General features: G+C 51.3%; 1 protein-coding gene and 1 pseudogene across 1 annotated transcript; one reads left to right on the forward strand and one right to left on the reverse strand.

The window, feature by feature from the left end:
• Window positions 1-2,745: 2,745 nt before the first annotated feature.
• Window positions 2,746-6,702, reverse strand: LOC124514384 (60S ribosomal protein L12-like; annotated as a pseudogene).
• On the forward strand, window positions 6,506-54,662 carry SLC9A1 (solute carrier family 9 member A1). Its single transcript, XM_047083075.1, has 12 exons — window positions 6,506-7,648; window positions 41,041-41,501; window positions 44,746-44,996; window positions 45,908-46,125; window positions 47,337-47,539; window positions 49,053-49,142; window positions 49,625-49,695; window positions 49,815-49,988; window positions 50,225-50,339; window positions 50,474-50,575; window positions 52,035-52,107; window positions 52,769-54,662. Exons 1-12 carry the CDS (start codon window positions 7,294-7,296, stop codon window positions 53,104-53,106), a joined length of 2,451 nt encoding a protein of 816 aa, XP_046939031.1. The 5' UTR covers window positions 6,506-7,293; the 3' UTR covers window positions 53,107-54,662.
• The last annotated feature ends 15,727 nt before the right edge of the window (window positions 54,663-70,389 follow it).

Here is a 70,389-nt window from a genome sequence, read left to right on the forward strand (position 1 = left end):
ACTCTATGTCCCTGTGTCACATTTTGGTAATTCTCACAATATTTCAGACTTCTTCATTATTAGCTTCGTTATAGTGATCTATGATCAGTGATCTTTGATATTACTATTATAATTGTTTTGGGGAGGCATGCACTGCACCTGTATAGGATGGCAAATTTAAATGATAAATGTGTGTGTTTTGACTGCCCCACTCCATCTCTCTCCCTTTCCTTGGGCCCCCTTTTTCCCTGAGATACAGCAATATTGAAATTAGGCCAATTAATAACCCTACAGTGGCCTCTACGTGTTAAAATGAAAGGGAGACACACTTCATTCACTTTATTTTTATATATTTAAAAAAAAATTTTTTAATGTTTATTTTTGAGACAGAGACAGAGCATGATCGGGGAGGGGCAGAGAGAGAGGGAGACACAGAATCCGAAGCAGATTCCAGGCTCTGAGCTGTCAGCACAAAGCCCCATGCGGGGCTCGAACTCATGGACCTTGAGATCATGACCTGAACCGAAGTCGGACACATAACTGACTGAGCCACCTTGCACCCACACCTCATTCACTTTAAATCAAAAGCTTGAAATGATTAAGCTTAGTGAGGAAGGCACATCGAAAGCCAGGATAGGCCATGAGCTCAGCCTCTCGTGCCAGTTAGCCAAGTTGTGAATGCAAAGGTAAAGTTCTTGAAAGAAATTAAAAGTGCTATTCCAGTGAACACACAAAATGATAAGAAAGTGAAATAGCATTAATGCTGATATGGAGAAAGTCTGAGTGGTCTGGCTAGAAGATCAAACCTGCCACAACATTCCCTTAAGCCAAAGCCTAATCCAGAGCAAGGCCCTGACTCTCTTCAATTCAGTGAAGGCTGAAAGAGGGGAGGAAGCTGCAGAAGAAAAGTCTGACGCTGGCAGAGGTTGGTTCATGAGGTTTAGGGAAAGAAGCCATCTTCGGAACATAGAAGTACAAGGTGAAGCAGCAAGTGCTGATGTAGAAGCTGCAGCAAGTTCTCCAGGAGATCTAGCTATGATAACTCATGAAGGTGGCTCCACTAAGCAACACATTCTCAATGGAGAAGAAACAGCCCTCTGCTGGAAGAAGATGGCATCCAGGACTTTTATAGCTGGGGAGAACTTGATGCCTGGCTTCAAAGCTTCAGAGGACAGGCCAACTGTCTTCTTAGGGGCTAATGCAGCTGGTGACTTTAAGTTGAAGCCAATGCTTATTTACTGTTCTGAAAATCTTAGGGTCCGTAAGAATTATACTAAATCTACTCTGCCCATGGTCAATCAGTGGAACAACAAAGCCTGGAGGTCAGCACATCTGTTTACAACATGATTTAGTGAGTGTTTTAAGTCCACTACTGAGACCTGCTGCTCAGAAAAAAGGATTCGTTTCAAAACATTATGGCTCATTGACAATGCACCTGGTCACTCATGAGCTCTGATGGAGATGTACATTGAGATGAATGTTGTTTTCATGTCTGCTGATACAATGTCCATTCCACAGCCCATGAATCCGGGAGCCACTTTGACTTTTGAGTCTTATTATTTAAGAAAGACATTTGAGGGCGCCTGGGTGGTTCAGTTGGTTAAGCGTCCAACTTCGGCTCAGGTCATGATCTCACAGCACGTGAGTTCGAGCCCTGCAGTGGGCTCTGTGCTGATGGCCCAGAGCCTGGAGCCTGCTTCAGATTTTATGTCTCCCCTTCTCTCTGCCCCTCCCCTGCTCATGCTCTCTCTCTCTTTCTCTCTCTCAAAAATAAATAAACATTAAAAAAATTAAAAAACAGAAAGACACTTAAAAAATACGTTTCACATGGCTACAGCTGCTTTAGATAGTGATTCCACTGATGGGTCTGGGCAAAGTAAATTGAAAACCTTCTGGAAAGGATTCACCATGCTAGATGCCATTAAGAACATTTGTGATTCATGGGAAGGGGTCCAAATATCAACATTAAAACAGGAGTTTGGAGAAAGTTGATTCTCACCCTCATGGATGACTTGTGAGGTTCAAGACTTCACTGGAGGAAGTAACTGCAGATGGGGTAGAAACAGCAAGAGAACTAGAATGAGAAGTGGAGGCTTGAGATGGGACTGAATGGCTGCGATCTCATGATAAAGCTTGAATGGATGAAAGATCGTTTTCTTATAGATGAGTAAAAAAGTAGTTTCTTGAAATGGAATCTCCTTCTGGTGAAGATGCTGTGAAGATTGTTGAAATGACAACAAAGGCTTTGGAACATTACATAAACTGAGTTGATAAAACAATGGCAGGGTTTGAGAGGATTGTGTCCAACTTTGAAAGAAGTTCTACTGTGAGTAACATGCTATCAAACAGCATAGCAGAGAAATCATTTGTGAAGGGAAGAGTCAACTGATGCAGCAAACTTCATTGTTGTCTTATTTTAAGAAATTGCCCCAGCCACCCCAGCCTTCAGCACCTACTAACATCAGTCAGCAGCCATTAACATCAAGGTCAGACCCTCTACCAGCAAAAAGATTATGACTTGCTGAAAACTCAGATAATGGTTAGCATTTTTTAGCTATCAAGTTTCCTTTTTTGGGTTTTCAAATACTCCTTTTTAAAAAAAATACGTTATTTAACTTACTTTTTTTTTTAAGTAATCTCTACACCCCACGTGGGGCTCAAACTCATGACCCTGAGATCAAGAGTCATATTGTTCTACCGACTGAGCCAGCCACAAGTCCCAAATAATCCTTTATTGAATTATTTTCGTTCGTAGTTCTTAAGTTCTTAACGAGCTGGGCATTCCACTGCACCACTATTGACGTCATCAGGGTGGCAGCCATCAACATTGCAGCCCACAGATTGGGCAGTCCCAGGATCTCTTTAATGGTTCCAGAGAGTTCTCTGGCTAAAGATCTGTGCTGCATATGACGGCCAGTGTTGACAATCTCATCAAAAGTGATATTTCCACTGTGTTTAATGTTTTTCTGCTTCTTTCTGTCTCTTGGTGGTTCCCTGAGGGCTTTGATAATTAGGGCCGAGGCAGAAGGTAGCTCTTCAATCTGGGCCTGTCTGTTCTGAATGGTCAGTTTCACTGTAATCCTCACACCCTTCCGATCACTGGTTGCCTTGGCAATGTCATCACCAACCTTTTCTGGAGATAGACCTAGGGGGCCGACAGGTCCAGGGCAGACAACTTCCCCAATGGTGCACCTCAGGTATATGACTTTGATCTTGTTGGGGTTGAACTGAGTTGCATGGCGGAGGCACCTGGTGTTGGATTAATCCGGACTCGAGATGACCAAAGATAGTTGCACCTTCACCTCCTGCAAGGTGAAGGCCAAAAAAACCATAAAGTATTTTTTAATAAAGTTATGCACAGGGGGGCCTGGCTGGCTCAGTCAGTAGAACATGTGACTTTTGATGTCAGGTTGTGAGTTCAAGCCCCACATTAGGTGTAGAACTAACTTACTTTAAAAAAAAAAAAAAGGTAGGCACAATGTTGTTTTTTTTTTTTTTTAGATATAATGCTATTGCACACTTACTAGACTGCACTATACTATAAATATAACTTTGGTATGTACTGGGAAACAAAAAAGTCTATCTGACTTGCTTTACTGTAATATTCACTTTATTGCAGTGGTCTGGAAATGAACTTGCAACATCTCTGAGGCATGTCTGTATTATGGTGGTACCCACCTCTTTTTTTTTTTTTTTTTTTGAGAGAGAGAGAGAGAGAGAGAGAGCATGTGCATAGAGGAAGGGCAGAGGGAGAGGGAGCGAGAGAATCTTAATTGCTCTATGCCCAGCTCAGAGCCTGATGAGGGGCTCAATCTCACAACTGTGAGATTATGACCTGAGCCAAAACCATGAGTCAGATGCTTAACTTATAGAGCCATCCAGGCACCCCCCACCACTTTTTAAAAATGTGAACTCTACGTCCAATGTGGGGCTTGAACTCATGACCCTGAGATCTAGAGTCACATGTTCTACTGAATGAGCCAGCCAGGGTGCCCCCTCACCCCACCCACCTCTTATACACATGAACAAACTGAGTGACAGAAACAAAATGTGACCTGGTCATGACGTACAACTATTAAGTGACCCAGCATATTCTTTCCTAATACCACACATTATTTGCCACATATCTGTTGATGTCGTAGCTACAGCAATTCTGTAAAATTCCCATCACTTTTAGTGAAAAGATTCAATGAGGGGACAGAGGAGCAGACATGGTCTAGGCAGGGGGAGATGCCACCCAGGATCCAAGCATCCTGAGACTGCCCTAGATCTGCAGGGGGAAGGGTCTGCCCAAATGTGACTCTCTGAGTCAAGAGAAGTATGGGCCTTGAATGGTTAAAAACCGAGGACTTGCTAAAACAGAGTTATGAATATTACAGTATATTTAATATTTAGCTCTAATAAGATCATGCTTTTAACATGCATAATACACAGTGATATGATTTATCTGAAAGTCTTAAATTCATAGCACAGTATATAGGTGGGGTGGTCTCATGATGGAACCAATTTTGCAGATGTGAAGGCCTTCCTTCTAGACTACCAATGATTCTTTGTGACTGAATGTGTAACTTCATGTAGTCTTAACACCAAAAGTCTACATCTGAGGCCCTCAGGACACACAAAGAAAGATAATGATAAATATATGTGGTGTTGCTAGGTGCTGCTCTAAGCTTTCCAACGATTCCTGTGTACAGCCATGACCTCTTGAATCTTACCAGTTCCAATGGACACCATACATTCAAATCTCAGTTCCACTACTGCTGTGGGTTGAATTGTACCCTCACAAAAGATGTTGAAATTCTAACCCTCAGTACCTGTGAATGTATTTGGAAATAGGATTATTGAAGATGATCAAGTTAAGATGAAGTCATTAAGGTGGGCTCCCATCCATCTGACTGGTGGGCCTTGTAAAAAGGGGAAATTTGGGGGCTGATTCCCCTTAGGTGGCTCAGTCGGTTGAGCAGCTGACTCTTGATTTCTGCTCAGGTCATGATCTCGTGGTTCGTGGATTCAAGCCCCGCATCAGGCTCTACACTGACAGAGCAGAGCCTGCTTGGGATTTTGTTTCCCTCTCTCTCTGCCTTTCTCTCAAAATAAATAAAAAAACAAAAAAGGAAATTTAGACCCAAAGACAGAGACCCAAGGAGATCACCATGTGAAGACTGGATTTGTGGTGCCACAATCAACGAACACCAAAGACTGTCAACAAACAAGCTAGGAAAGTGGCAAGGAACTGATTCTCCCTCACAGCCCCAGAGAAAAACAACTCAGCTGACACCTTGATTTTAGACCTCTAGTCTCCAGAGTATGAGACAAATTTCTGTTCTTTATTTTTTTTAAACAATGTTATTTATTCTTGAGAGAGAGAGAGCTGGGGAAGAGCAGAGAGAGAGGGGGACAGAGAATCCCAAACGGGCTCTGTGCTGACAGCAGAGAGCCCAAAGTGGGGCTCGAACCCATGAACCAGGAGATCATGACCTGAGCCGAAGTAAGGATGCTTAACTGACTGAGTCACTCAAGCGTCCCTCTTTATTTTTTAAGAATGTTTTATTTATTTTATTTTGAGGGGGTGGGGAGCAGAGAGAAAAATCCCAAATAGGCTCCACACTCAGCTCAGAGCCCAATTTGGGGCTCAATCTCACAAACTATGAGATCATGACCTAAGCCAAAATCAAGAGTCAGACCCTTAACCGACTGAGCCACTCAGGCACCCCAAATTTCTGTTCTTTAAGCCACACAGTTTGTGGTACTTTGTTACAGCAGCCCTAGCAAATGAATGTAACTATATACTAACTAAGTTTTCTGATCTGCAAAGCTGGAATCATAATAATGGTTCTCGGGGCGCCTGGGTGGCGCAGTCGGTTAAGCGTCCGACTTCAGCCAGGTCACGATCTCGCGGTCCGTGAGTTCGAGCCCCGCGTCGGGCTCTGGGCTGATGGCTCGGAGCCTGGAGCCTGTTTCCGATTCTGTGTCTCCCTCTCTCTCTGTCCCTCCCCCGTTCATGCTCTGTCTCTCTCTGTCCCAAAAATAAATAAACGTTGAAAAAAAAAATAATAATAATGGTTCTCTATGCTGGGCTGTATTCTAAATACTTCATGTAGATTATCTCATTTAGTCATCATGGCATCCCTCCAAAATAGGTACTGCTACTATTTCCACTTTACAGATGAGAAAGCTAGGGAACCGAGAAGTTAAGTAACTTGCTCAAGGTTATATAATAACTAAATACATAAGGTAATAATATATCCTTCACAAGACTGTTAGGAACTCTTCATGAGACTGCAGATGTCATGTGAAAGCATTTTGCAAATGGTAAAGCATTTCACCCCTGTTAGTTAGACTTTCTCTTCAGTCCCTTTTTTGCCATTTCTGACTCTTCCTCTTCTTACGCGTACTTCCTTCCCTTGGCGACAGGGGTCGCTGCGACGAGCGGGCGCTGACAGGTCTCTCTAGCCTGCTGCGCTGGCTGCTCGCTGGTGCCTATAAATTGCAGCCCCGGGCTTAGTGAGGCATCAGTGCACCGCCGCCGGGGCTGGGGCCGGGGCTGGAGCTGTCATTGGAACTGGACGCGGCGGACCTGAAGCTGGGCCGGGGCGGAGCGCCGCGCTGCGCCGGGGCCGCAAGGAGGGGTGTGTTGCTGCCGGCCCACCGCGAGCCGCCCCCAGCCCGCGCCGAGGTGTCCTCCTGCCAGGCCGCCTGCCTCCGCCTTCCGCCTCCCTCCATTTCCCCGGAATTTCAGCCCGGCGCGCCTGCACCCCGGCCCTTCTCTGGGTGGGGAAGCTCCGGGCCGCTTTCCGGCTTCACTCCTTCCTCGCAGGCTGGGCTCCCAGCCCCCTCTCTTCTTTTCCTGGATTGGCTCCCACCCCTTTCGTTCCCCTTCCTTTAGCTCGGGCTCCCTGCCCCTTCCCTTAGCTGAGTCCCAGCTCCTCAGTCACTTTCCTCAGCCAAGGGTCCCAGCCTTCCCTCCTCCTTTTCCTTGCCTGGGGTCCAGCCTATCCTGTCCCTTCCTCTGTCTCTAGGGTGCAGTCTCTTCCCCCACCCCTTTTTCCAGGCCTGGAGTTCCAGACCTTTTAGTCTCTTCCTGTGGTCCTTTCTGGGTCCTTGTCCCCTTTCCCCAGTTTGGAGTTCTCCATTGCAAACCCAGCCTCCCTCCATTCCCAGAGATCTGCTTCCACACAATTACCTCTCTAAAACATGAACTTTTCCTAGGAACTGCCCCAGACTGTCTCCTACCTGCTGACCCCTTGCTACCTATGTCCCAGGTCTTACTCTCACTTTGCTGACAGTCAAGGCCTGCTGAGCCAAGGGATCAGCATGATGCCTCTGTGGTCGGGCGTCTGTGGCCGCTCTCCCCCACGAATCTTCCCTTCATTGCTCATGGTGGTAGCCTTGGTGGGGTTGCTACCGGTTCTCAGGAGCCATGGCCTCCAGCCCAGTCCTACTGCCAGCACCATCCGAGGCTCCGAGCCACCACGGGAACGCTCTATTGGGGATGTCACCACCGCCCCACCGGAGATTCCCCCCGAGAGCCGGCCTGTTAATCATTCCGTCACTGAACACAGCATGAAGACTCGAAAGGCCTTTCCAGTCCTGGGCATCGACTACACACATGTGCGCACACCCTTTGAGATCTCGCTCTGGATCCTGCTGGCCTGCCTCATGAAGATAGGTAAGTTCAGTTTGCTCTGACACTTCTGATAACACCAAATTGGTGAGCCTCTTGTCCCATCCTTACCACTTGAGGCTGCCCGGGAATAAGGGTCTGGACCACTCCAGCCATCCAATAAGGGTCTGGACCACTCCAGCCATCTTTGTTCTTCTCAAACTTGAACTCTGTGGTCTGAGCTTTCCCAAGATCGGAGCCAGCTTTGTGCATGGGAGAAAGCAGGATTAGAGCATGGGATGCTTCTGGTACTGGGTACTTTGAGCAAGGGCTCCAGGCCTGCAGGTCTCCTCTGGCTGGGCCAGACCCCGAGGGGAGCCAGGCACCTAGCTGTGTGTGAGCCAGACGAGTGTCTTCCAGCAAGTGGCACAGCCTGCTCTGTCAACAACAACCAGTGCAATTACATGCTTCATGGGAGGGCGTTCCAGGATGGAGTGTATATCTACTTGGCCTGTCTGAGGAGTTCAAGTATAGCAGGGGACCCGTGTGCTGGAGACCTAGAAGTGTGGCGGAACATGAGGGATCCCCATAGTATCACCTTCCCTTTTTCCCAGAATGTTATCTGTCAGCTCTGCCTGCCCAGGCTGGCTGGGAGCCCCTGAGTCAGTTTCCGGCCCAGGAATGCCATCCCTTATACAGTTTATGGGACTGGGGCCCTGGAAATTTCTGAAGTCTGTTTTGGAGGTGGAAGGGGAGTGGAGGAGGTTGAAGCCTGGTCTGGCCCCTGCTCACCTCCAGGTTGGCACCCGGCTGTGTCTCAAGGTGCCGTATGGGCTGGCCAGTCATGCTGGCCACCCACTCAACCAAGTGGGAGAGGGACAAGTGGATTGGCTTGGGATGCTCTGGTCTGAAGAGACTTTGAAATGTTCCTTTTGGGAGAAGGAACTAGAAAAGTTGTTCCCTCCCCTCCCTGGGCTCCCTCCCTCCTAGGCCTGAACACTCTTTTCTGCTGGGTGATTGATGGAATTCACCAGAGCCTGCATAGCTCAGAAGTCCCTGGAAGTGTGTGTCCGGGGGGCTTTGGAAGCTGCCTTTGAGTTTTTAGCCTCAGCTAGCTGTGGAAGGCATGAGGATCTGGGATGCTGCAGATTTGGGTTTGGGGAGTTGGTGACTCTTGGTAGGAAGCCTTGCAGCTTTTCCAAGGGCGTGTAGGAGCTGAGTGGTGATGCCAGGCTTGTGTGAGGCAGGCTCTGGGACGTGCTGCAGGAGGACACTCTGTTTTGACAGATCCGGTTGCTGGCGTGTAGCTTTGGTGCTGTGACGGTAGCAGGGCCTGTATATGGAGCTGGGCCACCAGCACCTATGCCCTGATGGCAGCCAGCTTCCTGGTAAAAGTCAAGGACTGGGCAAGAGGAGCTATGTGTACTGATTCTGACAACAACATGACCTTGAACAAGCTGGGGCCTTTTTCTGCAGGTCTTGCCCAGCCATGAAACTGGCAAGAATCTCTAAATGTGACCATATCAATTGAGTCATGAAACCAGTGTCTGCATTTTTTGTAAGAAACCGGTGACCATGATGTGTCATTTGTCTGTGTAAGATCAGGAGGAGACCTGATCACAATCACTGTTTATAAATTGCCCTTCTCTCTCCATCTCCCTCACCTCCCAACGACATCTGGCATTGTGTTAGGGCGCCGGGAGCTGGTACACACACTGCCAGTCTCAGTGCCTTCTATTGGGACGACAGTATGACCACAGAGATCCTACTCAGGGCAGTAAGGAGTTTGTCCCTGCAGGCCTGATATCTGTTTTTAATGGGGTCAGGCTTGGCCTGCTTTGTCCCCACCGGAACCTGTGCCAGGGACCCTGAGCAGCTGGAGAACAGAGATGATGCCATGGCAAGGGCATCAGTCTAGAAAGTTAGGACTTGGCCTCTCATCCCATCTCCCTCTGTGACCTTGGGCCAGTCATCCCTCCCCATCTGTCAGCTGATCTTTGGCCCCTTCCAGGACCGACATTTCTGCCATTCCACTGACTCGGGTAACCCTGGCACGTCATTCTGCCTTGGGCCTCAGTTTTCCCATTGTAAAACGAGGAGGCTGGATATGATCTCCGAGGGCGTTTGCAGTTCCAAAAGTCTGTGTCTCTGGCTTGGAAGGGCGTTCTGAAAACAGAGGGGCCCTAGCACCTGGCCATTCTGGGGAAGAGAGTCGAGAGAATTAATGACCAAAGGATCTCAAGGGTCCCTGTTCAGGTGGCAAAAGTGAGCGCCCATTTTTTCCCCTTCCCTTTGCAGGGTAGAGTTCCGGTTAGATAAAGTCTCCACCACTCTGCCACTTAGCCTGTCTGAGCTTCAGTTTCCTCATATATAAAAATGGGGGAAGTAATAGTACCTAGTTATAGTGCTGCTGATGTGACAGTGACATAAATTCATGCATGTACAGTCAACTGGGTACCTACAGGAAGCACTCAGTGAGTGGCAGCTGCCCCTGTTGGTATTTTAACCACCGAAGGCAAGTGCATCCCTACCTCAGCCACCCATGTGCCGTGCCGTCTTCCTGTGAACTTGGAGGATTACAAATCTCTCAACCCTAGGCTGCCACTGGGTGTCCTTCCTTAAGGTTTCAGGGTTTTGGGTGTGTCCTACCCACTGTTCTTCTTTTCACTTCAGCTGCCTCCCGGGCTGGTCCTGGGGGGAGGGGAGATAGCACCTACTGACTTAGGGGACGGGGGTGGGGGCCGAGGCCACACTCCCTCTGCACGCCCAGATCCCCAAGCACCTAGGAGTTCATTCTGGGGTCTTGCCTGTTCTCCCAGCACCGCAGTGTGGGTAGGAGCTGTGTTGGAGCCCTCATTCTGTCATCTCTGGCAGCTGCTTCCCTTGCAAGGTACCCCTCCTTTAAGATTAGAAAGTGCTGTGTGCAGTTCTCCTTCCTGCCCTGATCATTGAGCAGAGCCTCAAGTAGACCCCGTTGGAGATGGTTGTGGGAGGGTGGGATTGGCCAGCGCTGAAGTTCTAGAGTAATGCCTCTGGGTTCTTTTCTAACTGGCTCAGGGGGTGACATCTGGCCCGTCTCTGGGCCTTTTTGCTCCTTCCAACAGTCAGGGATCCTTGACTTTTCCTTGGTAGGGAGGGGCTGGTGGTGTGGCAGGGGGGAGTTTAGACAATTGGGAGTCTTGTGAGAATGACCCCCAAGAAGCCTTAGGCTGTGTCTGCTGCTGGCCCCCTCCCCACCTTGTGATCTGGACCCTGTGTGAATTCCACTTTGTCCTCGGTTCACCGGACTCCCAGTTTAGCCTTTTTCCAAGGGAAAGCCTCACTGTAACACAACTCACCACTGGCACCCCCTGCGTTTGTTTGCCCATATCCCTGACCTGGAACTCCTGGCAGAGGCCCGAGAGCCCATAAGGCAGGTATTCATCTTGTCTCTGGACCAGAGACAAAAAAAAAAAAAAAAAAAAGCCTTCCTTTGTCTCTTCACATGTTATAACATTTTTTTTGGTTTTGGTCTTTGCAAGGTGTATCCTGCCATTTCCTCCTTAAACAAGTTGTGCATAGAGGAGGTAGGGGTCACTATTGCCCACTTCACACACCTGGATATCCTGTAAAAATAAGACGAGAACTCCCCTCTCCCACTTCTCAGGAGAGAGATACAACTTTAAAGGTCACCTTGAAACTGTCTCAAGAAGCCCAGATGGCACTCTCCAAAAAGAAAGGGGTGATCTTTTTCTCTTTGGGAAAACAGCTGCCTGACGGCAGGGCAGTGGGAGGGGAGGGCCAGCTGGGGGCTGGGAGGAAGCCTTCAGGTATTGAATATGTGTCTCCAGAAGCATCAGGACACTTGGAGGGCCTCGACTGGTCATGCTGCTGGACTTCGTTCAGCTGAGCTCCCACCCCTGCTCCTGCAGCTCTGGGAAAGCAAAGACAGGGTCAGAAATCCTGGGCCCTGTCCCTGCCCCTTGGTACCAGTGACCTTGGCCAGGTGCCTCATTTCTCTGTACCTGACTTGCCTCACTTGTAAGGCGAAGATACTGTATCTGCCTTCTAAGACGGGTATAGAGGACAAACGTGGGAATGCCCAGCCCAGTGCCCTGCTGATGAGGCAGCTTCTAGGGCCTGTTCAGACTCCACCCCTATGGGCGGTCTTCCCAGCCCACTCCAGTCCACGGCAGCAGCTCTGACTTCTCCCCCTGAACCCGTTTCCCTTATTGTTTATCCACAACTTTGGCATGAGGCCTAGCCTGCCCTGTGACATCTCTTCTGTTGGGTGTGTTTGTATTTTAATCAGAATTACCATTTATTGAGTATCTACAGAGTAGTGTTAGGCACTTTATAAAAGTGGTCTCATTTAATTCCTACTAAAATCATATGAAATAAAGGCTATCTGTTTTACAGATGAGGAAACAGCTCATAGAGGTTATCTTCTGTGATGTTGAATTGCTATTTATTTTCTGTTTGAGACTTGGCATAGCCTCTTAGAGGGGTGCTGTGAAGTTGGAGGATTACAGCAACTCTGTCTCCTGTCCCTCACAGTCACATCCACAGGGGCACACAGCCTTCCACTGAGTAGGGGCCCAGCTTGCTGCGCGGGCACTCAGGAATTTTAGGACTCCCTCTAGGGTTGGGGCAGGCGTCAGTGGTGGGAGCCCTCTCTGCTGTTGGGGTTCTGTGCCTGGCATCGGGCCTATCCCCTGTCCCTCTGAGTTGCACAGATACAACTGAATCCTGCAGTGAGGCTGGGCCTTTCCCTGGTCCTTTGGTAGTGGCCCCACCTGCCATCTCTTTGGTGTTGCCCTCTCCGTGGTCTGACCAGAGCTTACTTCTTCCCTGCTTGGGGAGGGGAGTGCCAGTGGAAGGGGGGTTAGCCAGCAGGGGGAGGCTAACCTTGTGATTGTGATCTTCTGCCCCTGGGCTGCTTTCAGTTACCCTCAGGGCCTGGCAGGATCCCCTGAGAGGCATCCTCTGTATTGGGAGCAGGTGGCACACATTTTTTTTAGCCCTGTAAGGCAGGCAGTATTTGGTAGTAATTATCATCACTACTGTAACTTGTTTCCAAAGCACTGCATATATAGTGTTTAATTCTGATTGTCACAGTGGGTTAGCAGGTGGTATTGATGTTGCCCATTGAACATCTAAGGACCCTGAGGTCACTTAGCAAGTAAGTGGCAAAGAACACAGTCCCTGGACTTCTAACCCAAGGCCCATCCTCTTTTCTGCCTGGCCAACACACTGGGTCATTATAAAGATCAAGCGAGACCAGAGATCCAAAGGGGTTTCATAGGCATATCCATATTGGTAATCTGAATGGTTGCCAGGAGAGACACCAGTTCCCTCAGTAGGAGGGAAGAGCTGAAGGAGCAGGGAAGTCTGGGGTAGTCTGGAGCTCAGGCCAGATCAGCTCCAAGTTCTTATGGAGAGTGTAAGAGCTGAACTTGGGACCTGGAACCTGTCATTCTCAGAGCCCTGGTCAGTGGAACAGCAAACCTTTGAAATGGAGGGCTTTTCCTTTTCCTTGAAGTGTTGTAGGCCCTCCTGGAGGAGAAAGGAGAGGCAGGGAAGTGAATTACAACCGAAAACATGCTGAATGAATAGGCAGGGATGAGGCAGTTAAGAAACCTGCGATCTGGTCTTAGCTTTTTGCTGAGCTGTGTGACCTTAGGCAAGACACACCCTCTCTGAGCTCCTGTTAGGAAATACATGTAACAGTTTTGTCAAGTATTTGTTAATTATGTTAGCTGCCACTTATTAAGCTCCTGTTTCAGAAGCTGTGTCAGGTACTTGCACAGCTAGAAAATATTGGGGTTTAAGCCCAGATCTTTCTGACTCTAGAACCCGTGTTCTTCATTATGCCCCGACTCCCTTTCAACTCCGAAGTTTTATTTTTCTCATAATCATTTTGAACAAGGAAGAGTTTAAGTTTTGAGTCTTGGCTGCAATCTGTGGATCATTTCTTGGGTTTAGGGAAAGACTGTGACACCCCTCTCCCCCAAGCCCCACCATGAATTAAATAGCCCTTCTCTGGGGTGTTGGCATTCAGAAACACAGGAGAGGCAGGGAACTGGGGTGGAGAGGCCCCAGGCTCCCTTGGGAATGCCAGCCTGTACTGAGCTGGCTGGCCTGCCTCCTTCCATCATCCCCTCACCTGCCCCCTTTCCTTCTGTGGTGGGGAGAGAAGGCTCACTCAGCAAACCCAGGACCTGGGTTATTCCTGAGTCATCCGTCACCTGTGTGGGCCTCATTTTGCAGAACTCACACCCCCTGCAAACGTCTGAGTCAGACATGTCTCCCCAAGGTTGTCTGCACGCACCGCCCTGGGCCAAACCATCTCTTTAGATGCCGATAAACATCAACTGATACTTTTAGACAGCCCGTGATTATATGTGGGTATTTTTAATCTTATGGGCTAATCTAATTTTAACTGAACTAAGTTTTGGGTTGGGCCTGGATCAGTGGGCTCTCCCCCCTTCCATGCTGACTTCATTTTCTTCCCCCCTAAAGCTCATCTAACGGGCAGGGCCAGTTTGGGGGTCTATTAGGCCAGACCTGACCCCTGAGTTTTGATACTGACTTGCTGAGAATTTGGAGTTCCCCAAATTACCCCCAGCGAGTTCTTTTCTGAAAAGATATGTCCTTAAGCAGCTTGGAGTGAGGTCCAGGATAAGCGGTTCTGTTCCTTCCCAGGCCCCCTTCTCAGTCCCTTGGGGGGGACACTTGCCCCTAAGCCCAGTCTGGCACTTCCAGAGAACTCAGCCTGTTTGAGGCCAGGCCACTGAAAGCAGAGCGGTGACCTCACAGCTGTGTGTCAGGCAGAGCCCACGAGCTCACCAAAATAATAAATAGCTAACACTTACATAGCACTTGCCGTATGCCAAGCAAAGCTCACAAAGTCTGTGTCTTTGTACTGGTCAGCCAGGACTGAGAGCAGCTAATTAATTTGTCTCTTCAAGCCGGGATGGAAGAAGCAGGTCGGCCAAAATCAGCCACCAGGCGTTTAGCTTGTGGCCCATCAGGGAACCAAGAAGAGTGAAACTCCGGGCCCTGCTCATTAGGGCTTCCAGTGTGCTTAGGAGAGAATGGTCAGTCCGTGCTGAGGGATGGGCAGACTCTGGGCAGGCAGAGTTCAGGGAACAACCAGTCTCTGGGGGCAGGAGTGAGTAGGGGAGGCTTCTCAGGGAAAGTGGAACTTGAGCCAGTCTTGAAGGATGGAGAGGAACGAGATAAAGATGTGGGACCAAGAGAGTTATTCTTAGCATGATCCCCACAAGAATGTAAGCCCCTTGAGGACAGGGCCTTTGTTTGCTTTCTCATCTGTACCTGGCACAGACTAAGGGCTCCTGAATATCTGGAGAACGCAGGAGTGCATGATTGACTTCCATGTAGAGATGGGGTCCATGTGACTGAAGCATGGGACAGACAGGAAACCAGTTTACTCAGAGGGGAAGGAGAGCAAGGGTTGGAGAGGCTAGTTATCAGACCAAATGCCAGGCCAGGAGTTTAACTGAGCTCCGAAAGTGACACTCAGAGTGCTTTTAGGCATCAGCCTGTGTGCGAGTGGTGCTTTCAAGGCCACCTCCCTCCCTCCCTTGTCACCTCCATGGGCTTGGCTCTAATGTAGGGTCTTGCAAGGGCAACCTCTGTGGGCTGGGTGGGGTCTCTCCAGGAGAGTGTGGGTCTGTTCATCTGCCCTTGATTTGTGTAAGTAAAAGCAAGATACCAGGGCTTCCTCAGGGAGTTGTCAAGAGCCCTAATTGAATTAAGCTTTTCCTGGGAAGATTCTTCAAGCCATCAACTGCTCTGTGACTGTGAATGGATGAGACCAGTGGCCATAAACCATGCAAGAAGGCAATCTCATTAATTTATGGTTATGCCTAGACAGCTTGACTTATGGCTTCTCTTTGTTTTATGTGTGTTGGGAGTGGGCTGGGGCCAGAATCTCCTTTCTGTGGCAGATTTATTTTTAAAATATGAATAAATAAAACATGTTTGTGGTCAAAACAAAACAAACAAAAATAAAACAGTACCGAAGGTACTAAGGTAAAAAGTAAAATTTTCCCTCCTCACTTCTCTGATCACTGGACTGTCCTACTCTCTAGAGTTAACTTTCTTGTGTATCTTTTCATAAATTCTCTATACACATATGAGTGTGGGAGTGTGAGGGCAGATTTAGTTTTCATAAAGCCACGTGTGTAAAAGAAAAGAGTTCTAGGCTGGGACCTGGGTCCTAGATCTAGCTCTGCCTCTTTCATGCATGTTGACCTATGGTAAGTAATTTTGCCTTCCTGGGCCTTAGTTTTCCTGTCCGTCCATTTCAGTTGTTAAGAGGCTCTTCAGGACTTTTCAGCAGGAAAGGCGGTCATCCCAGGGGTGTCCCTGATGTGGTGAGCCCTGGGCAGACCGTGAGGCCCTGGGAGGGGGATCTCCACAGCCCATCCTTTGGGAGATGGGCCACTGCTGTTATTAGCCCTGGCTTCAAGAGTACAGAATTCTCAAGTACAGGGTCATGGTCTCCTGCAACTCCAGCTCAGGGTTATGGGACTAAATGAATGGGTTCGCAGAGAGCCAGTTCTGTCGTTGGAGAAAGGAAGAAAGCACAAGTGGGAAAGTACATGGCTCAGCCTGAGATGCTAGGGACATTGGATGGGAGGAGGAAACATGAGGGAAGGTTTCCTGAAGGAGGTAGTTCTGAGGAATGAGCCAGGCAGAGAAGAGGAACATCATTTGGTAAGGCTGCTGTTGGAAGGGATTCTGGCTTAGGTGGGAGAATGGACTGGATGACTGGCTTCTCTTCTAGGATCTAGATTTCTAAGATTCCTTTTTTAAAATTGTTATTAAAGTAAACTCTACACCCAACATGGGGCTTGAACTCACAACCCTGAGATCAAGAGTCGCATGCTCCACCGACTGAGCCAGCGAGGAGCCCCTAAAATTCTTTCTGAGTCTATGATGGCATTTGGGGACCCCTCAAATAGTCTGCAGACATTGTATATGTGTATTTTTATCAGAGGAGTAGTAGTAGTAGCCACAGCTTTTCCGAGGGATGTGTGGCCCCACAAAGTTGAAGAGCTTTGGCCCTTTGTGCTGTGAAAATTTGAAGAAGGGTAAAGGATTTTCCTTGGGCAAAGTGTCATACTTAACCCTGGGATGAGTGGAGTTTGCCTGGGGGACCTCAGAACTCCTTCTAGGCAAGGGGAATGAACCCAGTCAGAATGAGTAAGCTGTGTCCTGGGAGAAGAGAAAGGAAATTGACCCTGTAAAGTTGAAGAAAGCTTTTCTGGGTTGGGCATCAAAGCGGATGTAGCTGCCCTCCTGTGTAGGTGGGGAAGGTGCTGGGCTCCTTCTGCCCCTGGAGTCCGCTAGGTTTCCGTGATAAGTCACGTTCACACCCCAGGAGGTAATTCAGGCCTCTGGCCCTTTGTCCTAAAGTGGCTAGGGCTCAAACATACCTCTGAGCCTCTGTTAGGGGAAGCAGCAGAAGCAAGGGATCCCCTCTGAAGGGGACGCAGTGCTAGGCTTTGAGGGCACAGTGCTAGGCGGCCCTTGTTGGCCTCTGCTCTTGCCGGGACTGAGGATCCCTTATCTCCTGCTCTCACCCTGTTTCTGGGAGTAAAGTAGAGAAATTTTTCTGCCTGTAGAATACTAGAGGTAGAAAGTGACCTGTGGCCTCCGGGCCCCGAGGGGAGATGGAGATGTTTTGGTCCCATCCTCTCATTTTCCAATTGAGGCCCAGAGAGGCTGTGCCCAGAGCCACACATGAGTTAATGGCTGAGGGAGGGCTTTCCCCGCTCTGTTAACTAATAACCCAGGGGGCTCTGGGCAGTAAGAGCTGGACCAAGAGGAGGGGCCATGGTCTGTGGCTTGGTTCTTGGTTCCTAAGCACTGGTAACTCTGATGGGCCGTTTAAGCCTAAGAAGGGCAACTTCCTGCTGGAGTATCTGTCCGAGAGCTGTTCCTGGCAGGGAAGCTACTTGGCCTTGGCCACACGGGCCCTTGCAGGAGAACCAAGCCAGCGTTGAGCCTGCGTGCTGTGCTTTTAGGGCATCTTTGCCATCAAGCCAGGCATCAAGATCTTATCTTTTGGGTCCTGGGCCAGGGCCTACAGGAATCCGGATGCTATACCAGGTAAGCAGGACGCCTGCTTGAGGCAGAGCCAGCTCACCTCGCTGAGCACAGCCCGAGACTCCCGTTACGGCTCAGTGGAGGAGGGGAGCAGGCAGCAGGAGTGGCCCAGCCTCCCCTGGCCAGCCTGGCTGGTGGACCAAGCAAGGATGCACGAGAACTACTTCTTTTGAGGAATCAGGGGCTGGTCTGAGAAAGGCCATACAGATATAGCACACTCAGGCAATACAAAGTGGGTGTGATTTGAGGTGCAGATGGAATTATGAGGGTTTAGAGGAAGCAGAAAGACCCTCCCTCCTGAGGACGGCGGTGGGGGTGGGGGCAAGGGGTTGTGTGGAGGTAACAGTTGAACTAACCCTTGAAGGATAAGTAGGATTTAGATGAGATGCTTGAGTGAAACAGGTTTTACTGGGCACATCCGGAAGCTTCTACCTGGGGATTACAGAGGAGTATCCTAGAGCAGTTCCCTTTGGAAACATGGTGGTTAGGAACACAGGCTTTGAAGCGCCACAGACTTGAGTTCAAATCTCGACTCTCCCACTTCATGGCACCATGATTTTGGGTAAGTCACTTCCCCTCTTTGAGTCTCAGTTTGATCACCTGCAACTGTGATGGTGTAACACCTGGCAGGATGTCGGAAGGATTTGGGGAGAGTACCCGTGTAAGATGGTTGTCACAGAGTTTGGCACATCCCGAACATGCGATAAATGATGGCACTTGGGAGTCCCTCTAGGATCGGGAGGGAGAGAGATGCTGACTTGTTTTCTCTGACTCCTGAATTGCCCAGCAACTGAATAATCACTCAGCAAGACTTACTGATGCCCTGCTGTGTGTCCAATGCTGTGCTAAGTGCAGGGGTGAGGCAGCTATGGATAAATAATGTTTATCCTTTTAATGAGCACACTCCTAAGGTGGCGAGAGCACTTTCCAGATGCAGCAGGAAACCTTTTGGGGAGATGCTGTTCTTCTCCTTTTTATGAATGAGGACACTGAGGTCCCAAGAGGTTAGGTGCCTTGCCTAGAAGCGGATGGCCTGACTGTGGCACAGCCGAAGCCAGACCCAGGGTTTCTCATTCCAAGTCCTGTGCAATTTCTCCTATATAACAGTCATTTCACCATGTAGCTGTAGTAGCAAGAGTTATCACTTGAAGCATTTAATGAGCAAAGCACGATTTTGTATGACAACTTGATGTGTAGCTATAAAAGCACTAAATTTTGCAGAACAGATGATGGTTTTTAAAATAGGCCCAGCTCTGATGAGGTACCAGGTGAACTGTGCCAGCGTGCAGGGCAGAAGGTGCTGCCACTTTTGTAACTGCACCGCCCTGGCCGAGCCTCAGTTTCTCCAGTGAAACGGATAATGCGTGTAAAGCTCCAGGCACACCGGAAGCGCTCAGAAATGGGAGTTGGCCACTATGGTTGGAAGGTGGTTTCAGTCATGAGAGCCAGAGGGCACCGGGCAATGCTGAATGTCACCAGGACTGGGGTGGGCACGTAGATGAGATCTTGAGCTGAAATGTCTGAGGTTTGGTCTTTAGTTGGGAGGGGGAGACACATTCAGCAAACACTGATTCATGCCTCATAAAGGCTGTGCTGAATGAAGATGGAAAGAGGAATAAATATAATCCCAGCCTCACGGGAGAGGCTGAGGTCTAAACAAGCACTTGGGATGTGCTGAGAAGTGCCACAGCAGGGCCCCACAGGGCTGTGGGTGCACAGGAGGCTTTGGGTGGGTGGTGGATCAGAGAACATGCCAGAGCTTTGAGCTGAGCCTTGAAGGTTGGGCAGGAGTTTGCTCATATGGAGGGTGGAGCTGGAGAAAGGCACGGAGACGTGAATAATGCAGAGCCGTAGATAATGCGGAGCCATTGACCTTTGCTTGTGAAACCCATTGGGGCATTTTTCACCCCCTTAACCTCAGCCCCACACATACTTCACCTGCCTGGCCGGCTGGGCAGAGAAGCTGAGCCACCCTGCGGGGCCGTGAGCACCAGTGTTGGATGTTGCCGTATGGAGGCAATAAGCAGGTTGTTGAGTAAGCAGCTGGGTTGTTTGAGACCCACCGAGTGCCTGGCCTTGTGCTAAGGGCCCCACATGGTTGTGCTAAGGGTCAACTCACATGGTTGTCTGAGTGTCACGGCAACCCTGAAGGGTACGAGTTCCGGTGTCTGCCTTTATCCAGCTTACAGCCACCTCAGGGAGTGAAAGAGCAAATAAAAGTGCCCAGTGAAGCTGTGCCACTGCCTCAAAGCCCAGGAGGACTTCAGGGAGAGAAGAGATGTGACCGGAATGAGGGGGCAGAGGCCTTTGTGCAGGTGCGTTCACAAGACCTTGACAAGGGGAGGGGAAGCAGCGGGTCAGGCAAGGGTCGTGGCACCAGCCGAGGCCCTGAACAGTGGGTGTGAGCGGGCACCCGGCTGAGGAAGGGGAAAGAAGGGGCTAGAGAGGAAGGCCCACCAGCTGCGGGGGACGTCTGGGCTGGGGGTCAGTGAGAAATAAGATTGGGTGGGTGGGCTAGGCTAGATTCCCAAGCATTTAGAACTCCAACCAGAGGCATGGTCAGCCCTCTGGAAAGCTCGATCACACACATCGATCACACACCCTTCACTCCATTTCCACCTCTGCTTTCCCCGTCCAAGCCACGAGCATCTCTAACCGGGTGACTCCAGGGGCCCCCTGAATTGTCTCCTGGCTGCACTCCCCTCTGCCTGTAAAATCAGCTCTCCACAGAGCAGCCAGGGGCATCGTTCAGAAATGTAAACCAGAACTCGCCATTCCCCTGCTTCAAACTTTTCAGTTGCTTCCTGATGAACTTGGGGTGAAATCGAATCCAGGAGAGGTGTGGCGTTCAGCTCTCTCAGCTTCACTCCTTGCTGCTCTTCTCTTGACCTCACTCACTCCAGTCTTCCTGGGTTTCTCAAGTGCACGAGCCTCTCCAGGCCTGTTCCTCCGCACTTGCTCTCCCCAGCCTGGAAGGCTGCCGCAGGCCAGCTCCCTGCCCAGGTCCTGGATCAGGTGTCCTCTCTTCAGAGAGGCCTCCCTGGCCACCGAGTCTAATGTGTAGAAACCCCCCCTCCTCTCATGCCAGACACTATTCTGGGTACTGAAGACATAGCCAGGAGCAAGACAAGGAGGCTTCTGGTGTCAGGGGGTTCACAGGGCAGTGTGGGGTGTTGGACAGTAGACACAACAGAGTCAGGCAGTGATAAGTATCCTGGAGAAAATAGATAGGAGAGAGATGTGCTACTTTGGATGGTTAGCTAAGGCCTCTCTGAGGAGGTGGCTTCTGAGCTGAGCAAATGACAAGAAGGTGCTTGCCTTTCAAAGACCAGCGTCCCTGGAGAGGGCACATTTGAGGAACCTGGAGTAGAGAGAGAGGGAGGGAAGGAGGTGTGGTGTGAGAATCTAGGTGCTATGTGGAGCCACTGAAGGCTTTTGATCAGGGTGACATGGTCTGACCTGGGGAGGGATGCGCAGAGCAGCTTGGGAGCCAGAGATAGAGGGTTGGCTCCGGCTTCGGGCTGGCCACAGTAAACCGAGCAAAGCAGGTCCCTGGCCCACACACTCGGCCCAGGTCTGTGAGAGCAACAGGTGTGAAGCTTTGAAACACCGGGCCAGCGGTGGGATGGAAACTCCAGCCTGGGAGAGTCATTGCCAGGGAGGGGTGAATAGGGAGCAGGGCAGAGCAGGAGGGGATGAGGGCACCCGAGGAAGGGAGGGGCTGTGGGGACGCGAGGCCCTGCTGGACTCCTGCCCTCTCCTCCCCTGCCCCACCCCGGTGCCCACAGGCAGGCCGTCACCGGACCTGTCCTGTGCGAGCCTTGGCACGGCTGAGCACCAGGGCTGTGACGTGCCTGTTCCCTGCCGAATCCTATGATCCCACGTGGCCTGGGGGACTGCCGGCCTGGAAACACCAGGCCTAGAATCAGAGAAGTAGACTTTATTGTCAGGAGGGATCTAGGGACAGAGTGAGGGATCCAGGAGGTGAGACAGTGAAAGATAAGGAAGGGGATTGGGGGTCAAGAGGCTTAGACTGGGATGCCAGCTCTTGCGGCAGTGGGGGTGGGGCCTGGCACGTAGACCTGGGGACGGTCATTGACAGTGCTGTGGAGAGCACCCAGCAGTAACGGAGCCGGGCCCAACCCCCTCATCTCACAGAGGAGGAAGCAGAGAGCCGGAGAGGAAATGACTTGCCCATAGGCCGCAGTGGGAGGTGACAGAGCTGGGGTTAGTTCAGGTCTCCCAACCCCTAGTCCGGAGCCCCTCTGTGATGGTATAAGTGTGGGTCTTCTTTCCTCCACCATTCTCTCCGGAACGGCCCCCTGTTCCCTCTGCAGGTGAGGCGGCTGCCCCTGGCTCCCACCTGCTCTTCAGCTCGCCTCTGAGCACCTACTGTGTGTCAGCAGTGTGGGCAGTGGCTCCCACCCTTGTGGCGCTGACAGTTGTGTGTGGGAGACAGACGTGTAAACAGCTACAATACAAGACAGGCTGAAGTGACACAGGCAGGCAGCACAATGCAGTGTGGGCCCTGGTGGCAGACGGGTCTCGGTTCTGGCACTGCCACTTAGAATGTAGTGGTGACGAGGGCCTGAGTCGAAATTGGGAAAGATTGAGAAGGGCTCTGATTCAGCGTAGAGGAGTGTGGACACTTTTCTCGTGGTGATGGGAATTGCAGAGAGTTTGGGGTGAGGCATGACCACGACCAGCCTGTGTTTAGGATGAAGGTTCTCCCAGCAGGTGGAGAATGGACTAGATGAAGTTTCTCACAGTGTTCTTGGCTCTGGGAATTTTCCGCCTCCTCCCTCCATAGATAATTATCCTTCCTAAGAAACTGATCAGATGGGAAACTGCAGGAAATGGTTTGGGACAAGGATTGTGTAGGAGTTGGGGGGAGAATGAAAAGGATGTAGCAGGAGGCGGGATCCATGCCTAGCAGCAGGAGGTGGCTCCCTTGGAAGGAGGAGGGAGGGGAGCCTGAGCAGGCTAGGAATTTAAATCAGAGTGGGTGTCTCCGGGGGAGCCAAGTTCCTCAAAGTTCTTCTGCTCCCCTGGTGGGAAAGAGGGGTGATGTCGACTGGAGGGATAGGCTTTTCTGAGTCCTTGTGAGGCAATGTGGCCCAGCAGCCTCAGCACTGGTCCAAGTGTCAGAGCCAAGTCCAGGCTCAGCTCTGCTGCTCAGCTGTCCTTCCACATCTGAAATTCCATCATTGTGGGCCAGGGCCTGTTATGGCGAGTGGGTGCACCGGACACCCTCTCCAGGCACACAGCACACCTCCTGTCTCAGCTCCCTGCAGGCCCGAAGTTTTAGTTGTAGGCCTGGCCTCTGCTCCCCATCGGCCTCCCTGGTTCAACAGCAGCTCTCAGTATGCTGAGGCTTCCAGGGAGCTAGGCTCCTCTCAGTGTGAGCAGGTGACTAAACCACAGCCACCATTGATCAGCAGTGAGGAGCAAGCAGAGACAAGGTTGCCTGTGCAGGGGCCCGGATGGTGGAGATTCAGGGCATCCTTTGGTGCAGTCAGGGTCAGTAGAGTCTGGTGGCTTAAGGTTTTCAGAGTCCAGCAGACCTGGCTTTGAATCCCAGCTGCACTACTGCTAGCTGTGGGACGTTAGGCTGAGTACCTGACCTGTGAACATCATTTTTCTGTAGATAATTCTCCCTCGCATGTCTTTTTTTAAACCTTTTCCTCCAGTTAATTGAGGAATAACATACATATATACATACAGTAGAGTGCACTAATCTTAAAGTGAATGGCTCAGTGATTATTTATAAATGTTTGCGACCATGTTAACAAATCAAGATAGAGGATATCTGTGTACCCTCCTAAGGCCCCCTCCTGCCCTTCCCAGTCTGTACCCCCACATTCCTCTGAGGTAACCGCTGTTGTGACTCCCGTCATCATCAGTTTGTTGTACCTGTTCCTGACCTTGATATAATTGGAGTCAGACAACAGGTGTTGTTTTGTGTCTGGCTTCTTTTGCTCACCTTATTCAGGATGTTCCTCTTTGTCGTCACGTGAATGAGAGTTTGTTCTCTCTGTTGCCGTACAGCATTGCCTTCTATGAATAAGCCATGGTGGTTCACTCTTCTGCTAATGGTCATTTGGGTTGGTTCCCATTTTTGACAGTTATGAATAAAGCTGCTATGAACATTCTTATACTCCATGGGGTTTTGTGAAAATTAAATGAAATAATTTATTACAGTAATGTGTTTCTTTTTTTTAAGTTTATTTATTTATTTTGAGAGAGACAGACCAAGCGCACCCGAGTGAGGGAAGAGCAGAGAGAGAGGGGGGAGAGAGTGTCCCAAGCAGGCCCTGCATTGTCAGCGCAGAGCCCAACGCGGGGCTCAAACCCACAAAACCACAAGATCCTGACCTGAGCCGAAACCTAGAGTCAGACACTTAACTGACAGAGCCACCCGGGTGCCCCCTATAATAAAGTGTTTAATACTGAGCTTGGACTCAGAGCAGATGCTCAGAAAAATTTCCTCCCAGATCTTGTTGTTCATAAAAAGGAAACAAAATTCAAACGCGACCTAAGTATGTAAAGAACCAAGTGCAAGTCCTATCCCTTTTATTCACCTGCTCCTTAGAGCTGATCACTTCACAGTTCTGAGCATCTGCCTGGACTTTTCCCTAGCTTTGTGTGAAGTTCTTTTTAATAAAAATCATTTTAAAGTGGTAATCATACTGTTCATACTCTTTTGCAACTTACTTTTTTTTTTATTAAGTCTGGCTTTTTAAGAGTCCCCTTATCTGCGTTAAAGGAGCAGCAATCGAGAGGGACAGGCTGGAATGAGCTCCTGCATCAGTCGCTCGGGGCCTTCCACTCAGGCCTGGCAGGGCTGCCCTCAGGCTTTCCTCCGTGTGGAACCCAGGGTTTGGATTCTGGAACCCTGGGTATAAAGTGCAGGGTCTGTTGTGCCCTGCCTGGGTGTGTTCTTGGGCTTAAATGTCCTGAGCTTTGGTTTTCTCATCTTTAACGCAGGAGAACCCACACCTGCCTCATAAAAGGATGCCATGAAGTCTAACTCTAAATGCGATAACATGTAGGAAAGATCAATATCAGGGTAGGAGATAACATATAGCAAAGTACAAAGTGGAAAGTGCAAGGTAGAAAGTACAAGGTGGGAGGTGACGCGTATATGCTGCTTTTTCTGTAAAATCACGGGCTATCAGAACCAGAGGAGCCTCTGAGAGGCTAACCCAGCCCGCTGCCTTACACGTGAGGAAACCGTGGCCCAGGGAAGGCTGCAGAGCCAGAACCAAGCCAAGGGGGACATCAGCCCTGCAGCTTCCCAGTGGAGGGGGTGTCCACCATCCTCTGGTCCAGGAGGGGGGGGGAAACAGGCAGGTGGGGCAGAGGAGATGCTGTCCCAGTCCAAGCTACAGCCCTTTTTCTGTCCTAACTTTGCCCCCAAACCCGGACCTCTGTCCATTCCCACAGAGCTCACTGCCTCCCCCTAAGAAGCACCCCTGCTCTTCCTGCAGGTGACAGCCTGGAGGCGAGTAGTCTCTTAGACTTCCTGTAGTTTGGTGTTTGGATCTCCTGAGCCTTCACCCTCCCAGCTTTTATAAATGGATAGAGAGGGCTCCCCCAGGTCTGTGAGCCCATGGCCCAGGCTGAGGTCAGGAATCTGGAAACAAAACCCTGACCAGTATGGGCTGGGGCCTGTGCCTCATTCACCCTGCTCCTCCCACGGAAGAATTGGCATGATAAGATTTGTACCGGCCCAGGTGGGCCCCACTCTCCCCCGTATTTGGCCACCACACTCGGTACCAGGCACACAGAGGCGGAAGTGGCTCCTCGTGCTCTATCTCCCACCTCTTTCCATGGCAGTGATATCAGGTTGCTGGGCAGGGCCACTGGGAGTGCCCTGTTGGTCCAGGGTGGGGTGTGAGCCCTTGTATCCACTTTCAGGGCGAGGTTGTAGAGGGACACGTGTTCAAATGGCAGTGAATGGTGATATCACAGACGTCCTGCACAGAGAATAGGAGGCACCGCCACCATGTGCCGGAGCTCTTGCCTTGCATGTCACCGTTCTGGGCCCTCTGCCTTCAGCATCTTGGGTGGGCCCCATCTGACCCTGTGAGGTGAGGGGAGGTGTCCTCATTTTATAAATGAGGACCCTGAGGTCTGGAGAGTTAACTAACTCGCCCAGGGTCACATGCACAAGAAAGTGGTGGAACCGAGCAACCTTGAATCCTAGGAAACCAGGGTGAGAGAGTCATTTGAGGTTACCTGGCCCTCCCTCCTCATGGTTGAGCAAACCCAAGGCCCAGAGTTAGGGCACATGGGGACTGGCACTCAGGGCTAGTATTCTTTCCATTCCATTGATAACAACCACAGTTAGTACCGTAATAAGGCCCCCAGGCTGCTCCTTTGAACATTCTGAGACAGTCCAGTTAGGCCCATCCTTTGGAGAGTCGAGAAGATGATTATCCACCTTATTTTTCCTGTGGCTCAGGTGAGGAACCTGGTTGAGAAATGCCCTGGAGAACAAATACCTGTCAGCTCTGGAGTCAGCTTCCTGGACTTGACTCCTGCTCGGCCTTGCCACTTACCAGCTTGGCGGCCTTGGCCAAGTAGCCCGGCCTCTCTGAGCCTCAGGTTCCTCATCTATGATGTGAGTGTGATAGTGCCTCCCTCACTGGATGGTTTGAGGACTAAGGAGCCCTCAGTGAGTGCTATGATCATCAATGTCCCCATCTCATGAAGCAGCCGGCGACTGAGCTGATCAGAACCAGGGCTCCAGCCTGAGTTCTGGGCCTTTCTTGTTCTGCCCTGCAGTGCTGCTTCCTGGTTCCTGCTGCCACAGGAATCCCCACCTCTGTGCCATGTGCAGAGTCATATGATGGGCCCAGCTTAGGTGGAAGCAGGTGCTGTTGGAAGCCTTTTTTGCCTCTTCCTGGGCACGGGACAGTGACTTATATGGAGCACACCGATGGCAGGCAAGTAGGCGGCCGACAGCCTCTCGGCCTGCCTGTATCTTGCCTCTCTGTGCTCGGCTCGTCACGGATGGGCGCCTGCAGTCATCCAGGCCCTCACCGCATAGCCACGTGGGGGCTGGACTCCGGAACCTGTGCCTGCGGATGAGAGTGGCAGCAGGAAGCAGTTATGGGCCATTTCCTATCCAGCAGCCTGGTGTGAGGGCAGAGCTCAGCCTCTGGGGTGAAGCAGTCCTGGGATCAAGTACCAGTCTTGTTGCTTACTGGCTGTGTGCTGCTTGGGCAAGTTCTTTAAACTCCGGGCCTCAGTTTCTCCTCTGGAAAATAGAAACAGTGCCTACGTCGTGGCATCGCTGAGACCAAATGAGAAACCACAGGGCTTGATGACAATTCTCCCTTCCCATGCTGGCATGTGACTAGTGGGCTGCACCGTGTCCCCCAAGGCAGTGCGCACAGGTGTTAAGCAGGGGCCTCGTAGGCCTCACCCCAGGCCTGAGAGGTGCCTCTGGAAATTTCTGTTCCTCTTCCCCAGGGTAACAGACAGGTCCTGGTCCTCCCTCTGGCAGAGCACACACAGAACCAGAGCATATTGGTACTGCTGGGGGTGGGTCTTAGAGGGAACCAGTAGTTTAGGGTGGGTGAGTGTCTCGCTCCCAAGGTCACGTAGCAAGCAAATGACAGCCGAAGCGACCCGTGCCTCCTGTTCCGAGCACGGCAGGACAGAAAGCCAGGGCTCAGAGCTGGAGGAAGCATGCCGGGCCGTGGCTCTGGAGTCAGAAAGACCCCACGGTAGGGCCTTGGTTAAGTCTCTTCACCTCTCCCTGCCTCGGTTTCCTCAGCTTCAGAATAAGGATGTGATACCAGAGATTTTCGGGGACTCGTGTAGTTTAAGGTGTGCAGACACATCACACTGAAGTGCCCGGTAAAAGGTAGTTGTAAAGAAAAGGTGGGAGTGATGAGGGGCGGCACTGTGTTCTAAGTGAGGACTGGCTGTGGAGTATGAGTCCTCGGTGTGAATAAATCCCGACCCTGCCAACACCTCGCTATGTGACCTTGCCGAGTTCCTGCCCTCTCTGGGTATTATTCTTTGCATCTAGGAAATGAAGGGGTTGGATTGGAATGGTCTCGGAAGGCCCTGTCTCCTCTAACCTCCTGTGGCTTCATACTGAGGTTCTTCTTGAGCCCCGGGAGAGGCCTGACCTCCCTTTGCTGTTCCTGGAGCCCTGGGCCTTCCTGGCACCAGGACCAAGGCCTGCAGCCAGCCATGTCCTCATCTTTTCTCTGCAGTGTCCTCTAAAGGGCAGCCTCCTCTGAGCATGCTCAGCTCTCCCATCCACTCAGTATATCTCCTGGCTCTTAGAGGCCTGAGGTGACAAACTGTCCCAGTGGGCAGGGAGAGGCCCTCCAAGTGTGCCCTCTGTGTCTCCCTCCTCATGATGCTCAGCCAGCTGGGCTGTTTTCAGAAGTGTGTGGGAGCCTTTCAGGGCATCCCCTGGGCACCTGCTGAGGGGAAGCTCTGACCTCCCACCCTGCCAACCTGCCTCTGGGACCTGCTGCTGCCTGGCTCAGCCACATCCACAGCTCCTGCGACCTGTACCCAGGTGCCCTAGAAGGCAGTTTTATAGATTTTATAGGGGATAAGAAACAGGTTCAGTGGGGATCCAGAGGGCTTCTGCCTCCTCTCAGCCTCCCTCTGCCTCCCCCCCTCCTCCCGCCCCGCCTCTTCTCCACTTCCCCTCAGCACCTCTGCAGGCTTCTGCCAGCTTGGCTCAGCCTGGAACCAATGATGACAGGGACAGGGTACGAAGCCGTGTTTCAGAGGGGCTCTCTCAGAGTGTGGCCCCGTCTCCTGAGTCCAGCTCCCTCCCTGGCAAGTGTGCTCTGGTGCCAGAAGGCCCTCTCTGGGCCTGGGGACTAGGGGCTCGGAGATTGGAGCCGTGCCTTCCACTGAGCGCTTTCTTTGGCAGTTGTTTGCTCCAGACACATAATATTGGATCCTCAGAACAGCCCTGTGAGACAAATGGTTATGAGCCCGCTTTTCAGATGAAGAAACTGAGTTTCACCTAAGACTCAGAGGTTGAGTGCCTGCCAGAGAGACCTGGCTAGGAGATGGCAGAGCCAGGAAACCAGGCTGCCGGTTCTCAAGACCATGCTCCCTCTTTTTCTTGTTTATTTTTTTTAATGTTTATTTATTTTTGAGAGAAATAGAGCGCGAGTGAGGAAGGGGCAGAGAGAGAGGGAGACACAGAATCTGAAGCAGGCTCTAGGCTCTGCGCTGTCAGCATAGAGCCCGACACGGTGCTTGAACTTGGGACCGGCGAGATCGTGACCTGAGCTGAAGTCGGACGCTCAACCGACTGAGCCACCCAGGTGCCCCTTGACCACGTGCGCTCTTAACCACAGGCTCACTGCTGGCTGAGTTTGGGTTGAAACCTTGGACAGATCCCTGAGGCGACTGTACCCCTGCTTGTTTTTCCAGATGTCACCCTTCCCAGCCATCTCACTGAGGATCTTCCGGCCTACGTGTGGGACAGCTTCCCCTGGCCCGGGCCCAGTTGCTCGGCCTCAGTCCTCCAGAGCTATGGCTGTCACTTGACTGCTGGGTCCTCCTCTTACTAAGGCCTGGCTCCAGTGTGAGCCAGTGAGTGACTTCTGTTCCAGCGGAGGACCCCCAGCCCCTCTGGTGTCTTGATATTTCTACTGTGCTCTCCCGTGGAACCCACGTCTAGGCGCCAACCATGCTGGGCCGCAGAGCGGGCTGAGCCCTGGAGGGCAGACATACTCTGCTCCCCGGGAACAGGGAGGCCCCTTGCCATCCGGCCCCTCCGTCCAAGACCAGTCTTTCTCTTTCTCACAGCCACCCAGTGCCATGAGCATTGCTTATCCTCATGCCGGAGAGGAAGGAAGTGAGGCTCAGGGCAATACTGTGATTTGCCAGAGATCACAGAGAAGTTCGGGTTTAGAACTGGGACAGAAGCCAGCTCCTGTGTTGGCAGACCAGGGCCCTTTACACCAGCCCGTGCTTTGTGCTGTCTTACTCCGCATGAAGACTGTCCTGGGCCCAGACACCTGGGCTTGTTGGCATGGACAGAGATGGTGAGTGTGAAGTGCTTTGTCCAGTAGCAGAGCTCATCGGTCAGATGTCAGAGCTGGAAAGGCTCTCAACATGCCTCTGAGAATGGGGAAACTAAGGCCAGAGTAAGGCACGGGCTTGTTCAAAGCACTTAGTGGGTTGGTGACAGGGTCTGGGCCGGAACCCAGGTCTCCTGCGGCTTGGGCTCTTCCTCCCCCAAATGTAGCTTTCTGGTCTCTTGAGGCACCTGGGGGTGAGCTCACCCATCCTGCTGGCGTCTGTAGGAGACAGTGGAAGCCGCTCCTGGAACCTAGACTTAACAACCCTGCAGTTGGACAGCTCTCCCCACCCCGGGGTGCTAAGCCTAGACTGCCAGCCCCGTCTCCCATTCCTTCTTCCCTGAGGTGCTTGCAGGCGGGACTTTCACACCGTCCCAGACCAGAGCCTTTCAGTGACCCTGGCTGAACACCGGATTGGGAGGCAGCAGTCCCACATTTGTGACCTGGCTCTGCTGCTACCCACGTGATCTTGAGAGTGTCTGGATCTCACTGACCTTCTGTTTCCTCACCTGTTGTCTACTGCCCAGACAAATGGCTGCTTTGTGCCTACCTAAGTCATCACTTCCTTTCCAGTCTTCACTGTCCCCTGTGCCCGATAGAAACCCACTACTTACACCATGTTTGTTCCCCACACCTTCTGTCTTTCCATATGCTGCTGCTTTGTCCAGAAGGCTCTCCCAGTGCCTTCCCAACCCCAGCCCTGCCTTCAGGCTCAGGCCAGTTCAGCCAGCGTTTGGTGCACTGGAGCTTAGTGCCACACCCTGAAGGTGAGGTTCCATCAGACCTGAATTCTGCCCTTGGATAGTCACACAGGCTCAACAAACAAGTTTTGGTCTTTGCCATGTGCCGGGCTCTGTGCTAAGTGCTGGTGGGTCAAAGATGACTAGGACAGGGTCCTGTCCTTGAGAGCAGTCTGGAGGGGTAGACGCCCCGCCAACCACACAATGTGGAGGGCTACAAGATTCCAGACTCTAAAGTGACAAGTTTCCTCCCTGGGGGGGTATTTAGGGAAAGCTGCTGGAGGAGCTGGAGTATTTCTCCGGTAATCCACCTGACAAAGCCTATGGTTTGTTCAGTGCTCTCATATCTGTGGTCTCATGTGGTCCCCACAACACCCTGTTAGGTCATTGAGTCAGGAGATGATCTCAATGAGTGAATACTGATTGTGAACCTACTGTGTGACGGGCACAACTCCAGGTGTTAGAGATTCAACAGCGGACCTTGTGTTCTGGGTGGGGGACCCATCAGTGAGCACATGCAGACGTTGGGAAGTGACGGGTGCTGTAGAGAAAGATAAAGCAGGGTGAGTGGATAGAGAGGCCTGGGGAAGACCTCCCTGAGGAGGTGGCAATTGAGCAAGGACCTGAAAGAGGGAAGGAATCTGCTGTTCAACTATGTGGCACAGAGTCGTTCAGGAGGAAGGAAGAGCAAATGCAAAGGCCCTGGGGTGGAATTGTTCTCATGCTCAAGGAAAAGCAAGGAGGCCACAGAGCCAGACAAGAGTTTGGGTTGGATGTGGGGTGTGAGATGTGTCAGGATGATTCTAGGGTTTGGGGCCCAAGCAACTGAATGATACTGGAGCGGTGGGGAACAGTGTAGGAGCGTGTTTGGAGGTGGAGGAATGAGAGCGTTCAGCTCCTGTGCCCCTGCCACTCAGAGTCCACCCCACGTGCACGTGGACACACCGGCCTAAGGGTCACCCATGCCCACCCCTTTGGGAAACCTCCTCATCCTCTCAGGCCTATTCCAAGCTCAGTCTTCTGAGGGTCATGTTCTTTCATCAGTGTCTTCCTGGCCTTTCTGAAAGGTCCCCAAAAAGCCCAAGTTGAGGGGTGCCCAACACCCCTTCTTCATCACCACCCCCAGAGGCTGTGAAGCACTGATTGAGCTGGGAGGGGTAGAGGGGCCCCAGATGCCTCCCTGGGTGCTGTTCTCTCCCACGGCGCCTCTGAAGTCTTGTCTTGTTCTCCCTTCACAGCTGCCCCCCCTCCCCTGGAGCAGCTGAAAATGGGACGCTGGGCCTCGCTTTCCGCAGGGCTGTTGTCCTGGAAATGGCAGAATTTCTCTTTATGTTGCTTTGATGATCTTGTGAGCAAGTTCAAGTTCTATATAACGGATCTAATTGTTAAGCTTCTAAGCTAAGTGACTTTCAACTGGAAGGGACACTAAGAACAACAGGTATTTGCTATACTCGATTTCAGTTTTTCTCCTAAATTTGCATTTTGCAAACCCTACGCTACCCTCACTAAAGGAAAAGAAAAGAGAAATCCAGTTTTCCCAAGGTCTAACGTTTCTGGAAATGGAACCTCTCTTATCGAGCTTCTTGTTTCTTCGCCTGCCTCTGGTGTGGGCAGACCGGTGCTAGGAGCTTCTGCGAGTAGGGCCTGCAGGTCCTGAGAGCAGTCCGGCAGGAGGAGGGATGCGGATGGGTGGGGGAGTGGAAGACGCACACCTGGGCACCCGGAAAGGAGTGGGAGGGTGGCTTGAATCCAGACTAAGCCCAGATTCTTCTCCAGCTCAAGCATTCTGTGCTTTTGCTTCCTCCACCCCGCATGATTGAAATTTCAGGGAGCCCAGAGGGCCTCCTCTGCAAGGGACACGATTTAGATTTTTCTGGTGCCAGTGATACTATGGGATCAGGGGAAGGTACAGAGAAAATGGAAGCAGAGGCCCTCTGGTTTCACTGCCGGCCGCAGGGGCAAGGCCTGCCTGGGGCTCTTAGGGAGGATCTCAGTATGGAAGCCAGCCTCCACCCCAATGCCATCAGGGAGGGACTGTTCAATATACTGTGGCACAGGCAAAGCCAAGTATATGATGAGACTGCTCCATGGGAAGGCTGGGGAGGAGGTAAGGTAATCTTGGGTCTGAAACACTGCCCCATGGCCCTGGCTCTGTGACCTTGGGGCCTGTAAGCAGTCATCCTTCTGATGTTCTCTTTCTTTATCTTAAAATGGGGATAATAGTAGTGCCTACTGCATTAGGGGGAGATGATGCTTCAGTAAAGTGCTTGGTGCGGTCCCTGCCCCATAAAAGCAGTTCTAGCACAGTATACAGAATACCATTTATACTAAATTCTAAAACTATAGATACCGAAAAGTTTGGAATTTTGCACACTGAACTGTTAACAGTGTGGGTTTGAGGGGGAAGGGGTCTTGTATAGCAGGGAAAGGGAAAGGAGGAGAATCACTGGGAGATCATCCTCTTCCTGTTTAATGCACTTATATCCTGTTGGGGAAAAGTTTTCATTGACCAAGCGTTCTGTTTAAAATCACCAAAGCAATAGATTTCCATTTTGGAAAAAATCAAAAGAAACAGTATGTGTAACACATACCTGCCAAGGACCCAAACCAGCCACAGGTCTTTGGAGCCTGAGGTCTTACCCCACCCCCCTTAGCTGCTATCCTTACTGGCTGCCTGGGAACCTCCGGCTTGCCAGGTCCTATTGCTGCCTGCTGGAGCTCTATATCTTGTCAACACACACGACTGTTTATTGCCAGTCCCTGGTCCCTGTCCCTATTCCCTTCCCCCCCACCTCCGGCGCGGCGCCGTGTGACTCATCCTCTACCTCACTGCACAGGGACTCTCAATCCCGAGCTTTCCTGTGGGGGATGGGGAGAATCTGCTGGAGTGAAATGCAACAAATGTTTATGGGGCGCTTAGGTGATTGGGGAGGCTGGGCTGGGTACCAAGAAGTACTGCCCTAGTGGGGTGAGGTGGGGTAGGGGCTGCTGATGTGCGTCCCTGAGACCCAGGAAAAGGCTAGTGGGAATAAAAAGCAGGGTAGAAGTATAACCTGGTTCAAGGCCGGGTCATGGTCATTGGGGGCCAGACCTAAAGGGTCAGGGGACCCTCTGAGGCCTGCGGCATCAGCTGGGGCCCCTTGACTCTATTCCCTTGTGACCTGCCCACTCCAGCTGTGAGCCAGTGTTGTCTCCTTCCCTGCACAGTCTCATTTCCAGGCCGGCTGGAGGTTTCAGGGCCCTTGGAAAGACTTTTGAGATCCCCTCTCTCCTCTGTTCACACTCTTCCCCCTCCAGTCTCCTGCCCCTGAGGCCCAGGTTCAGTCCCACATCCTTTAGGAAACTTCCATCATTCCCTGAACCCCCTTTTCCTGAGTATCACCCTTGGAACAGACTTACTTACGGCTCCGTCCACAGTGGAGGCATATGGCAAACTTGAATCTTCTTCCCATTGGTCCTGACAAGCTTTGTTTTCACTGATGCAGCACAACACAAAAAAAACTGGCAATTAGGAGAGCTGGGTTCTAATTTTTACTCTGTCACTTGCCAGCTCTAGGTGGCCTTGGACAAGTCAGTTCACCTCTCCTTGCCTCAGTTTCTTCATCTATCAAATGAGGGTCAGGATACAAGAGAGGGAAATGAGAGGTGCCTGGGTGGCTCAGTCGGTTAAGTGTCCGACTTCAGCTCAGGTTATGATCTCACAGCTCATGGGTTCGGGCCCTGCGTCAGGCTGTGTGCTGACAGCTCAGAGCCTGAAGCCTGTTTGGGATTCTGTGTCTCCCTCTCTCTCTGCGCCTCTCCTGCTCACGCTCTGTGTGTGTGTCTCTCTCTCTTAAGAATAAATAAACATTTAAAAAAAATTTTTTTTAAAGAGGGGAAATGAGAGGAGATACGTAAAGGCTCCAGCCCCACACCTTGCATCAGACACTCTAAGTGCGTCTATCTAGTGAGTGTTTTTTTCTTCTCCGTGTAGAGATTGTATCTTAAAGTGAATCATGATCAAATACAGTATTATTGAGTGGGCACTATTGATTGACATGTTTATAAGTTGTCATTCATTGGGTGACTCCTATAGGCCAGGAGCTATAAATAAATGATCTCAGTGACCCTTACAGCTACCCTGAGGGTGGCATCATCACCCTGGTTACAGAGGAAGGACCAAGATTCAGAGACACACGTAACGTGTACCGTGTAACATTTAACCTTCACAACGACACTCATACTTGGATACTGGCAGAGGCTCGTCGAAGTCAGCCTGCCTTCCCCTTTGTCTTTCTCTTTCCTCATGTTTCATTTATTCATTACCTGTATATTTATTTGCTATGTGCAGGACACTTGTCCTGGGCTCTTTAGAGGATACAGACCCTAGAATGGCATTCCTTCTGCTTCTCTCTCACTCTCTGGCAGACTTGTGTTGATCCTTCAAAGCCCAATCCAAATGGTCCCTGCCCTGGGAGCAACACCTACCCTAAATCAAATGTAGCCATCCCCACCTTCTTCCTCTTTCCTCTTTCCTGACATCTAAAAGTCAGTTTTATCTCAGTTCACAAGTAGTTAATGCCTACGATATGCTGGAAGCTGGAGTCCCAGATGACTCTAGAGAATTTCCACCCTCGGGGAGCTTAAGGCCCAGTGATGGACAAGTTTACACTGACACGTCATGATAATGTAGAGCGATTCACATTATACTTGGGTTTTGAAGAAAATTATAATAGTAAAAGCAGTCACCACTTTTTGCTAACGGTGAGTGCCAAGCACTGCTTGGCATTCTCTGCCTGGATTATTTCCTCTTGTACTCCATAAACCCTCTGAAATAGGCTTTTACACAGATGGGGAAACTGAGAATAGGAGATAAAACATAAATGCCCAAGGCTGCCCAGCTGGGAGCCCTGATTGGAACCCAGGGAGGAGAGACTAGTGCCACATATCTTTGTCTCTGCTGGTCTGGCTGTGAAGCGGCTGGGGCAGTGGGGAGTGTGTTCTGGTCTGTTTACCTTTTTCCTTGGTCCTCATAGCTGACATTGTAGGTGGAAAGAATCAGATTAAAGAAGAATCAGAGCCCCTCCTATCCCAAAGGAGCCTCCAGCCCCAGCGGAGACCGGAGCTGAATACAGATCAGGCAGGCAGGGGCTGAGCAGTCTGAAAATTCCCACCTCCTACCTTAGGAGTTTAGTGGGTAAGACTGAGCCCTTCTGGCTGAGTTAACACGGGGAGGGCTTCCTGAAGGCAACAGACCTAAACGATAGGAAGGATTTCCCAAGGTCTTTACGAGGCCACTGGGGTGGAAGGGAAGCAGTGGTAAGACTTCCCTGGAGGAGAGCTCGTGGAGAGAATACCGTCTCTGGCCTTCTCAGGGCCACTTCGGGCCTCTTTGGGCCTGGGTGCTGATGCTCCCCTTAGAAACAAAATAAGAACAAAACCAGAGATAATGTGTTGAGTGGCTAAGAACACAAACCCTGGAGCCACGCTGCCTGGGTTTGAGTCAGTTATCAGCTACTTGACTTTGAGCAAGTTGCTTAACCTTTCTGTGCCTCGGTCTCCTCATCTGTAAAATGAGGGGATGGCCATTGTGACCTCCCGGAGCTGTGGTGAGGTGCAAACGAGATGGAAAGTATGAGAGCACACCGCTGTAAACTGTAGAGTGCCAGGCTTTCGTTGGGAGGTATTACCTTTCAGGACGGGAGTTGAGACTGGTTGCTGGGGCAGTTGAAGAGGGAGTTAGAGAAACGGAGTCGTGTGCAACCAGGAATCCCTCGGGACCTGGCCGAGTTGCAGCCCCAGAGCAGGCCTCAGGCCCGGAACTAGGGCGGCAGAGCCCCTTGCACACCCCTGGGTCCCTGGTGACCAGCACTGGTGGCCCAATGAGGCCCCTCTTCCCGGCACTCCCCTCTGACTGGCCAGGCCAGGGGCGAGATGCGGGAAGCGGGATCAGGGGTGTCCGGTCACCCTGGCAACCGAGGGTGACGTACAACAGCGTTGCCTGCTGCTCCACTGCACCGGTCTCAGCAGATGGGGACCGTCCCAGGAGATGTAAATCAAATGTTCTCGTGGTGGAGAGCGGGGAGGCTGCAGAGGCACCGGGAGCCCCTCACCACTTTGGAGTTCGGTCAGTGTCTGCTCAGTGTGCGTGTGTGTGTGTGTGTATGAGAGAGAACTAGAGCGTGTGAATGTGTGTAAGAGTGTGTTATGAGAGAGAGTTAGAGTGTGGGTGAGTGTGTAAGAGGGAGTAAATGTGTGTGAGAGCTGTAAGGGAGTGTGGATACGTGTGTAAGAGAGCGTGGGTGAGAGTAAGGGGGTATGTATGTGTAAGAAGGAGTGAGTGTGAGGAGTGTGTATAAGAGCTCGAGTGAGGATGAGTATGTGTAAAAGGGAGTGTGTAAGAGTGCAAGAGCTTGTGGGTGAGTGTGAGAGACTGTGTGCAGGTGAGTGTGTAAGAGGGAGTTTGTAAGAGTGTAGGAGAGCAAGAGTGTGGGTGAGTGTGTGTGTCCCCCAGTCCCCGCAGTTGCCCATCTGCCACCTACACTGGACAGAGTGGGAAACATCTCTCCCCTCCCATGGTCAGAACTATGTCCGTGGGTTTGCCCTGTGGCCCAGGGATGTGGAATTTCCACACCCTCATGGGAGGCCACGTGGTTTGAGAGATCACTGGGCCTGGAGCTTCCTGGCTTCTCACCGTGGAATGGTCACGTGACACTGACAGGTCACTGGCTGTCTTTGAGTCTCAGTTTCCCTGACCATGTGGCAGACGGTTTGGATGGTCTCCAGGGTCTGTTCCACTCTCCTGGCTCTGCCCCACCCCAGATTCCATCCTGGTGATATCACTGCTGCCACAAAGTTTGGGTCCTGGAAGTCCAGCCTCATTTCCTGGCATCTTGGGATCTCCCCTCAGTGCTGGGCCTTTGTCAGGGAATTGGGGCCTGACTATTCCCCTTTTACCACCCGTGGTGTCAGCAAACTTCCCGTACCTTGAGGAGATCTCTAGGGCTACAGGGTGGGGACAGCTGGTAGAGTCAGGGCCTTGGGAGAGGGACAAGCCAGAACAGGCCTTCATGCCCCTCCCCACACCGTACCACTGCGCCCTCCCCACTGGAAACTGCTTTCCAGTAATGTACCGCCTACCAGGGGTAAGGAGCCAAGTGTGGATCCCAGACCTTCCTCTTCAGTCTGGGCTTGGCCCTTCCCTGTCCTTGCCCATCAGGGTCTGCTCACCAAGAGGCAAGGCCAGCACAGGAAGACCCGGGGAGACTCACTCTGGGAACATGGCTCCAGTCCCAGGTACTCTGGGAGCAAGCTTATGTGGAAGAAAGTGCATTGCACCCAAGTCAGGAGGCCTGAGACCTAGTGATCCTGGGTAGCTGGGACCTGTCCTGCCTCCTCTGAGCTCTAGCTTTTCTTCCATCAAATAGGAGTGCCAGTTGTCTCCTAGCCTAGTAAGGGAGGCCTGATGGCCTAAAAGTCCTAAGAGTGAGTAAAGCATGGCCATTCCCACAAGTTCCTCATGAAGGTTCTGACTTTGAGTAACCTCACTGTCCCCAGTGCACAGCACCAGCCTGGGCTCAGAGAAAATACCCATGTTTCAGTACAAGATTAATTAGCTCTCTCTGCTACAGATATTCTAAGCTAGAGTAGAATTCTTCCCTTAGACTCTGGGGAAGCCACCGAATCTTGCCAGGCCCCACCTTTCTCTTCTGCAAAATGGGGACAATACTTATCCCACGGGGCTGTTGTGAGGACTAAAGAGACGCTATATGCCAGACTCCCAGCACAGTGCCTGGCTCACAGTGCATCTTTAGGAACAATGAACATTCTTCACGTTACTGCTCTTGGCTTGTTTTGCATGTCCCCCTACCCCGTCCTCCCATGTGGTACTCCTCTCTGGGTTTCCAGTGCATGGTGTGGCACTTCCTGGTCCCAGGAAAGCTTTGTGGATCGGACTGATAGCGTTGGGGGGGCAGGGAGGAATTTGCAAAGCCTAATGTGCTCGATGGAGGTGGAGGCTGTTGTCTGCTTGCCTGGGCTGTCTCTTTAAATTTTTTTTTTTTCAACGTTTATTTATTTTTGGGACAGAGAGAGACAGAGCATGAACGGGGGAGGGGCAGAGAGAGAGGGAGACACAGAATCGGAAACAGGCTCCAGGCTCTGAGCCATCAGCCCAGAGCCTGACGCGGGGCTCGAACTCACGGACCGCGAGATCGTGACCTGGCTGAAGTCGGACGCTTAACCGACTGCGCCACCCAGGCGCCCCTGGGCTGTCTCTTTAGACTATGCCTTCTCCTAAGGCAGCTAGCTGTTCGTGCTCAGTTCCAGGGCAGGATGTCAAGGTCAGCTGGCTAGACTTGGAGCTGGACTCCTGGCCTTGAGGAGCAGCTTCCTGGTGGCCTGCAGGAGCTCTGCTCCCCCAAAGTCCCATGCCATCCTATCTCCCCTCCGGGGCAGTGCAGGTCTCTGGGTGTGGTACCATTGTCCCGTCTCCACTGCTTCTGCCTGGGTTGTCTGACCTTGCTGGGTGCCGGGGGAGAGAGAGAAATCTGGGCAGGGTCTGTGGATTGAAGGTTCGAGAAGAGGAGGCACCGGAGAGGGACTCCTGCCCTAATGTGAACAGACAGGGATGGTCAGGGAATGCTTCCTGGAGCAGCAGGAGGATAGAAGCATGTGGCATCAGCCACACACATGGGGATAGAGGTACAGGAATGGCATTCTGGAGAGACAGACTAGACCAGGCAAAGATCTATAGACAAGAGAGGATGTGGTTCATTTGGGCGAAATGCCCCTTCCATTGCACCAGCCAACTGAACACCGGGGGTTACTCCTAGACACTACAAAGACTGGGGAATTTTTCAGCAAGAGGGGAGTTTGGTCAGGTCTGTTTTGAAGTCAAGAGAATTGTACTGGTGGCTTTGGGGTTCTCTCCTTGCCTACAATGGAGACGTGTTTTTTTCTAACATGTTTTGAGTGTCTCCTGGGTGCTTGGCACTGTACCAACGGTTCTGGGCCTAGCTAGTGTTTTGAGGGTGAGTCTTGACTTGTAGCTATACTGGCACTACCCAGATCGGTATTGGAGAGTAGAAGGGGCTTTGGGCATGAGAAGGGATGTTTCTTCTCCTTCCCACGGATCTCAGGGGGTAATGAGAGCCAAAGCTTGGCCAGATGGGTTGTCAGGAATTAGGTCAGTAATGGCCTAGCCCTGTGCATTTTCAAATCAGTAGATACTTGTTGAGTTCCTACTATGTCCCTAGCCCTGGGGATCTCATTATAAATGGATAGGGAATCTGCCTGCACAGATTACAGGCTAGGGAGGGGACGGGAGCAAGAACTTTCACCTTAAACAAACTGTCATACTCTCTTAACCAAGCTTACCCTGGGTTTTATGGTACTCAACATGGGGTTAAATGCCTGGGTCTTCTCCACCCACCTCCCCACCCAAAAATAAACCCAAAACCCTTAGGGAGCTTGGGACCAAACCTGGCATTGAAGGAGCACCTCTCAGAAGGGGATTTTTGCTACTTCCTAGCTCTGGGTTTGGAGCCTCAGTGTGGACCACTGCTGCTAGCTTGGGGAGAGGGTGTCAGGCAGAGGGGCATGTTCATGCCTTGATGAGGAGGAGGGAGAGTGAGGATTGACTTCTAGAACTTAGGAGTTTGATGGGAGCTACGGGGGTCAGACCTGGGTTCTGTCCTGGTTCTGCTACTGATTTGCTGTGTGCCCTCATGCAAGTCCCTTCCCCTTTCTGGGCCTCGGTTGCTCTATCTTTAAAGTGGATGGGATTAGGCTAGAAAACAGGATGGCATATAGGTTTTGTCTCACATGCAAAATGGACTGATCGCCATTGGCTTCTTGAGCAGCTCTCTGGGCTTAGCAGGAAAGCACACGAATCTGGAGTTAGGGGTCACTGTGTACCTTCTGTAGGTTTGCAGACGGCAGGTGGTTTGATCCCCAAGTTCCTTTCTGTGCTGATGTTCTTTGATTCTTCTGTGCTTCCTTCTATCTCCTGTGTTATTTCTTGACCAACTGGTTGTCTGCTTTCTGCTTAAACACCTTCGTGATGGGGAACTCACTTCCTTCCCTCAGACAGAATCATTAGATTGTTGTGCCTGGTCTCGAGCTCACATCTGCCACCCTGAACTTGTACCTAGAAAGCTGACTTGGGTTCAGGTGTAGCTAATGCCCTTAGATACTTGGAGCCTCGGTAATCAATGTATGATTTCTGTCTTCCGGAGGCATACAGAGCTGCTTCTTTCCACTATTTTATGACAGAGGCAGAGATAGCATCTGTATATCCTTTGGAAAAAACACTTTAAAAACATTGTCAATTAGTTTATACGGCAAACCCGGTGAAGCTGGTATTACTGCTTCCATTTTACGGATGGTGAAGCCAAGGCTCAGAGAGTTAACAGAGCGGCCCTCCGAGACCAAGCCTGTGCCCCTCTCACCAGCTGCTCCTCTGTCCCCAGCCCTGTCCCCAACCTTCCGTCCTGGCTCGCCGCAAGACCATGGCCTCCTGTTCTCTCACCCTCCGCAGGTTTCCATGTGATCCCCACTATCTCGAGCATCGTCCCGGAGAGCTGCCTGCTGATCGTGGTGGGGCTGCTGGTGGGGGGCCTGATCAAGGGCGTGGGCGAGACGCCCCCCTTCCTGCAATCCGACGTCTTCTTCCTCTTCCTGCTGCCGCCCATCATCCTGGACGCGGGCTACTTCCTGCCGCTGCGGCAGTTCACAGAGAACCTGGGCACCATCCTGATCTTCGCCGTGGTGGGCACACTGTGGAATGCCTTCTTCCTGGGCGGCCTCATGTACGCCGTGTGCCTGGTGGGCGGCGAGCAGATCAACAACATTGGCCTTCTGGACAACCTGCTCTTTGGCAGCATCATCTCAGCCGTGGACCCCGTGGCCGTGCTGGCCGTCTTTGAGGAAATTCACATCAATGAGCTGCTGCATATCCTTGTCTTTGGGGAGTCCCTGCTCAATGACGCCGTCACTGTGGTGAGGGGCAGTGGCCACACACACGTGCACATTGGGCACAGACCTGAATCCAGGTCCAGAGTGAATCCCACATCCACCCGCTAATCACAGTAGCCAAACAGCTAATGTCCATTCCTGCTTACTCTGTGCCAGGCATCACTCTGAGCACTCAGTGTGGATTATCTCATTTAATCCTGATGATGATCTTCGGAGGTGCTTCTTACTTTACAAACGAAGAAGCATCAGGCTCGCTGAAGTTAAACAACTGGCTAACATATGATAGAACCAAGGTTAGAAGTCAGGTCTGTCAGACGTCCGGACCTGAGCTCTTGGCCTTCCCGGGGCATATTCTCTGTCCCTGACTCAGATCGTGATGTGATCTTGGTTAAATTACATATCCTCTTTAGACTTCAGTTTGTCCTTTATAGGCCATTTAGTCTATGAGGGCCATTTCAGCTTTATGTTGGCTGGGTCTTAAGTTATAGTTAGGTGTGTGCAGTTTGGGGGCAGCAGTGGTGGAAAGGGACCCTGCCCTCAAAACCTCCAGAAAGGGCACCTGGCTGGCTCAGTTAGTGGAGCATGCAACTCTTCATTTCAGGGTCACGAGTTCAAGTCCCACATTGGGCATGGAGCCTACTTTAAAAACATAAAAAATAAAATTTATCAAAAAAAAAGAACCCTCCAGAAGGTGATAAGTAAAATAGATTGTCTGGGGTTGGCCACTTGCTTATTACCTGACCTTAGGCAAATCACCATACCTCTCTGGGCCTCACCTTTGATAGCTGCAAAGTGGCAGAGCAGATACTGCTTTCCTCCCAGGATCTAGTAAGAACAGACAGTCCCAACACAGAGTCTGGCACATGGCTGTGCTGTATGTGCTCACACATGCCCTTCCTCCCAGCTGGTTTCCTCAGGAAACAGGTATGTGTATGTGCACACTCACACATTGTGAAAACACTCCCGTTCTCCTAGCTGGCCCCCTCAGAGAGCACTGCACACACGGGAAAACACAAGGACACCTGCACGCCAGTGCATGCTCACACACACGCTCCCTCTTCACCCACCCCAGCCCCTCAGGAAGCCGCACTTCAAAGAAGAGACAGACAGCAGTGGGGGGGGGGGGCGGCAGCCTCAGCTTCCTCTTCCTCCCCTGCTGCCTTCATCGGGTCCTTATGGGGCTGGGGGAGCAGCAGTCTGGTCTAAGCGGGCAGGCCTCAGTGCTGGGTCTTCTGGCACCAGCTCTTGCCTCAGTTTCTCCATCTGTAACAAGGATTGCAGTACCCAGCCTGTCATCCTCCCAGGGTTCTTACAGGAGGCACACTTACCAGCAAGTACCAAAGTCAAAGCCCTCCCCAGTTGGGTGTGGGTGTTGGGGTTCAGGTTGGCACTATCGGGGAGCAGCGGGGCCTGCTTATGTCAACTGGATACCGCAGTCTGGCCAACTTGGGCATCTGGCCACGCCTCCCAAGGTGGTGGCAGTGCTGGTAGTCAGCTCACTTCCTATGTGAGCACTTCCTGTCTGAATATGTATTTGCCTCATCTGATCCACACAGAAACTCCGGGAGGTTGGCACTGTAACTATCCTGTTTTTCCAAGTGAGGAAACGGAGATACTGAGAGGTTAAGGAGCTCATCCAGGGTCATGTTAGCTGATAAATGAGGTAGCTGGGGTTCAGATCTACACAGTCGAAGCCCTGAGCCCACACACTTACCACTATGCTACACTGCCTCTCTAGTCTATAGCCGGGTGGGAGAGGAGGACCTCGCCCTTCACCTGCCCCACTGGCCCAGGTAGTGCACTGTGAGGACCCATGAACCTCCTCAGGCCAGGAGTGAGTTTAGGTAGCCGAGGGCTAAGAATGCACCTGCTGTCCACTGCGGGAGCCCTGCCTGTCTCCCAGGCAGCTTTGGTCCAGGCGGCACTGCAGACTGGCCAGTGCTTGGCATCTCCCCTTCCGTCTGCCCCAAGTCAGACCCTTTCTGGAGCTCTGGCCACAAACGTGAGTGCCCTGTTCCTGACATTAAAGCTGAAGGCTCCCCCTGAGTCCCATGGTCTCAGGCTTTTGCCCTGGAACAGGTCACCACTCCTACCCAGGCCTCCTTGTCTCTAGGTACTGGGGGCTTTGGAGAGTCCCCTTTCAGTAACCCTCAGGTCCTTTTCTCTCTCCCTCAGCACCCCCAGGCCTGGAAACTCCAGCTGGTTTCCTGACACAGCTGTCTAGGAGAAGGCCTGGTAGCCAGGGAGCTGGCACCTGAGTGGGGGTGGATCTTCAGAGCTGTATCTGCTGGGGAGGGCCTGCCCACTGCTGTCAGGGAGCAAGTTCTGGGCCTGGCTTTGCTGATGGGGTCTGGGGGCCCTGTGTCAAGTCACTCCACCACTGTGGGCTTCAGTTGAGCAAAGGAATGGGCATCCTTGGCTCGCTTACCTCATGAGGCTGCTGTGTGTCAAGCAGGGTGACCGTTGTCCAAGGGCTTTACAATATATGAAGTCCCATTTAAACATCTGACGATAGCATTACAGTGACTGTTTCTTTCCCAGTCCAGGAGGTGGGGAAGCCTTAGAAAGCCTCTAGTTCCATAGTATCTGAATTTGGCCGTTCACGGTAACCCCCTGAAGAGCTTGTTGAGTAGAGATTTCTGGGCCCCACCTCCAGAGAATCCAAGGCGGGTATGGCCTGCCTGTGTATATTTTCAGAAATTTTCACAGGTTAAGAAGTCCTGTTCTAGTTCATGGTCTGAATTCTCCCTGATTTATGCTGAAGAAGAGACTGAAATCCAGACAGGGACATGACCTGCCCAAGGTCAGACAGTGAGAGAGGCCCCTTAGTGCCAGGAATAGCTAACACTATGATAGGCATGGTCCTGGGCACTTTGCCTTTATTAACTAGTTTAGTCCTCACAATAGTCCTGTAAGGTTGGTACTGTAATCCCTCTTTATGGCTAGGAAGATTGCAGCACAGGGAGACAGTAATCTGCCCCATGCACACAGCTAGGGCACGGCAGAGCCACTGTTCAACCCAGACAGTTTGGGTTCAGAGTTTGTGCTCTTGATCAGCACGGCACGCTGCCTGCCGGAAGCAAGGCCCTCGAGCCCCTGGCCCAGTGGTTTGGACCACCTGCTTGGCACTAGCGTGTCTCCACTATCACATGGCCTCTTCTTGTGGCCGTGGTCAGTGGAAGGCACATGATCACCCTTGGGTGGACCCCAGAGAGCTGGAGGACCAGGGCCCTGCCCTCCTGCCAACCAGCCTGCACGTCCTCCCCAGGTCCTGTATCATCTCTTTGAGGAGTTTGCAAACTACGACCGAGTGGGCATCGTGGACATCGTCCTTGGCTTCCTGAGCTTCTTCGTGGTGTCCCTGGGCGGGGTGTTTGTGGGCGTGGTCTATGGGGTCATCGCAGCCTTCACGTCCCGATTCACCTCCCACATCCGTGTCATCGAGCCGCTCTTCGTCTTCCTCTACAGCTACATGGCCTACCTATCAGCCGAGCTCTTCCACCTGTCGGGTATCATGGCGTGAGTCTGGGCATGGCATGGTGGGGGGGGAGGGCGGCCTGCCAACACAAGGGAGCTCCCCAGTGCCCAGCCTCCAGCTCCAGGGATAAGATTCATGCACCAGGCTCCAGGTCCTGGGACTGCCCCGAGAAGCACTTGAGTTTAAAGTTCTGGAAAGCGTCAGCCCTGCTACTTCTTCCCTTCATTGGCCTCCAAGGGGGTTCCTTGGTTGTAGCTAGGCATAGGCTCCTGCATTCACTGTGCCCTTCTATAGCCCTAGCGAGAAGGCCTGGGGCTTCCCTTGCTGTGAGGAGTCGTAGAGGTCCTGAGGCCTCAGCTGGGCCTTGCAGTCAGGGTAAGGTGGAGAAGCAGTGAGGTGTGCCCGGTAGAGCAGGACATTGGAAGTGGAGAGGCCGGGTTGGATCACAGGATTCAGGGTGACCTTGAGGAGGCCAGGCCAGCAGGAGCAGAGCTCAGGTATGGACCCCAGGCCAGGAGAGCTTGGGCAGCTACTGTGGAGACCCCCATCTGTGAGACACCGCACTCCAGGGTAATAAACCAAGGCCACAGACATGTGTAATTGACTCCTGTTAGGCAGAGAGGCAGCACGGCCTTGGGGAGGAGGCACAGGCCTGGGAGTCGGGCAGACCTCAGTTTGCATCTTAGCTCTGCCACTCACTGGCTGGGTAACAGTGGAAGGGTGAAGTGTCTCTTAACTCTCAGGTCCCTCAGCTGAAAAATGCAAAAACATGACGGTGTCTGAGGGTTGAGTGAGAGGATTGAGCTGGAAAAGTCGCGTGAAGCCCACCATGAGTGCCTGACCCGTCAGTGGAGCTCAGTAAATGGGTATCGCTCAGCCTCCCTGGCAGTGGAAGGGCTTTGGGAAGGTGCAACTCGCCTGAACCCCGAACTCTGCTCTTTTCTGACCCCAGACTCATTGCCTCGGGAGTGGTGATGCGCCCCTACGTGGAGGCCAACATCTCCCACAAGTCCCACACGACCATCAAATATTTCCTGAAGATGTGGAGCAGTGTCAGTGAGACCCTCATCTTCATCTTCCTCGGCGTCTCCACGGTGGCTGGCTCCCACCACTGGAACTGGACCTTTGTCATCAGCACCCTGCTCTTCTGCCTCATCGCCCGAGTGCTGGGTGAGGTCCTGGGCTGGAGCCGGGTGGAGGTGTGTGTGCGAGCGTGCGCGGTGGGGGCAGGGGGTCGGCTGGGGGGGAGGGAAGGGTGCCCTGTGTGGAGAGCCCCTGCTTGGCTGTGCAGCAGGTGCTCCCCTGCCCCTCTCTGCCATGCTGAGACCACTATGGGTCCTCGAGAGGAGCCCATGCTCACGGTGAGTCTGTGACCTCTGGGAAGACGGTTGTGTGTGAGTGCACAGAGGGGCCTCGGGGAGCCTGTGCCACAGAGCTTGGGTTTGTGAATGTTTTCTGCGTGGTCCTGTGGCGCCGATGACGCAAGCCCTTGGAAAGCTGAGGACGGCTCCTCCAAACCTGGCCGCGCCGCCAGCCCAGGGCCACACCCAGGGACCAGGCCTCCAGTCCTTGGGTCCTGCTTATACTTTCCAGACACGCCTCACCTCAGAGACTGTATCACTTCCCCCTCTGGGTCTCACTCACCTCTCCTCTGAGACTAGGTCTTTGGTCCCCAAGCCTGACTGGGTATCACATCCACTCGGTGCACTGTTCTAAATCCCCTTTCTTCCAGGGCCTCATCCTCCAGAGATTCTGGTTCTGTGCTTGAGGTTGCATCCAAGTCTCTGCATTTAAAAAACAAAAAAAACCAAAATACCCACAACGTTTTAGGGGCGCCTGGGTGGTTCAGTCAGTTGAGTGTCCACCTTTGGTTCAGGTCATGCGTGATCTCGCAGTTCTTGAGTTCGAGCCCGGCATTGGGCTCTGAGCTGTCAGTACAGCTGGAGCCTGCTTCAGATTCTGTGTCTCCCTCTCTCTGCCCCTCCCCCACTTGCACTCTGTCTCTCTCTCTCAAAAATAAAGAAGCATTAAAAAAAAAAGAAATTAAGAAAACTTTTTTATTATGGAAAATTTGAAGCACACAGAAACTTTGAGCCCATGAACCCATTATAATTAATAGATACCAAAATGTGGCCAGCCTTGTTTCAGCTCTTCTCCCACCCCCCTTCTGACATCCAGCCACCGGAGGCCTTGTGATATCTCTAAAGCACATCCAGGTTGGGAAACCCTCTGAGGGATCCACCCAGCTGTTGGCTGAGGGACCCAGGAAATGAGTGCGCTGGGTGGGTGTACTCGCGGAGGCTTCTTCCAGACAGAGCGGTTGCGGGGAAGCCGGGAGGGACTGGGGACAGTTTGACACTCTTCCTGCCCTTCCCTGGCAGGTGTGCTGGGCCTGACCTGGTTCATCAACAAGTTCCGAATTGTGAAGCTGACCCCCAAGGACCAGTTCATCATTGCCTACGGAGGCCTGCGAGGGGCCATCGCCTTCTCCTTGGGCTATCTCCTGGACAAGAAGCACTTCCCCATGTGTGACCTGTTCCTCACTGCCATCATCACTGTCATCTTCTTCACCGTCTTTGTGCAGGTGCTGGACAGGGCGGAGCAGCCCTGCCTGGGGACCCTGGGTCTGCCAGTGAGAGGGGGCCACGGGTTCTAGTTCACTGATAACTTGCTGTGCAATCTTGGGCAAGCCACTCCCCCTTTCTGGGCCTCAGTTTCCTTAATTGTGAAGGGGGAATTATGATAGTGAGCAACCGATCAGAAAGTAGAGCAGCCAGAATGCTGCCTAACTTAGTTAGAGATCCAAACGGCATTGAGAGAAGTGGGTGCAGTCAGCAGGCCCACAGGCTCTTTACAGGGCTTTGGGGAAGTGATTTAATGTCCTAGGATCTCAGTTTCTGCGCCTGTAAAATGGGATAATCATAGCATAGCGGGGGGAGCTAGAAAGGTTGTTGAGTTGGGCAGCAGGAGATCTGGAGTCAGCCCGAGCTGTGCTGCCCCTGTGTGACCCTGGGAAAGACCCTCCTCTTCTGGGCTCAGTTCCCCATCTGTGAAGTGAGGGCATCCGCTTAGATGATCCCAGAGTCCTTCCAGCCTTGCTGGTCAGTATTTTCTGTGCATTTAAATGAACCTGGCTTAGCTGAGAGTCCCCCCAAGCCCCTCAGAATCCCCAAGGAAACCCAGCCTGGATGGCGGAAATTTGCTCCACCTTACCTGACCTGTGACTTTGGGCAGGTGAGAAATGGTCTGTCTAGGCCTCCATTTCTATCCCCTCTGTCTTTCCTAGATATAAATCGTGGCAAAGCCTTAGCTGGGAAACAGCATTGCCTTCTCAAAAGAAAAAGATATGGCGGCATCCTCCCGGGGCTAGACTTACCTTCTGTCCTTAATAAGGATAGAGGGCTGCCTCTTTCACCCGCTTGCCCTGTTTCCATCTTCAAAAATATTTTATGACCTTAACTTTGCAGTTGTATATGCTAATGGTTTACCAAGCCCATTTTCAATGAAGTCAGCATTGAGGGAGGGCCTTCCTGTTTGGGTCTGAATCCAGCTTTACTACTCCTGTGAGACCTTAGAAAGTTACTTACCCTCTATGTCAGTTTCCTCGTCTGTAAAATGGGGACAATGGAAAGATCTACCTCTTAGGGTCATTGTGGGTATTCACGAACTAATACTAGTAAATCACAGCTGGCTCTGGCACCTGGAAAACATGCAGTTAAATTTGCTGTCACTCTTACTAGGTTATCAGTGGCAGTCCTGTGAGGGAGGCAGAGCAGAAGTAGTTTTCCCTATCAGCCAGGCCTGACTTCTCTGGGGTTGCAAAGTATGTCTGTGGCGGAGCCCACATTTGAACCCAGGCCCTCCAACCCCTCGCCCGGGCTAAGGGAGTCATTCCCCTGGATGGGCTCGTGTCTTCAGGAAGAAGCAGCCCTTAAGGACCTGCCTTTATACGATGGCTGGCACGGAGGTTGGGAGATTGGGGACCTCAGAGCAGAGGGCATACCAGCCTCAGGAGCTCTGCAGGTGGGGGCAGGGGAGGCTGGGTCTCCCTGCCAGGGTAGTAGAACTGGAGTGCCTGACACCTGCCTACCCCCCAGGGCATGACCATTCGGCCCCTGGTAGACCTGTTGGCTGTGAAGAAAAAGCAAGAAACAAAGCGTTCTATCAACGAGGAAATCCACACACAGGTACTGGAAGCTGGGCCTTGGCGCTCGGTTGCAAAAGGCTCAGGGAGCTGGGGGGCAGCCAGGCCTCATGTCCGTTGCCTCACTCAGCTCCTTCCTCCCTCATCCCAGTGTTGGGTCATCCTTCAGCCCCTTGAGGTCACCATATTGTGCCATAGGCAGGTGTGGTGTGGGCAGCCAGGAGTGCCAGGAGGGGGGGTCATGCTATCTCTACCTCTACTGGGAACGTATTGCAGGCATTGGACACAGGTGGGTTTAGGGGAAGGGGGCTCAGCCAGGCCCCAGAGGCAGAGGGTTTGAGGTGCCATGGGTTCAGGATGAGTGAGGTGTTGGTGCCACCTCCTGGCTTCTCCTGGAACTACAGGGCTGGGCTGAGCAGAGCTACACTAGAGTGGAAGGTGGGGGGGGGGGGGGTGGCCATTCACAAGTCTCTGTAGGGAAGGAGCCCAGTAGTGAGGCTTGACCTGGCCCTGGGCCCATTTCAGTTCCTGGACCACCTTCTGACAGGCATCGAGGACATCTGTGGCCACTACGGCCACCACCACTGGAAGGACAAGTAGGTGGCAGGCCTGGTGGGCGGGGAGGGGCAGGTGAGGGTCTCCCCGGGCCCGAGGTGTCATCCCACCCTGAGGAACTGGCTCCACGCATCTCCTCCCTCCTCCCCCCTCCCACCAGGCTCAACCGGTTTAACAAGAAGTATGTGAAGAAGTGTCTGATAGCCGGGGAGCGCTCCAAGGAGCCACAGCTCATCGCCTTCTACCACAAGATGGAGATGAAGCAGGCCATTGAGCTGGTGGAGAGCGGTGGCATGGGCAAGATCCCTTCTGCTGTCTCCACTGTCTCCATGCAGTGAGTGCCCATGGCCGATGCTGGCAGCTTCTGCACGCACACCAACCTGGCAGGCCGCCGGGGGGTGGGGGGCAGGCCCCTCTGTTGTCCAAGCAGGGTGGGTGAGAGGGCTGCAGGGCCACAGTGAGGACCACCCCCACCCCCAGGCCATCCCCTGGGTGACCTCCTGGCCCGGACCCTGCACTCCAGGGTCACAGGAGTTCTCCCGGGGACCTAACCTGTGCCCTGTTGTCCAGGAACATCCACCCCAAGTCCCTGCCTGCCGAGCGCATCCTGCCAGCTCTGTCCAAGGACAAGGAGGAGGAGATTCGCAAAATCCTGAGGAACAACTTGCAGAAGACCAGGCAGCGGGTGAGGGGCTGCTCCCCGCCTGGTGCCCTTACAGCAGAGGAGTCTCTCTGCTCCAGCCCTGCCCCACACGTGCCCAGACCCCCCCGGCTCCTCCAGGCCCAGCTTCTAGTGCCTGACGGCTGTTCCTCCCACAGCTGCGGTCCTACAACAGACACACACTGGTGGCAGATCCCTATGAGGAGGCCTGGAACCAGATGCTGCTGCGCAGACAGAAGGCCCGGCAACTAGAGCAGAAGGTGCGTCTAGGACTGGAGCTGGCTCCCGCCTTTCCGGGAGTCTGGGTGCTTCCCACACCCCCACCACCAAGCCCCTTTGAAGAGAGAGCCTCTGCAATCTGGGGTTTTTGGGGGTTTTTTTTTGGGGGGGGGCCTCCTCCACTTGTATTGAAGGCTGAGCCCCAGGGCAGGTTCCAGAAAGCTGCCTCTTCTTCCACTTCCTTCCCTCTCAGAGCAGCAAAGAGGCCATTGCTGTCTCATCGTATCCTCAGACATCTGAGTCTATCCATGTGCTCTAACCCCTCATTTTCTTTTTTTTTTTATTTTTTTTTTATTTTTTATTTATTTATTTATTTTTCAACGTTTATTTATTTTTGGGACAGAGAGAGACAGAGCATGAACGGGGGAGGGTCAGAGAGAGAGGGAGACACAGAATCGGAAACAGGCTCCAGGCTCCGAGCCATCAGCCCAGAGCCCGACGCGGGGCTCGAACTCACGGACCGCGAGATCGTGACCTGGCTGAAGTCGGACGCTTAACCGACTGCGCCACCCAGGCGCCCCTCTTTTTTTTTTTTTAACGTTTATTTATTTATTTTGAGAGAGAGAGATTGCATGCACACATGTGAGCAGGGAAGGGGCAGAGAGAGAGAGAGAGAGAGAGAGAGAGAATCCCAAATCCCAAGCAGGCTCCACACTGTCAGAGCAGAGCCCAACACAGGGCTTGAAAGTATGAGAGACGGGCAGCTGGGTGGCTCGGTTGGTTAAGCGTCCGATTCCAGCTCAGGTCATGATCTTGCGGTTCATGGGTTCAAGCCCCACATTAGGCTCTGGGCTGACAGCTCAGAGCCTGGATCCTGCTTCAGATTCTGTGTCTCCCACCTCCACCCTTCTCTCTCTCTCTCTCTCTCTCTCTCTCTCTCTCTCTCTCTCTGCCCCTCCCCCTCTTGTGCTCTCCCTCTCTCTCAAAAATGAATAAATAGACATTAAAAAAATATATGGGAGAGATCAGGACTTGAGCTGAAATCAAGACTGAGCCGACTGAGCCACCCAGGTGTCCCTAGGATAGAACAAGGGCTTAAGGGAAGATAAGAACCTGAGTTCAGTTTAGACTATTGCACTGAGATACCTGAGGGCCATTTGGGGTCCAGTTCTCCTGAGCTGACTTTATGGACCTCAGGGGCGAGTGTGGACTGGAGTAGATAGAGACCAGGGCAGTGTCAGTGTGTGAGAGGCAGGGCAGTTTAAGGCTGCTCAGGAGATTGCATGGCCTGACCACAGGCTGGGCCAAGCCTTCAGGAACCCCTAAAGTGCCAGCACGGCCTCAGCGCTGGCAGAGGCAAGTGAAGAGCCTAGTGAGGAACTGCCAAAGAGGGAGCGAGCACCCGGGCACCAGCTCGCCAAAGGAGGGTGTGGCCATCGGCCTCAGGCGCCATCCAGAGGGGCTGCCCGCACTCACCCCTGTCTGCCCTCTCTCTGTCAGATCAACAACTACCTGACGGTGCCGGCCCACAAGCTGGACTCACCCACCATGTCGCGGGCCCGCATCGGCTCAGGTAAGGCAGAGTGCAGGGTGCCTGACGAGGGGCCTTGAGGTGGGGCACTCATTGCCAGTGTCTCCTGAAGATGAGGCTCTGACAGGAATGGGGCTCAGAGAACCGCTGGGGAGGACAGGCTACTCGCTCTGACCTCCTCCCAAGCCATGAGCTCCTTCTACATCAGATGGAGTTGGGGATCCCCCAAGGGGGCAGAAGAATGGCCCTGCTGTCCTCCCTAGGGACAGAGGTGCTTCATGTGGGGCTCACGGTGAGGACCGTGGAGGGGTTTGGTGCCTGGCGGTGAGGCAAGAAGGGTCTGCACCATTGGGATATCCCAACATGTGAGGGAAATGGCAGCGGACCTTCTCCCAGGCCTGGGCCCCAGGGGCAGGTGGTGACTCAGGAAGGGGCCCTAATCCTTGGTCTGAGGAGTGTCACCTGTGGGAGTCCCTGGTCTAAGGAGAGGAGCACCGTCTTACCTTTGGAGCCCCAGCCTGAAGGGAAGAGAAACCATCTGATAAGGGCTCATATGGAGCCATGTGGAGTAATCCTGAAACGTGGCAGCATTGCCATGCTCCTAGGAAGGTTCTGGGGGGGTTGCTGACCCACATCAAGGTGGAGCACACGCCAGGCCAGACTCAGGGCAGAAGCCAACGTGTGCCTTGCTCTTGGTCCCCAGACCCCCTGGCCTATGAGCCGAAGGCCGATTTGCCTGTTATCACCATCGACCCAGCCTCCCCGCAGTCGCCCGAGTCTGTGGACCTGGTGAACGAGGAGCTGAAGGGCAAGGTCTTGGGGCTGAACCGGGATCCAGCGAGGGTGGTGGAGGAGGACGAGGAGGACGATGGGGGCATTGTGATGCGGACCAAGGAGCCCTCATCCCCAGGCACCGATGATGTCTTCACCCCCGGACCAAGTGACAGCCCCAGCTCCCAGAGGATACAGCGCTGCCTTAGTGACCCAGGTCCTCACCCTGAGCCTGGGGAGGGAGAGCCTTTCATCCCCAAGGGGCAGTAGCGCTGGAGTCAGTGGGCAGTGCCCATCCCACCACAGACTCTCCCACCAGAACAGGGGCTGCTGGGGGAGCTGGGGACTCCCCTCGTCCTTCCTGACCTGGATTGGCCCTGCCCCTCCCTTGACCGCATGGCAGCTGGGCCCACAGCCCCAACCGCAGCACGGCTTCCCCTGCCTCCTGGGAAGCGCCCTCCCTCCCACCAGAACTGCCTTCCCAATCCATTTGGCAGAACTGTTGGGCTGGGAGGCAGATTCTGCCCCTTCCTGATCCAGGCTGTCTCCCAAACCTGGCCCAGGGCCTCTGGGATTCCCAGCCCTCAGAGGCCTGCCTCCTACTCCATCGCCCTTCTCATTCAAACCAATCTTAGTTCCTAACCAAAGAGCCTCTGGCTCAGTCTTGGTCCCACCTGGAAAGGGAAGGAGCCGAGACCTCTCTTGGCCTAGGCTGGGCCCTACATTAACAGTGGGAAGACTAGGGGACCAGGTATCTGACTGGGGTACGAATCAGTGACACACGGCAGGCCCACCCTCCTCCTGCTGGCTCTGTCACCTGGCCAGCCACCCTGACCTGTCTTCACTCAGAGCTGCAGGCCGAGGGCATATCTGAGCTTCCCTGACTGGAGCTGGGGCACTTTGGACAGTGATGTGACTTAGCTTTCCAGACTGCTTCCCCAGGGACCACCAGACCCTTCAGGGGCTACTGTCAGGGGAGGGACTGTCAGGGGATCCAGAAAGTGCTGCCTTTTTATCTGTTTTGTCTGTTCACACTCCATGTATGATTCAGTTTGCACAGAGGGCATTCCTGTTTTTAAAACATTTTGAACACCCCTGATTGAACAGAGCTCTGGCCCTCCTACTCCAGAGCATTACCCCTCCTCGTTTGTGCCTGTCTGCCCAACACTCTCCCCCAGATCAGTCCTCTGCCTCCTGGGCTCTTAACTGTGGCCCCAAGGCTGTGATTTTAGAAGTGACCACACACACATCCCGATTCATGATTCTCTCTAACTCACTGATGCTGGGCCTCCTGGCACCTCCTTGGCTCTTGGGCCTGACCCTCAGTCCCTGCTGACCTGTTCTTTCTCTCATTCCCCCCACCCACCCCCTAGGCCCCTGGACCTCTTATGTGCCCCCAGACTCCCCCTCTTATGTGCACTGCACCCAGCTTGCTGTGGAGCCCAGCCCTTGGGGGAGAAGGCCTTCCCCCAGCATCTCCCACCCCACCAGGGCTGGTGGTGGGCAGAGTCCTGGGCCCTTAGGGGCCTTTGCTCACAGGCACACACTCCCACCCCCACTGCCACCATGGCCAGGCCCAGGCCTATTGGTGTCTGTCCTTCCCCAGGATTGTGCAATAGTCAGAGTGCCCCTCTTCCCAGCGGACTGGGCAGTGGGTGCTCATCTGTCCCCCTCCTCTCCGTGCAAGTGCTGTTTTGGGCAGGAGTCCCCATGCAAGGGTGACATTGACAACCATGTTCAAAGCCACCACAGCTGCTGCCGCTCTGCTGCCTGTACAGAAGAAACCGAATCTTTTTCATATTCTAATAAACACGTGTGAGTTTTTATACAGTTGAGGGCTGCTTCCTAGGGACCAGGACTTTGGGAAGGAGGGCGGCCTGGCCTGGGCGCCTGAAGGACTTAGCTCAATGGCTAGCGCAGAGAAATGCCTAATCCGCGTCAGCAGCTGGTGTTGTTATTGCTGTGTGCCGGGCCCTGGAGATAACAGCGGTGGGCAAAGCAAGATGCTCCCTGCCCTCCGGAGCCTCCGGCCTCCTGAGGAGAGAGCACTTTCCAGCAGACGTTCATGCAGACCACGAAAGACCCAGCGTGTTTGTGAATGACAGCGAGTGAAAGGGGGTCGGGAGTGGCAAGGAGGACTATCCTGAGTGATCTTAGGAAAGGACTGGAGAATAAGCTGAGATTGATCAGGTGACGAAGGTTTCAGAGAGTTCCTGAATATTCTAATTGGGAGCTGCACATGCGAAGACCTTAGGATCTGAGAAACGACTGGTTTGGCTGGGTCAGAGAGTGACAGGAAGGGAGGCAAAGATGGGACCTTGTAATCCTTGGCTAGATTTTGATTTATACATACGGGCAGTGGGAAGGTTCTGGTACCTGTAAAGTGGGGACAGTAACGCGGATGAAAGTGCTCAGGTGTGTAAGGTTCAGCACTGTGCAGGGTGCCCGATGGGCTCAGTTCAGTGGAGGTTGGATCCCTGAGGTGCATTTCCAGGAGCTGACCACCAGAGGGCAGTGGGGCCTTGGCACACACCCCAGGCACCCTTGGAAGGTGGGTTGTCCAGGAAATCATCTTGTTTGCTTCGACTGGGAGTCAGGAGTGGTCAGTGCAAAGGGACTGTAGGGAAGGACCATGCCATCCGTTCCTGTGTCAATCGATGTCTCAACAAGAAACAGACGATCCACCCAAAGGGATACTGAAGAGCCTTCAACTAAAGGATTCTTTACAGAGGTGTGGGCAGGGTTAAGGGAACCTACCAGGAATGGGGCACAGGGGACTCACACTTCAGAAAGCCATTACAACCCCTAGACTCCCTCCCCCTAGGACAAGAAGAAGGAGCTGTTCCTAGAGGAGGGGGCCACCCTGCCGGAGCCACAGCCATAGGGAGCAGAGCAAAGCCCCTGCCAGACGGGGAAGCAGGGGATAAATATTCTGCTTTTGATCCTGCTGGTGCCTCCCCTTAGCCAAATCCATTAGGGAGCCAGAAGGGAAGGCACCTGAGTAACTTCACAGAGTTCAGTCCACAAGGGTCAGCCTTGCAGTAAAGGGAGCAAGGAGAGAGTGGATTTAGGGGACAGGACATCCAAACAGCCATGCCTTTTGCCCCCACCATCCACTGATCCTTCAGATGAAAAACTCATGTCTCTGTTGCTTAATGATTACATAATTTCTGTTTGGGGTGATGGCAAGTTTTGGAAATAGATTATGATGCTGGTTGCTACCTTGCATGTACTGTGAAGGTACAAAGTGCCACTGATCATTTACTTTACAATGGCTCATTTCATGTAAACTTCACCTCAATTTTCTAAAAATGGAAGGAAAGCTCATCTTCAATAGGAGAAACACAGTCTCATCAACCACCACCTCCTTCTCATACTTAACCATACTCTTGTCATCCTCTGGTCATACCCTTTAACTTAAAACGTCACCCATCACCAGGGCTCTTCCAGTAAGATGGGGTGGGGGGTGGGTGCAGAAAACCAACAACAGAAACCCACTATAGCACCCCCTTCTGCCGCTCGCTGGTCACAAGGCGTAATTTTGCACTCAATGGCAACCCTCTTCCACCCCCTTCTCTGTCCCTCTTACCAGCTGCTAGCTCTCTAGCTGGCTTGGTTCTTCACCTGGTGGGTAAGAGCCATACAGTTCAGGTTCTTCTTGGTCTTAGGTTTGAAGGGTTGCCAAGTTTCCCGTTGGCGGTCGTTATTGGACATGGGAGATCCAAGAGGCACCCAGTACTCTGGATTCCAAACATAGCCTTCCTGCCCATCCCCCATTTTCCTTCTGGTAACCTAGATCAATCACACTATCTTGTACAGTTGATCCCCTCTCTGCCTTTTGATTGGATAACATACAGAGCTCCAACTGAGCCAAGGGAAAACTCTACTTCCAATCTAAAGGAACCATTTATGTGTTCCCTGGAGGAAGTATTCCTCCTTTGGGCACTAAGGACTGTAGACCCACCGAACACAAAGTTGAGGGGATGGAAAGCAAAAATTCCTCCAGTGGGTTATTTGGAATAATATTGAGAGGAGCCACTCCCATTGCTACCTACTCCTTGGCCCCTGGGCTTCCGCCTTCTGGCTATGAGAGGTGGAGCCGGATATTGGCCACTGATTTAAAGCACATACTGCTTTAAAGGTTGTCAACCTAACCTTGCAGAGTACCTCCCAACTGGTGCTTTAACACTATTCTATCCATTCAGCTATTTATGAGTGACAGGGTACGTTGTAAGTACAGTGCATTAAGACCACTGCTGTTTGCCCCTCACCATAAAATGAAGTTAGGCAATGTGTGACATGGCCTAGTGATGAGTAAGGCATTCTGGAAAGTCCAGAGATGATGGTGCTGGCGGAATCCTTGCAGGTAGGGAAGGCAAGTCGGTACCACAAATACATATTTATTACCGTGAGCTGATAACTGTTCCCTTCACAAAAGAAGGAGTTAGCGTAATCAACCTGCCAATGGGAAGCTAGCTAGCTGGTAACCCTAGAACAGTAGTTCTCAAAGGTTTGGTCTCAGAAATCCTTTACATTCTTAAAAATTACTGAAAAATTATACTCTTAAAAATTAAAAAGGGATTCTTGTGGGGGGGGTATATTTATTTCCCTGGATTAAAAATTAAGCTTTAAAATACTCATTTAAAATGAATAAATCTAGTACGTTAATATAAAATTTTGAATGAAAACTTTTTCAAAACAAAAACTGTGAGGAGAGCAGCATTACTTAACATTTTTACAAATTTCTAAAGAGATTGGGCTTAATACAAGACAGCTAGCTTCTCAAATCTTCAGCATTTAGTGTGTTGTACATATGTGAGGCCTCTGGAAAATTCCACCATACACTCATGAAACAATGACAATGAAATAAGCAAAGAATGCCTTAGTATTAATACGAAAATAGATTTTACCTCACAGAACTCCTGGAAGAATTTGGGGGACCCCCAGGGGTTCCTAGTTTACACTTTGAGAACCATTGCCCCAGGGAATGGTGCCACATGGGAAACTCTTGGTCTTTGCTGCTGGCAGCTTGGGCGCTCAGCAGCGCCAGTTGTCCATTCGATTTGGTGAGGGAAATGGGTTGAGCCTGTGTGTATTAGTTTTCTGTGGCTGCTGTAATAAATTACCACAGATTTAGTGGCGTCAAACGACACAGATTTATTGTGTTACAGTTCTGGAGGTCAAGAGCTTGGCATAAGTCTCACTGGACTGAAATCAAGGTGTCAACAAAGCTGCATTCCTTTCTGAAGTCTCTAGAGGAGAATCTTTTTCTCGCTTCTAGAAGCTACCTGCATTCCTTAGCGTGTGCCCTCCTTCCATCTTCAAAACTAGTCACAGCCAATCCTTTCCCACATCACACCACCCTGACACTGACTACCTCCTGCTTCCACATTTCAAGACCCTTGTGATTCCTTTGGGCCCATCCAGATATTGCAAGATAATCTCCCTACTTTTACAGTCCTCTGATCAGCAACCTTAATTGTATCTGCTACCTTAATTCACCTTTGCCATATAAAATATATTCACAGATCCCAAGAATTAGGACATCTCTGGGAGCTCACTTATCCTGCCTACCTTACTATGAATAGCCCCTATCCCTGCCACCATGGCCACTTTGTATGTGGGCCCATTGAGTAAGAACCAAGGTAGCTGGGAAAAGAAGTTGACATCTGCAGAATAGATCTCATCCAATTATTTAGAGGCTTCTTCTTAATGGATGCTCTCTCAGGGCATTTGTGTGGGTCAGAAATAGCTTTACCACCTGTGCCCATTTCAGGCAGTCTGTCCATATATTCCTCTCTTAGACCTCACCACCAATCTCTCAATCTTGTTATTTTCAGGTTTCTGACCAGCCAGCAAACTTGTTAGTCCCTGTTCATGAATCAGTGTAGATCTGTACCTCAGGTCATCTCACCTTCCCCACAAAATGGACAATCCATATAATCAGAAGTTCTACCCTGATACTCTGAGAGGTTATCCCTTCATCGCTGTCTTTTAGAGATGCCCTCGGTGTGGCTTTAATGCAGCAGCTGTCCACTTGTGGCCGGTGCTTACATACCGTGCAGACCCATTTGGAAATCACGTCTGTGCTTTTCCCTCCATGTTAACTGGTCAAAGCAACTTCCCCAACTAGAGGGAGAAGCAGTGAAGCAATGAGAGGAGATGCCATGGGAATTTGAACCACCTGCTCATGCAATTTCCCTGTGCCTTCTGGACTTGCTCAGACCTGATCTCCTATATACTATTTAATAATAGAATGCTGCCACGCATGTCCAATTTTATGATTAGCTGGATCAGATAATATCCAGTTCTGGTTGCATGGGTCACTTGGTGTCCACAGTCAGGCATTCAGTTTCCATTTATGTCCAGTTGTGAGCCAGGAGATTTTTTTTTTTTTAAGAGAGGTAAAGAGGGCATGAGTGAGCAAGGGGCTGTGAAAGAGAATCCCAGGAGGGACAGAGGGAGACAGAGAGAAGCAGAGCTCATCCGAAGCAGGGTTCAAGCTCATCCAAAGTGGCGCTCTAACTCACAAACCGTGAGATCATGACCTGAGCCAAAGTGAGATGCTTAATGGACTGAGCCACTCAGGGACCCAGAGCTGTTTTTAAATGGAGACTAGTTATTGGAAGAAGAGAGCATGAATTAATCCAAAACCCTAAGGGTCTGTAACTGTGCTGCAACTCTCCCATTGGAGCTTGTCTGTACAGCATCTTTTTCGGCCATAGTCACTTCCAAGCCCTGAAGCACATGTGACAGGGCAGCCTGGGCCTGAAGTCTTCTGTCTGCAGGGCCTCACTTGAAACTTGCAGTCTTGCAGGTTTTTCAGTAAATGTGCAAAACGGCACAACCAAATGTGACAAGCATTGCCTCGAAAATCCAGTATCCCATCAAACATTTTGCCTCTTTCTTTGCAGTGGGCACCATAAGGTTCAGCAACCTGTCTTCCGTTTTACAGATGTCTTGACATGCCCCCAGGCCACCAGATACCCTAGAAAGTTCACTGACATGACATGCCTCCAAATTTTTGTGAGATTTCTCACCCTTTCTTTGGCATGCATAGGTTCTACCAAGAATCTAAAGTGCTCCCCATATCCTGCTCACCAGGCCCAATTACCAAACTCTCATCGATGTAATGGGCTAGCATAGTGTTCTGAGCTATATCAGAATGATTACTGTCACTTTGGACTATATTATGACAGAAATCACCAGAATAGACAAAACCCCGAGGTAGTGAAGATGTACCATCCCTGCTACACAAAGGCAAATGACTTCTGATTCTCTTTACTTAGTGGAATAGAAAAGGAAGCACTTGGGGTCAAAGATGTAGACCAGGCCAGGAGATGTGTTGATTTGTTTCAGTAAAAATTTCATGTGTAGAACCATAGCTGCAAATCGGCATCCTACCCAATTGACTTCACAGTCATCTGCAATCATTCCCCAGGACCTAACTGGTTTTTGCACCAGCCAAATAAGTGAGGAGAAACTGAGTCTTGATGGGAATGACAATCTCTGCCTAGTTCAGATCTTTGATGGCGGCGCTAATTTCTGAAATTCCCTTAGGAATATAGTATTGCCCTTGGTTGGCTATTTGATGGTGGTGACGTTGTAGCACAGCGGGATTCCATGTGGTCCCTTCCAGCCCTAAGAGTTCTCATTCCATGAGCCAGGAAATTAGTGGGGGATTCTCCCAGTTCATTTACAGACACAAGGCCTATGGTCCCTTGGATCCACTGGGGCTGTGAACAGATTGAAAGCCTTGAACTCATGACTTTCAGAAAGCCCCCCAGGGTGGCTCCGAAGGGATCTTTGCTCTCTGGTAGCCATGGCACAGATATGGCAGAGAACCAAGCCCAGGCCCTGACTGTCAAAACCCCAAGGTTGCAGAACTAATGGAATGTGTAGCCCACCAAGTATCTTAGGCTAAGGGAAGACCACTGGTTCAGAAGGAATGGGATGGTCCCCCCCACCCCAGACATGGGATGGGATATTTGGGTAGAACTTTGAGCCCCCAACACACCCTGAATCTTCCCTGTTGGTGAAAGCAGAACTCCGCCCCCACCCACCCACCATCCCACCCCACCTGCCACCCTTGCCTTCAGTCCGAGGAAACCAGCCTTTCCTAGCATAAAAGTCATTCAGTGACTTCACTCAGAGAAGTTACCTCACAAGGGATGCTGATTCTCCTCAGAATTCACCCCATCACCTCTCATTGCCTACAGGCCCACATTGAGAATTTTTCCCCCAGTGTAGCCCAGTTGAAGGCTTTCGAGCTGTTTTTTTCCTTGTGTATGTTTCCTAGGGCAGTCAGATGCAGAGTCGGAAGGCCACTCCAGTCTGTAGTCACTACCGTCACCATGGTGACTAAGGGCCAGAGCTTCCTGATCTCCCAACATCTCACCCGTCCATCTCTTGCCACCGTTGGCCCTGAAGTCAGGAGCCATGATGCCGCTACGTGCCACAGATTACCATTGTCCATTACCCCCTGTCGGGGAGGCTGTTCATGCACTAATCAAGATGTGTGAGGAGCCCAATTTCAGATGTCAGCATCCCATCCAAGGATCTGTTTCCCAAGGCTATTCTGGTATCATTCTGGTAGCCATCAGAGGCCTGGATGGAAGCAGATGGCATATTTAAAGGGGTAATTGGAAAGGGTTTGAGGAAGGGACTTTTACAAAGTGTGGGCAGACTTGGAGCCAAGAAAGGCTGGCAAAGCACTCGGGGCTAGTGGCAGCAGGAAGATTTTACCACCTGGGGAGCAGGGGAAGTGTCTAGAACCTGGTGAGAACTGCAGCCTTGGAACAGGTCAGCCTCCACTGAGCAGTGCAGAATGGAGAAAGGTGGAGAGTGGGTCTGTGCTGGCAAATGGAGAACATCTGACACGATGCTCCATTTTGCAAACAAGGCAACTAAGGCTTAGCTGCCCCCATGCAGTTCAGCAAGTAGGTCCAGAGTGCACAGACATGTGTGCATGTGTGTGTGTGCATGTGCACGCGTGTGTGTGTGTGTGTGCATGCGTGTTGGTGTGAAGAGAGAGGAGCACAGAGCCCCGTCCTGGAAGCATCAGCGTGCTGGTGGGGCAGACACCCACACTCATCCTCGTTTCCTCATCTGTTACAAAGTCTCCATAATTCCTACCCACATCATGAGCTCAATAAAAGTATCATGGGAGAGCCAGGAAAGCAATTATCCATCAAGGAATATCTTTTGAGGGTCTATTATTTGCTGCACTCTACTCAGGGGAAGGATGGAGGGGAGAGGGGAACACATGTAGAGAGCTGAGACACCCCCCATTCTTAGCTCCCAGGGTGTCCCAGAGAGGGGCTTCAGGAAGGAAGACCAGAAGAATTGAACCCCAAGGAGCAGGAGCAGGAATCCCCGGACTCCTGGAAGGTGGAAAGTCTGGGGGCTGCAGAGAGAAAGAAGGGTCATACATCCATGGTCATACATCTCTGGAGCTGTTTTTCCTTCCATGTCCCTGATACCACCTGCGTCAGGAAAGGGGGAAGGGGAGGTCGGAGGCGGCTCTGAAACTAGGTGGCAGGTGGTCAGAGAAGATTGTGTTCGAATGTGGTCTGTGTTTGCTGGACTGACCTTGTGGCCCACAGGACATCAACCAGGACTCTCTGCTTCAGCACATCCCTAGTCCTGGGCCTGCTGGCTGGCTTTCCGGGCCACCAAGAAGCCAGCTTTCCAGGCTGGTGGCTTTCCGGGCCACCAGCCAGCCCACCAAGATCCCTTTTCCTTAGCCCGGTCCGCTGGTTCTGCTCTGCAGTAGCGTCTGAATTTGAGCATAAATGGTGTGATGTTAGATGTGTGTTAATTTAAGCTCAGCTCCCTGAGCCGCCCGTGCTCTGGCTGGGAATTCACACTGAGACGGGTAAGGGTGGAAGTTATGAGCTCCATTTAGCCAGCAGGACGATTCTCCAGTCCTGGCCACTATCAGAGCTTTGGTTGATTTTATTTCCCATCAACCTCAGAGGCTGTGCCAGTTAGCACACGGATACTAGAAATGGGTCTCATTGGTAACAGTAGTGGTGTCGAGCTATGGGGACTGGCTGGAGTATTATTAAAACATTCCACTGCCCTTGCCTGAACAGTGTAGGAAAATCCAGCTATCAACAGTGGTTGCTGTGAGTTTGGGGATTGACTGGAAGGGGCCAAGAGGGGATTTCTGGGGTGATAGAAATGTTCCTTATCTCGATCAGACTATTGCCACTTAGGATTTATGTAGATTACTATGTATAAATTTTATGCCTGTGTTTTTTGTTTTTGTTTTTGTTTTTTATGCCCGTGTTTTAAAAATGAGATTAAAAAAAAAATCTAGCCACCGGCCCTGGAATTCACATTCTGAATAATTAATCCCTGCAGCGCCCAGTGTCCCGCTGCTGCTTGGGAGGCTTCTGGGAGCCTGGCTGGTTAGATGCCAGCCCAGTCCCACAGCTGGAATAGGGTCCGGTTCTCCACGAGCTCGCCATTCGTGCAAAGGTGAAACAGACCACCTTTCATGGCCTGGCAGTGCAGATGAACAACAAACATGTGCACACATCAATACGTTTGTGCTCAGTGCATTGAAGGAGACACAATAATAGGAGAGAGCCCTTAAAATCCGGGGGAGCCTGAAGGGCTCTCTGAAGAGGTACTGTGTAAGCTGCAGCTCCAGGGAAAGAGGGCACCAGCTATGGTGAGCAGAAAGAAGAAGGTTCGGTCAGAGAGATGGGCAGGACTATGACATTCCCGAGGACCTGAGAGAAGGGCTTTTGTGGCTGGAGAGCAGAGGGAGAAAAGCACAGAAGCAGAGGAGAGCAGGGAGTGACTCTGAAGTGCATTGGAGACGTACTCCCATGATCTAAACAGGGTAGTTACATTATCTGATGGACGCTTTTAAAAGATGACTTTGGGCCATGTGGAGAATTGACTGGAGGGGTTCTGGAATGGAAGAAAGAAGTGAGACAGGAGCAATGTCCCAAGTCAAGGTGACGGTGGCCAGGGCTAGGGACACACATCTACATCGGTGCGTCATTTAGAAGTATGATGACAGACCCTGATGGGCTGCAAACCAGGAAGGAAGAGAAAGGCAGGACTCTAGGGAGACTCCAGCATCCAGTCTCTACTGGCCGGGTGGGGGTGTGCTGTTCACTCCGAGGGACAGCTGGTCTGGGAAGCAGGAAATCCTGCGTTCCCTTTAGCACACGTTGAGTTGGAGATACCACTGGCAGAGCTGGGTGGAACTATCAAGTAAGTCCTCACATAAGGACCTGGAGCTCGGGGGAGGGCTGGACTAGAGATAAAATGGTGTGAGTCTTACAGTATCTGAATGGCATTAAAAGCCACAGAACCAGGGGAACTAACCTAGGGAGAGAGCAGGTGGATAGAGAAGGGCCCAGGGCCCAGCCAGGGGTCTAGGGAACCACTAGTGTCTCAAGGTTGGGTAGAAGAGGAGTAAACTAGGCAAGACTGAAGAGGACTGGCCAGGGACTTGGAAGAAAAGTCAGGAGTGTGTGGTATCATCAAAAGGAGAACATGTCAAGGAAGAGATAACGGGCAGCAGCGTTAAATGCGGCTGGGACCATAAGTGTGATGAGAACAGAAAAGGGCTCATGGGCAGAGGAGCCTGTGACACACCATACACCAGGGACTCAAGTGGCCAAATCCAGAAAGTGGGGGAATTCCGGAACAATAACCACATTTCTTTAAAAAAGTAAGTGGCAAGACCAAAAACTAAAAAGTAAAAAGAGGATTATTGTCGTTTAAAGGAAACGATATCAGCCAAATACAATGAATGGCCCTTGTTTCGACCTTGATTCAAACCAACCTGCTGCAAAAGACATTTATGGGGCATTCGGGGAATGTGACGACTGGCATTAGGTAACGTTAAGGGATTATTATTATTTTCTTATTACCCAGGCTACTGTGCTCTTATTTAAAAGTCACTGTCTTAGGGGCACCTGGCTGGCTCAGTCGGCGGAGCATGGGAGTCTTGATCTCGGGGTTGTGAGTTCAAGCCCCACGTTGGGAATAGAGATTACTTAAAAATAAAATCTTAAAAAAAAAAAAAAAAGCCATCGTCTTAGGAATCCATACTGAAGTACTGGGTATATTTGCTAACGACGCGAATACCTCGGATTTGCTTTAAAATAACCAGAAGAGGGGCGCCTGGGTGGCGCAGTCGGTTAAGCGTCCGACTTCAGCCAGGTCACGATCTCGCGGTCCGTGAGTTCGAGCCCCGCGTCAGGCTCTGGGCTGATGGCTCGGAGCCTGGAGCCTGTTTCCGATTCTGTGTCTCCCTCTCTCTCTGTCCCTCCCCCGTTCATGCTCTGTCTCTCTCTGTCCCAAAAATAAATAAACGTTGAAAAAAAAAAAAAACTTATAAAATAACCAGAAGAATCCAGGGGAGAGAAGTGGTGGAGCAGAGATGGAACATTAGCCACACACTGACGTCTGTTGGAGCTGAGCATTTGAGTTTGTGGACATCCATTATATTGCTCTCCCTATGTTACATGTGTCTGCTATTTTCCATAACAAAAAAAAAGTTTTTAACTTAAAAAGTAAATAAATAAAAATAAATTTAAAAATTAGAAGAAAGAAAGAATTCAAAAGAAATGTGCCTATTGCATTCGGCAAGATGGGCACCAGTTAACCGGACAAGGAAAATCTCAGTAAATGGAAGCCAGATTGGAGTGGGCTGAGGAGCAGAGGGGAAACAGACACATCGCGTCTACACTGCACCTTTAAGTTCTCTGGGTTGGGGAGAAGGGACTTGAGGCAGCACCTACAGAGGTAAGAGTCAAGGGATGCTGTGAGAGGGAGAGTTCTAAGATGGCCCCCAAGATTCCTGCCTCCTGGGACTCATGCCTTGCATAAATGCCCTCCCCTCGAGTGTGGGCAGAAGCCACATCATGGGACATCACACCTGTGATTAGGTTACATTACATGGCAAAGGCGAAGGATTTTGGGGGCGCCTGGGTGGCTCAGTCGGTCAAGCATCCGACTTCGGCTCAGGTCATGATCTCACAGCTGGTGGGTTCGAGCCCCGCGTCGGGCTCTGTGCTGACAGCTCAGAGCCTGGAGCCTGCTTCGGATTCCGTGTCTCCCTCTCTCTCTATGCCCCTTCCCCACTCACTCTCTGTCTCTCTGTTTCTTAAAAAATAAATAAATATTAAAAAAAAACTCCATTGACTTGGAGTTAATCATAAGGTAAGTTATTCTGGTGGACCTGATCTAATCAGATGAGCCCTTAAAAGAAAGAGATTCCAGGGGCACCTGGGTGGCTCAGTTGGTTAAGTGTCTAACTATGGCTCAGGTTATGATCTCAGGGTTCGTGAGTTTGAGCCCTCGTCGGGCTGTGTGCTGACAGCTCAGATCCTGGAGCCTGCTTTGGATTCTGTGTCTAACCTCTCTCTCTGCCCCTCCGCTGCTTGTGCATGCTCTCTCTCTCAAAAATAAATAAACATTAAAAAAAAATTTTTTTAACGAAAGAGATTCCATTCCTGGCCTTGAAAAAGCAAACTGCCATGCTGTGAAGAGGACCATGTGGCCGAGAACAGCTGGTGGCCTCTAGGAGCTGAGAATGGCCTCCAGTTGACAGCCAGAAAGTGGGGACCTCAGCCCTACAACTGCAAAGAACTGAATTCTGCCACCAATTAGTAAGCTTGGAAGAGGAGCCCGAGCCTCAAGAGATCACAGCCTCGCCCAACACTTAGCTCTCAGCCTGGTGAGACCCTGGGCAGAGAGCCCAGCAAGAGCATGCTGGACTTCTGACCCACAGAAACTGTGGCACAATCAGCCTGTGTTGTTCCAAGCCACTGAGTTTGTGTTTGTGTGTTACATGGAACAGAAGACCAACATAGATGCTTGTTTTGTTTGATTGGGAAAGATGAAGGATATTGGAGATGGTCCTAGGCTGTTGGGAAATGACCCAGTCGGTAAGGAAACACTTTGAGCAAGTAAAAGGGGTAAGGATTCAGGGTCAACCGCCCCGGAGGGAAGCAGGGGCAGCTGTCTGGAGCATGCACACGCAGGTGGGTGTGCAGACTTTGTGGGAGGAAGATGAAACCGTGTCGGTGTGATAGAGGACTTTAACGGTCTGTGTAAAGAATGAGGCAAGGTCACCAAAGGAGAATATATCCAGGAAAAGAGGTAGGGAATCTGAGGAATGAGGACAAGGAAAGCAATAATCATCTCAAGAGAGTGGAGAAGAAGGAAATCATTCTTACTAGAAAAACAGTAGACTTTTCCATGTTGGGTCCATTGGATGTTTGAGAATAAGACATCGGTTGGCCTAGTTGTATGACTTTCTCAGTGATCTTCAGACACCTGAGCACAGGTACCAGAATGGCTTTCGCCAAGTAAGCAAGACAAAACAAAAGAGGGGCTAAGGATATTTGCAGGGATGTGATTATAATAATGAACCATAAAATATAGCGGAGATCCAAAGAGAAGCAAATTCTGAAGGAAGTTGATGGGAACAGAGGGACATGGCCCGGACACCTCCGGGCGACAGGAGCATTATTAAGCAGGTGTATGTTGTTAAGGAAAAGGCAAAAGTGCCTGTAACAAAGATATCCCCAAATGTGCAAACCGAATGGGATATTTTTTCTTCACATAACAGTCCTGAGATGAGTGGTCCAGATTGCTGGGGCCGCTCTGCTCTCTGAAGACTCTCAGTGACGAGGTCCCTTCCATCTTCTGGTTCTGACATCCCCCAAGGTGTTGTCTTTATCTTTATGGTCAAAACAGGGTCCATGTTCAGCCTGGAGGGAGGGAGATGGACATGAAAGAGAATGTAGCTGAGGTGTTAAGGTGTGTGTGTTTGGAGATGCCACGCATCACTTCTATCCACATCCATTGACACTAACCCATGATACGGCCTTACCCAGCCGCAAAAGAGCCTGGAAAATATAGCTGCTACCTGGGCAGCTAGATAACTCTACTAAAAGCAAAAGAAGGAGAGAATAGGTTTTGGTGGACATCCAGCAATCTTTGCCACGGGGGGTATTTTAGAAAACAAGCATGGTAATTGTCAGATATGAAATCATAATTTAATAATTCCCTTTCTTTGAATATTACCTATTACACCTAATTTTTATGTACTTTACTTAATTTGCCAACTAACATCTTAGTACATAAGTCTTTGGGAGTGAAGTTTCTGATCAGCATCTACCCAAAAACATCTTCCTGAAAAGAGCTAACAAGCTTGTAATGAATAACCAGGCAAAATCTAAGTGAAGTGAGGGATGGAAGCCAAGCTTTGGAGGTCATTTGCCAATAAGATACCTTGGGGTTTTGGGTTTGTTTGGTCTCACAAAGCCCAGGACATAACCAAGAACGAGAATCTTCTAAGGGCCACATTCTCAGTGCAAGAGTGAACCAGAAGAAACCACTCCTATACCCCCCAGGGACTGCAAGGAAACATACCACAGTGTCACAAAGAAAAATCTCAGTCCTGAGAAGTTGCGTCCTGAAGCTATTCTCGAGCAGAACTGCATACCAGACTCCCATCACCCACTGTGGCCTACAAATACTCAGATGTGAATTTAGTTTAAAATGATCCTGGGCTTCTAATGCCCCTAGCACCTGCTAGAAGCAAATGCAGATGCCCTCTGAAGAAATGCACCCTCATCTTGAGCCTCAAGAGTTTCACCAAATTATGTTCTTAAAACTGTGAACTGCCAACCACACAGATGAGGGAAAAAGCTACTGTGAGTGACCATAAAGGAAAAGACAGATACATTGAATTACATAAAAATTTAGAAACTCCATAAAGAGAATAAAAAGACAGGCCATGCAATGGGGTAATACTTGAACATACATAACAGCTAATGGAGTCCTGTCTCAAGTGTATAAAGAACTCCTGAAATCAGCAAGAAAAAGACAAACCCACCCAATAGAAAAATGGGCAAAGGAATCAATACACGCTTCACATGCACACACACACACACACACATACACACACACACACACACATAAGAAATCCAAATGGCCAATAAATGTATGGAAAAGTCCTAAACTCCATAAAAAAAAAAAAGCAGGAAAGCACAAAACTGCAACGAAATACCATCACACACAGCCAGTTGGGTAATATTCAAAGGTCTGCCAAGACCAGATAGTGACCAGGGTGTGGTATGACAGGAGCTCTCACAGACTGTTGGTGAATATTAGCCTAACTACTTTGGGGAAAGCTTGGCATTTTCCAGTACAGTGGTACAACTATTTCATACCCTGTGACCCAGCAACACCACTACTGGAAAAATGCTGTCAGAAGTGTGTGCACTGTGTCCCAGGAGACACATACAAAACTGTTCAGAGAAGAATGATTTCTGTAGCCCCAAACTGGAAACAATCAAAATGCCTATCGATAGTAAAGGGGATAAATAAATTTCGTTATAATCCCATCACAGAAGGTTAAACAGCAATGAAAAGAAACAAACTAGAACCTCCCAACAACATGGATTAATGTTACAAGTCCAATGCTGAGCAAAAGAAGCCAAACACAAAAGATACACAGAGAATTACTCCATCTATATAAAGATCAAAAAAAGAAAAAATCCACACTGTATCTCACAAGGATGGATAAACTATAAAGAACGATAAAACTATAACACTAGACAGAGATTACCATAAAAATGCAAGCGTGATTACCCCTAAGAGGAAAGAAGGGGATAGGATTGAAAAGGGGTGCATGTGGATTCTGGTGGTGCTGTCAGTATTCAATTTCTTGCCTTGGGTGGTGATTACACGGATGTTTGCTTTATAACTATATGTTATACTGTGCATTTATATTTTATTCACCTTTCTGTGAGTTGTATTTTATAATCAGCTTTTTAAACTGAAAGAAGATATTATGACCAATTCTATGCCCATATATTTGAAAATGTGGGCAACATGGGGACACCCGGGTGGCTCAGTCGGTTGTGTTGACTCTTGGTTTCAGCTCAGGTCATGATCTCATAGTTCATGGGTTCAAGCCCCACGTCAGGCTCCGTGCTGATAGTGTGGAGACTGCTTGGGATTCTCTCTCTTTCTCTCTCTCTCTGCCCCTCCCCCACTCGTGTGCACGCACATCTCTCTCTCTCTCCCAAAATAAATAAACTTTAAAAAAAAAAGAAAATTTAGGTAATATAGACAAATTTCTAGAAAACTATTACTTTCCAAAACTGAATCCCCAAAAAAGATACCTGAATAGTTCTATAACTAGAAATCTATTGCGATGTAACGATTATGACAAACTTAGCAACTGAAGTTTATATACAAGTCACGCCAGAGCCAAACTTGGACATACCACCATGGACCATTTCAGAAAGGTGTTGTGGGGAGGAAGAAACCCAGACCAAACTATTCTCCAGGGCTAGTTGTCCCCGTCCATCCCTACAGGAAGAGAGCTGGCACCAGGGGCTAGAGAGGGAGGGAGGAGAGGCTGGAAGGACTCAGGGTCAGGGGTTACTCTCTAGGAGGGACTGGTCTGATCGGGCCAGGCTTCCCCCCACTCTCCCAGGCTGGCCCCCACCACCCTCCGCAGGACTCGCCCACAGGCTTCCGATACTGTTGGTCCTCCAC

Source organism: Lynx rufus, unplaced genomic scaffold (genome assembly GCF_022079265.1).
Source record: "Lynx rufus isolate CCGP_SWC_20201006 ecotype Redwood Valley unplaced genomic scaffold, mLynRuf1.p SCAF_2, whole genome shotgun sequence".
Lineage (NCBI taxonomy): Eukaryota > Metazoa > Chordata > Mammalia > Carnivora > Felidae > Lynx > Lynx rufus.

Excerpts from the sequence above, each read along its gene's own strand:
- SLC9A1 (XM_047083075.1), top strand. The coding sequence starts at position 7,294 with ATGATGCCTCTGTGGTCGGGCGTCTGTGGCCGCTCTCCCCCACGAATC. Across the intron at positions 7,649-41,040 it reads GGCCTGCCTCATGAAGATAG|GTTTCCATGTGATCCCCACT; the intron begins GTAAGTTCAGTT and ends CACCCTCCGCAG. Across the intron at positions 50,340-50,473 it reads TGCAGAAGACCAGGCAGCGG|CTGCGGTCCTACAACAGACA; the intron begins GTGAGGGGCTGC and ends TTCCTCCCACAG.